The 64,704-nt window shown below is 40.1% G+C and overlaps 1 long non-coding RNA gene across 1 annotated transcript; it reads right to left on the bottom strand.

Annotated features, from left to right (window-relative positions):
* Positions 1-26,501: 26,501 nt before the first annotated feature.
* LOC117885081 lies at positions 26,502-33,774 on the bottom strand. Its single transcript, XR_004647706.1, has 3 exons — positions 33,387-33,774; positions 32,859-32,972; positions 26,502-26,542 (listed from the first exon to the last, which is right to left on the bottom strand). It is a non-coding gene; the product is annotated as an uncharacterized LOC117885081 (long non-coding RNA).
* Between the last annotated feature and the right edge of the window lie 30,930 nt (positions 33,775-64,704).

Genomic DNA, 64,704 nt, shown 5'->3' with positions numbered 1-64,704 from the left:
TGCTCGTTCAGTGTCTTCAGTAGGACGCTTGCCAGGTAAACACCCTGAACCCTTCCCCTGCTCCCTTTCCCAGAGAATGCTCTAATCTGATTCCAGGTCTTCTAATGATATTTAGGATGCCTAGGAGAACTTTGGGTTGGCAAGAATACTGTACCTAAAGCTGGGTTTTGAAAATTACCCAAGACCCATTTTATTTGTCTTTTAAAACTGCATACTGCTGAAAGAACAATTTTTTTTTATTGGATTATGAGGATGGGGAAGACATGACTCTGGTAAAAGAACAGAAGCCCCTTCCTCTGGTCAGGTTGACACAAATCTCACACCTCCTGCACTTTCTGGTTTCAGCCCACACGAGAAAATACCAAAAAAGTACTGGGACAAATGCTGCTTTGCTTTGTGTGTGGTATTCTGACTGGTCAGACAGCCTTGTATTGAAACCCTCTTGCACGTGGTTTCCAATCCAAAGAGGTTTGGGATCAGAGGCAGGAATCAGAACGTCTGAACGTGGTCACTAATTACTGCCTCTTACCTATGTGGTAGCAATTATTTTGCCACTGGCACTTAGCTTTGGTTTTCTTACCTGTATATTGTGAATGGCATAATACCTTGTAGTCCTATTTAAATTGTAACATGGAACAGTGCCTCGATTTCCCCCCCCCTAAAACTCGTGACAAATTTTGGTCTAATCCCCTTGCCAAAATTTCTCTCCATCTCTTTAAACTGTGAGAGAAACTCTCCCCAGTATGTTACTATGAATGCGCCCAAATTCTTCAACCTGTCTGAAGCGGTGGATTTTGTAGCAGCCTCAGTGAGTTAAAAGGCGCGACTGCACCGCGGGCTGATGGGATCTTAGTGGTTCCTGACCCTTTAAAAGTACACGAACTCCCCCACTCTTAAAGAATCTGTTGCATTTTACAGCCTGGCAGAGTCCCAGGGAAGACTTGGTACCAGAGGCACAGCGACCTTATGCTGATGAAGAAACTTGTGCTTTCAAGTGGTCTTTTGCAAGGCTCCCTTGTAATTCCAGGAGGAGTTTATTTTTTGAGTTGCATTTTTCTTAGTCATTTTCACTGCCTTCCCCTCTCCTTTTTAACCCATGCAGTGAGTGAGCTCAAGTTTCTTCTTTTAAAAACTGAAACTCACCTGGCGATCGCATCGGAAGTTCCACAGAAGGAACATAAAAGCGATGTGCATTTGTCACAGGCGACTTGTAATATGCTGCTATCTAGCCTTAATCTCTTACGTACTGTATCTACAGAGGAAAGCAGCCCACAGGTAAGCAGTAAGGTGCTCTGCCTTTTCAAAGCTCCTGCAGGTTGCACAGAGGCTGTTTTCTCAATTACTGCTGCTCTGTGTATGGCAAGATAGAGAGAGGGAGTTGAAATTTGCAAAGAGAGCTTAATTTCCAGCAGTGGCTATCACGCCTCATATTAACCTCAGAGATCTTCCAAGACCAAATGTTTAATTTCCTGCTCTGTGCTGTGGTGAAAGGCCCATCTGGCTCGAAAAGCCTGCCTTTGATTGTATGTGGGATTCACAAGAATAGAGCTTAGTCTGTTTCAGTTCTTCCTGCTCCTCCCCCCCCTCCCCCCAATAATTGGAACAGCTGGATTCACGGAGTGGTAACACTGTTTTAGCATAAATATATAGAGGAGTCGAAGCGGCTCTGGGATTCTATGGGTGCCATACCAGTTCTTTTTGTGTGGCGGCTGGGTGGGAGAAGTGCTCATTAGTTAACGTCACTAACATGTAACACTTCAGCCCTCCCTCCTGGTATGTTAGAAATAGAATGGGTGCTAGTGCCTATTCCGGTCTGTTACCCTGCTGTCGCTCTGGGCTGAGCCACTGAAGCCAACAGTTACACCAGTGTCAACGTGGTCCCAGATCAGAATGGGCAGGGACCTTTTATTGTGGGGAGGTAGGGAGTCCGCTCCTGAAAATATGCTGTACCGGCAATGCTCATGCGCTGTCCATCCTCTGAATGCGTTTGGCATGCCTGCGGGATGTGATTTGATTGGTGGCTCTCATGGCTTGGCTGGTTAGAATAGTGCTGGCTGGAAAGTTAAGGAGGCAAAAAGATCAGTTTCATTTTTATGCCCCCAAGATGCGTCTCTGCTACCTCCTACCACTGGTATTAATGTAACTCATTGCCAGGCAGCGTCTCCCAATGCTAGGTGTAGCACACAGCTTCCTTTGTGCTTTGCTCACAAGTGTCTCAACCTCTGTTGGTCGGTATTTGTGTATTTAGACGACAGCCGGAGCAGTGCAGTACTGTGAGCCTGGCCGGCGATCGAGGGAGACGCTTTGCTGGGTGGAATGTACGCTTTTAGGAGGTGGGCACATTGTTTAATTTGGTACAAGATTCATGATTGATTGTGCAAGTGACATAACATTGATCATACTTGGATGTAATTGACCCGTATGTAAATATACACATGCCTGTACATTGTATACATAGAGACGTCTGTGTACATGTGTATGTATTTATCAAAACTGTTCTCTGCTCATAGTAACTGCAAACGTAGATCTACTTCTCTAAAGCTCCCCTATAAATGCTCGAAATGAATTTGTAGGAAATAGGACCGCTGTCAGGAATATCTGCTGAGAGACCAAAAAGTTCACTTTTAAGTACCTTGATTAAAGAATAAAGTTTATTCCTCGTTTATTTTTTTAATAAAAAAAAATGCACTTTAACTGGCAAAACACATGGCTGCAAGGTGCAGTTCAAACCGATGGAAACGTGAAAGTGCAGCAAACCGATCAGAAATATTCCTTTCTCACCTGTCAAGCAAAGCGCTGAAAACTATTCAAACACCTGAGTCCGAGCTGCCTGGTTTTGTCTTGCTGCCTGTTGGTTGAAGCTCAGATTCTGATTCCCTTTTTTGAGGCTAGCAGGGCTGCTTTCCAAGAGCAATGTGAACACGGCCAAGCAACAGGCTGTTGACAAAATGACGGCAGGTCCTGGATTTACCACTAGCGAACTAGCGAAGCGATCGATGAAATCAAACCATGCTAAGAAAGCCTCATGCTAGTGAGCACTCCGTACAGTAGCAGATTTTTGCAAATGGAGTTTTACAGTCTATATTTAAAAAATTGTATGTTTGTAACAAATAAAGTATGCGGAAAAGTGAATGAACCTGACATGCTGTCGTCTGTGTCATTTTAAAGAGCATGTGTGTGTCTGTCTGAGGTGGTTGGGTTGAAAGGTGGACGTTGCCAGTGACCTTAAGGGAAATGGTAGGAATTTAGAGTTTATGAAAATCCAGAGATTTTAAGGAAATGAGACCTCTTGTCTGACCTGTACATCGCAGGCCTGGGAGTGTCACCCCTGCCCTGAGCCCAATAGCTTGCTTGGCTAAAGCACCCTCCAGTCAGTCAGCCCTGATCTAAGGACATTGAGATGGAGAATTGGGAGCTTGTTCCAATGGTTAATCGCTCTCATAGAGCAAATCAAAACTTGTGCCTTAATTCTCCTTTGAATTTGTCCGGCTGTAACTTCCAGCCCCTTTCTCGGCCTCTTCTCCCCTTATAAATTGTGGTCAAGTCCCCTCTCGAGCTTGGTAAACTCACTGCCAGGCGTTTTCTCCAGCTCTTGAAGAAAGCTGTGGTTCTTCACTGCACTCTTCCAGACATTGCCTTGGCCACAATGCCAGACTGGGGAGCCCACGGGCTTGGACTCAACCAGTTACTAAGCCAGTGGTTCTCAACCGCAGGCTGCTTGCAGCCCAGACAGCACACCGCACTGCTGTGGTCCATGTGGCATCCTCAGTCCCAGAGGCAGTCTGTGTAGTGTGTGCATGCGGCCCAGTGAGAACCACTGGCCGAGGCTGGTAGGTGCTGTGCTCTGCAATAGCACCTGCACTTGGTTCCCTTGATTTCTTTAGGCCGCGTTGACAGGTGGCCAGACCCTAGTGGGGACAAGACGACCCATTACAACAGTGACTTTTGTTCAGCCGAACACAGTCATATAATCCCCAGCAGTACCCGTATTGCAGAGCGAGATCTGGGCACAGGGCTGTGCCCGGTGATGTTAAACAGAGAAATCTCTGACCAGACGTGTCTCTCCAACCTTAATACACAAATATTGGCCAGGTGCTGCTTTGGGCTTCTACCCAGAGCTTCGCCATGGTCCGTACTTCCACCATTGCGGGAGGGGAGGAGAAGAAAGTGTACGGAGCACGTGCTCTGTCACAATCTGCTAGTCCTCAGCACTGACTGGGAGCTTCAAGGGGTTGTGACTGATTCGACAGCTTCTTGCCAAGCTCCCCAGGGAAGCTTCTTCCAATTAGTGAAAACATGGCTACGGCACAATCTCTTGTAGCTTCGCCCACCGAGGTCCTAGGCGTGGTGCCAGGGTTTGCAGAGGGCTCCTTCAAAAGCCTGGCTGCCCGTCCTGTCCTTGGGCAGCCGTCAAAGGGATGGGAGCATCCTACGGCCGTGCTAGATATGAAACACCCCAGCTAAGAATGCCAATGGCTCTCCCGGTCTGGGGCTGCACCCGCCAGAGACATGGCCTGGCTGGTCCCAGGCTTGTATCCTTGGTCGCCTCTAGCAGGGCCCATTGGTTGTTGCCGGCCAGGGAGCTCCCTGCCCCCCGAGCGCATACAGCCGTGTGCAGTGGGAGGGCGCGTGCTCACTGGACTCCCCTAATTGATAGCGCTTTGGGGGCGGAGGCCTGGGTGCGACAGCTGCGTGGCAGATGCTGGCATTGGCCGAGAGCGGCTCTGTCAAGCACTGATGCTCACGTGTGCACGGTGTGGTTCACATGATGCTGTCGGGATGAGAGGGGAGCTAGTCTCATGAATGTGAAGCAGTCCAGGGCTGGCCTGGGGCTCAGTTGTCCAGCCCTCGTCCTCCATGGCTGAGAGCTCAGTACCCCAGGCACCGAAGCGCTTGGCCTCTGACCAGAAGATGAAAAGTTTTATGCTCCCTGGCCCCCAAGCTCTGTAAAACAAAACCCAACTTCTGGGCAGGGCTCTGGAGCAAAAGGCTCCTGTGCCATCAGGCGGCCTCCAGCACCTGGGTCTCCTGTAACTCAGCCCTAGTTCAAGCTGCTTCTCCTAAGCGTCCTTGGGAACATGAACAACAAGGAGTTTGGTGGCACCTTAAAGACTAACAGATTTATTTGGGCATAAGCTTTCGTGAGTAAAAAACTCACTTCTTCGGATGCATCCGAAGAAGTGAGGTTTTTACTCACGAAAGCTTATGCCCTAATAAATCTGTTAGTCTTTAAGGTGCCACCAGACTCTTTGTTGTTTTCATGTATTTAAAGTTACTCGTGTGCAAATTAAATGTTTTCAGGGTTGGGACCTTAGATGCAAAACTGTTCCAGGGAGGAATTCTGTTTTCCTATGTGTTTGTACAGCACCTAGCACAATGGGGTCCTGATCTTCACTGGGGCTTGTTTGGTATTCCAAAATTAAAAACATTAAATTAGAACAAAGTAATATTCTTTTAGTTCATCTCCCATAATAATTATTTCTAATGCCTAAATGTGCCAGGAATGTTCTTAGCCAAAGCACAGCAAAATCCCCTTCTCTTGTTCTAAGAGTTTTCCTTACAATGTGACCTGTCACACCCAGGTCTAAAAAAGGTTCTAGGAAAGGCAGACATGATTAAACTCTAGCTGCAGATTGAAGAGACTTTTAAACATGTGTGCCATTAAGAGTGCACTTAAATCAGAGAAAGTGACAAACAATTTGTTGTAAGACACACAAATACTAGTTGGAAACTAATTTCAATGGTATAAAAGACAATCGGCTCTTGCATATAAAGTAAATGGAAAGATTATGTCTGCACACATTATTACTCATGCAATATACTACATTCATTTAGAACAGCTACTTCCTTCTCTTGACCATAGCAGCCATATATGTCAACAGTGCAGAACTTGGCCGGGAACTGTTCAGAACAGGGAGTAATTATGTGAAAGCCACAACGTCATTTTCCATTTTTTCCTTTGGTCATATTTAATATTTTTAAACTGTAACCCTGCCTGGTTTCTTTAATTCCTGACCTTCTCTATTGCCAAAGCTCTCACCTAAAAACTCTGCAAAGTTTCAATTTCTAAATGTCACAAAATATCAAGTGAGTACAGAAGACAAGAAGTAAGTCAATAAATGTTTGTATTCCTTGCTTGATGCTCTTTTGTATTTCATTTTATATGGGGGAAAGATTAGTCCCAAATTTAATCTCTCCTCCAAGTAAAATAGGGATAGAACACGGAGCCTGGGGTATCAGACAGTTGAAAGTATTGATTACAGTGCACAGCAATTTACTAAATAAATAAAACTGAAATGCCTTCAAACAATTTAGGAGAAAGCGTACTGTTTCCTATGGTGGAAAAAGGTATAATTAAAAAGCTATCAGCAGTCTGGGATTGTCAAAAGTACTTTGTCACCTGAAGCACATTCCTTGTAATTATCTTTTAGGCTTTAAGCTAGATCACCATTAACCTCAGAAGAAGAAGGGTTACTATGCTTTCTGGTGTGAGAAATTGTATCTTCATGTAAATTAAACCCCGTTAGGCAGTCAAATTGGATTTGGGAAATGATTGAGTATTAAAGCTAGTCATGTATATTATCAAATGATACAAAGCATGAGATGTTAAGGGGAAAAAATCAGAAAATATTATATTCCCTCCCATTTCCTTAAACATTTAAAACTATTTTTGAGTAAAATACAGGAATAACACACGTGAAATTTGGTTACATGCACGTTTTTCAGATAATACAAAATGAGCCAACCCTGTGTCAAGTGAAATAATATAATAGGACCATAACACTACAACTCCAGTACTCAAGAGCTTCTGGCAAGTAATTATCAGAGTGGATAAGCAGAATGCAGCTATCCAAATTTTCCACTGATAAATATACCAATATTGGTATATTTAATGTGTAAAAGCCTCTCCATCCATGCAACTTCTATTTTAACTAGTAATTACCTTTAGCATGAAATATATTTCGAAGTTTTGACTGAATGATGAAAAATTAATAACTTTAAGACTTCTAAATAATTATCCAGGAGGAAAGAAGAATGCTGAAAAAATATTTTCCCTCCTATCAGTATAATACTGAAAACTGTGTGTGTTTCAAAGACAAGGAGAATGAACTCCTTGTAAGCACCTGCTTGCTTTTCAGATTTTAAATTAGATATGTTTACAAAGATGCAATCTATTGGTGACCAATTTGAAATGAGTTGGTGATCTGTCTGGTTCCCAGAAGACAATATATTTTTAAATACAAGTCCTTACCACCACAACTTAGGGCAACCAGTCAGCAAGTGTGAAAAATCGGGACGGGGGTGGGTGGTAATAGGAGCCTATATAAGAAAAAGACCCAAAAATTGGGACTGTCCCTATAAAATCGGGACATCTGGTCACCCTACCACAACTGGAGGTCTTCTAATTGACAGTCACAGCGGAAAAGCCAAATATTTGAATAGGCACGATGACTGGATTCCTGTAGGTGGCCCAGCTGGGGCAGGTTTAGACACATTGACCAAATTAGGGCCAATGCAAGTTACCTTATCCTAACCCATTCTGCACCATTCCTGAGAGTGAAGGGAGGACTTCTGTCTCCATCTTTCTCAATCCTGCACCTTTCCAAAAGCTTTGTGGCCCAGATCCTCAAAGGTCTGAAATAAATGGAAGTTAGGAGTCTAAAAAAACCTTTAAGGATCTGGGCTTCAATTCATAACAAACATTTTAAAACACAGAACTATTGTATTTTGATTGTATCTCAGAATTTCCACTAGTGCTTTAAATTCAATTCCCCATACAGTAGCTGTTAAGAAGTTGTAAGGCTACCATTATACACAAATAGAACATAATCACTTCAGCAAACATGAGTTACCTATGTTAAACAAGACACCTGCTTGACATAACACCAAGGCTTTTTACCATTTACAAGAAAATCTTTGTCTTTCATGAATGCATTGTGCACAATAGAGAACTCTGTCATTCTTCAGGTAATGTCAGTAAGAGTTTGTGTAATATCTTTTTCTCAGCAATTAGAATGAAACCAGGAGCTTTGCAAATGAGAAGAAGTTGCGTGTAGTTAATCTTTAGAAAGTACCCTTTTTTTGTAGTTGAATATATATAAAAAATTGCCAACACTTCCAGGAAGCTTTCTGAAAGTTAAAAAAAATTGTTTTCAAAGAGAACTTTTAGTTTTTCTGCCAAATTACTGCATGTTGATAGTGGCCTGCAGTGACAGACTTTATGCTTTCAACTTGTGGAAAGGGGATAATTGAAGTGGTGTGCGCAATAAATGAGAAGATGCATCAGTTCCATATAAACCTTTTAAAAGCCTCAAAATGCAAAGTAAGGCACACTGATGTGAATTGCATAAGGATACAATTAATTTGTACATGAAAGAAGATTTTTTTAGTATGCTATTAGCCTCTGTAACAGCTGAATATACAAAAAAGCCAATCATTTATAACCTTGCCAGAAGTATGACAAACTGCTTGCTGCAAATTTTTTTTAAAGCTAAACTGATGCATAATGTTTTTATAAAATGATTCTGTTAACCCTCATTTGCCACCATTGTACTTAGTTAGAAAAATGAATATTGACAATAACATGTGTGCTGTGTTCATAATAATGTTGCAAGAAACAAAGGTGACCTATTAGAGAGAGAGAGAGAAGTAATTGCTATTCAATTTGTACTGAAGACACTTGAATGTTCAGTAATAAGACATTTTTCCTTTGTTTCCTGAATGTGTCTATTTCTTTTTTACCTGGTTGTTAATGAAATTATCTGCAAAAGAAGAAATAAAAAAGCTATTTCCCTCCCACCTCCCCCTATTTTTCTAACAAACTCAATTCTGCCATTCACCACAACCACTGATCTTTGCATTGAAACATTCAGTTTGTTCTCTCTTTAGTTAACCTATTCTGCTCTGTATTATTCAGCTCATACACTGCATAGCCATTTTGGTTTTTTGGGTAGAAAAATATGTAGAAAACCTCAAAGAAATTTCCTTTTTTATTGCTAAGTAGTAACATTTTTAGATACAGCTGGTCAAGGAAATTGCTCTTGAGAAACCCTGCTAACAATGGAAGTCAAATTACACTTCAGATATTAAAATGACAAAATTGTGACATTGGTAAATTATTTCCTGCAAAGTATAAAAAAGAATGAATCATGGCATTTCACTAACCTAATTTAATCAATAATTCTGTAATTCATATGCAATCATAGCTCACTTTTATTCATCATTACATGAGTGCAATAATTAGTCTATCCTCTATGAAAGTATATGTGACAGCATTAAATAATATAGAGTAAGAGAACTTCTTATGAAACAACAGGAATCTAGCACTCTGTCAGTTCACATGGGTAGCTGTCAGTAATGTTAATAGGAGTTAAAAGCTCATATTAGCAGAAGAAGCCCCATGAGGTTTAAAGGTATCCTGGAAACTACAAGTTGTACCTACTAGAAATTGCAATCTGGTGAGGATTATTTTCTGGAATTTAATATTGATTTAATTTACTCAAACATACCCATGTTCATGCTCAGCGCTATTTAATATTGATATGATATTTTCAAATACATATAGGAATATTTATGTTACAAGAGGCAAAGCTATGAATGGGCTATGCAGGTCAATGCTTACTTAGCATTGGTTTAATTTTCTTGGTGCTAATCACTGGAAGCTCCAACTGAAGTTGGGGGAAAGTTGGAGGAGTACAGATGCTTTGTATGTCTGAAAAGCTGACCAGTATGTCCCTTAATATAAATCTCCATGATAAATTTTTGCTATAGAGGCAGCTTTCAAGGTGTCAAGAGGATATACAAGTGAACAAACTATATTCTTGATATTTTTTGGACACAGCTGGGTCTCCTTGATAGTCTTATGGCTGAACACCAACACGCAAAAGCTTGGAGTAAAAGGGTCAACATTGCAAGCATAAAACAAAAATCCATGCACCCCTCAAATGAAATTAGTACCTGCTGTCATTCCATTGAGTAACAACAAGGATGATTTTGACTCATTGGTTGATATCCCTGCCCTTCTGAATTACATGAGAATTTAGATATTGACTTCAAACGGGTCAGGATTTCGCCTATTTTTAAAATGTGAGATAGAAAATTTTATCCTTTAATTCCTTTCTTTTCCTGTATTTTATCTCTTCTTACCCATGTCTCCCTCTCTTGCCATTTTGCCCACCTTCAAACTCTTACTGCTATAAAAGACTCTGTTTAGAGCCCTGAAAGAACAGTTCCTAATGCAAAACGCACGAGCAATGACAAGGGCTGTGATGTAGAGTACTTTGGCTGCACTTCATGTGTCTGTTTCCCTTTGAAGCACAGATATAGTACTGTTACAGCCACCACTTCAAAGGGAAACCACCCAGTTACTCAGAAGTCCAGTCGCCTAATGTACATCTAAAATTTAGCTTAATATCCCTTATATACCCATAATGTATCACAAATTCTGCTGTGGCTCATTGCCATATTACAAACAATAGAAAGTATAAAAATATTAAAAGCGACTTTACAGTTTACTTTTCCAAATTGGTTCATAATAGGATGCAATTCTGGGTGTCTTTACTCAGGTAAAACTTTGTGTAAGGATTACAAGCTTGGACCCTACTTTTCTATATTGAAAGTGCGGAGAAGTCTAGATTTTCACATGATAAATATAGATATAAATAAAGCACTCTAGAATAGAAAATCTAATATTTACTTCATATTGTGTGATGCATGTGCTTGTTTTTACAGTTGTCCTCTATGTTCTAAAGGCATCTAGTCATGCCTCTCTACTTCCCAGAACAGGATTTATAACTAAACTTGTGACACTAAGATATGTGGTTTGTCACATCATTAACTATACTTAGCCAATTAAGTTTTTTATACTGAGTAATTATCTTTTTTTTCCCTCTGTTCTTGTAAATCTCTTCCTACTATTGCAGTTTGTTTTTTTTTTCTTCTTGTTGTTCTGCTTTACCATCTCTCCCATTGGCCCTCTGATTGTTTATTCTATCCATCTTTCTTTACCTCTTCTGATAAGTTCTCTTACCTCCCTTGGCCACCACCTATTTCCTCCTTAATTATGTATATCTCTCTCACAGGCATCCCCATATCACCCTGGTTTTTATCTTAGCCTGCTCTCCACTCAGTCCCTTCTATCTAACTATGCCGCTATTATGGTGGAGCATCTGCTCTTCTGCTTGGTGGGAACACTCTCTAAAGAACTAATATCTGTCATTCTCTGCCGTATTGTCAGTGCTGTGGAAAGTGCTTCTGGTGATGAGACAACTGTTGCTCTAAAGAACAGTGACAACAGCTAGCCCCCTAAAGAAGGAATGTTGCCTATAATACTGGCTGTTGGATTGGAGGTGGGGAGGGGGTGTGGGAAAGAAGGAGCAAGAGATCAGCACATGAGGGTCTTTTCTAGAGAAAATCATTGAAGAAAAGCATAGATCCGAGGGTCCCATGTAGCTTTTCTTCTTCCCCACCCTACCTCCTTTGCTTCGTTGTGACTCCCGTACTACAGGGAATTTTGGAAATATACTCCCAGTATTAAGTGCTACTATCCAGCAGAGGACTAAAGAAATAACGGTTTCCAATTGCCCGTAACCTTCTTGAGTTTCCAGCCTTGGAGCCTGCAAGTGAGGGAACTCATGAATGACGGCTCCCATGCAGGAATCTGAAAATTGTCCATTCCCACCAGTCAAAAAAACAAACCCATTAAATTCATGACTACATGGATTTTCATTGCAAGTTGAGAAGCCCAAATCTAGCATCGGCAGAAAAATATATACTACTTAGACTCTTAGTTTGTTTATTTAAGAAGAAAAGTCAGGCAGAGTACTCCTGTGCTGTAACTTTTAAGACCAAATGTGGAATATCGTATATTCAGTAAATACAAAGGGTCACTTTCTGCTCCTATCAATGTAGTTCAGTTAGTTTCAGGTGGAGTTACATCAAGGATAACCTGGCCCAAGAAATTGATGATAATGTAAAACAGATGTTGTAGTATTTGAAGGCAATGGTCCTTAGTAGCAAGAGGAACAATATTGTACCCCAAAGGAACTATCAAGTGCATTAGATGTAAGAAAATTCTGCAGATTTTTTTTTTTAACGCAAACACTGAATCAAACCACTTGCCAGGTTCAAGTGTATTTAACCAAACAATACACATTTATAGACCTTAACTTTTTAGACTAATCCTGTTGTTGGAATCAGCTATCAGATCATTTGAAGTTGTTTTATATTACAGTGTCTCTCGGTGTCTGAAAGTAGCCAGTTACTGTCTGAGACTTTCTGTATTGCTGCTTCTCCATTTTTATCAAAACAATTATGGTTTTAGACAGTTAAAAAAAAAAAAAGAGTGAGCAAATAGCATAGAGCTAATTTAAAATTATATATATAAATATAAAAAATGGATGCTTTTGTCTTGGTCTGTGTGTTTTATATATATTCTTATAGCTTTAAAATGATTGTACAGTAAGTAAAATGCATTATATGTGTGTATTTGTGGGCATATAGAGTAGTCTGTACAATTCATTTTAGCTAGACTTTATTTCATTTTGAAAATCAGTCACGCAGTTTATCCATCTGCAGTATAGACATCAGAGATTTATTAGAAATAGTACAAGTATGATACTTTCCATACCATAATGTACATATTACCAAGCCACACCACTACAATTATAACATAAGAATAAACATGACAGCTCCTCTTGTAAAAGTCTAAAGAGGTTGTATTCTTATGTAAGCACTTGGTAATTTAATACTTGATTTTGACCTGCATCATAATGGTTCATATCTCCCACTCAACAGATAGACCTCCCTGAATCTTCCAAGTGCTATAAAATAAATACTGAACCTTTCACGTAAAATTATGGGGAATTATGCATTGTTTGGGGCGCATTCCAAATGGGGAAATACATATTTGCTGTGAAATTATGCTTTCCATCCTAACCCCAAAACACTTTATAATACATCCTTATCCTCAGTTCACCAAGCAGAGGGGACTTTTTCTTCTGAAATATTTTCCTGCTGGGGCTGCCAATGCTGCCATACTTACCATCCGATTATCGCTGCACTCCACCAACTAGCCAAGATGTAGCTTAATTCTCCTCCAAAAGGAGTGCTCTTCCAAATAACTCAGATATTTCACATGTGTTTTTATAGGAATGCAGTAGTTCAAACCCTCCTTTCAAAAAGGATTGTAAATTGAAAAAAATATAACCTAAGAATATGTCAATGCTGCAACGAAACACCTATGGCTGGCCTGTGTCAGCTAACTCAAGCTCACTGGGCTCGGGCACACAGGGCTATTTAATTGTAGTAATGGTTGGGCTTGCAGGCCCTGCAAGGCAGGAGGGTTCCTAAGCTCAGGCTCCAGCCCAAGCCTGTAAATCTACACTGCTATTAAATAGTCGCTTAGCCCGAGAGCCGGAGTTAGCTAACACGGGCCAGCCGTAGGTTTTAATTGCAATGTAGACATACCCTAAGAGGTATGATGCTTTCTTTCCCCTGCTTTTAGTCATGTGCTGGTAAGGGCATCCTGAGGCAACACTGAATAGCTTAATTAGCTTAACTCTCACACTGAAAAGGGATAAGTTAGAGTAAGAAGTCACTCCCTATTCTAGGATAATATATATCATAGTTTCTTTCTTCTAACAAGTTTTGGTTTTTAGTGAATTTACTGCTTGTGAAAGGTTGTGCAGCACACTTCCTTCCACTTGTCCAGTGGGTGGCAAGGGCTAGCTATTTATTTTATTTTATTTAGATTTAAAATAATAAAATGCCTATCCAAGCCAGAGGTGCCCTAACATAAAGTAAATACAATTAATTTAAGTCTCAGCAGCATTAAATCAGTTCTACAGGAAGTTGGCCAGCAGTCGCCTATTGCCTTCATAATCTAGGAAGCACACCCTCACCCCATTTTTCCAAAAACTATCAAACATGTCTTTTGCAGTGTGCCTGGAAAATCACCAAATGTAGGTCATTTCAGAAGAGGTGGGAGTTCCAGAGTCTCTGAGCCCTCACAGACAGCGCTGTCCCTGGTCTTTGATAATGAGGGAGATCCATCTCAAGCGCCCCTGCTGACAGCAGCTGTGGCAATATGGCCCAAGGAGAGAGGTGATCCCTCAAGTAGGCGGGTTGCACTTAGTGATAAGGATCACATTTGAAAGGGGTGAAAAGCTAACTTAATCTCTATGTCCATCCAGTTCCTCTCTGCTGCAAGTTGCCACTGCCAAATGTGGAGATGTGTATTTTGTGTTTTATATGTCTGTTCCTTAGGAAATAGACTTTAAACATCAATCCATCTCACACAAGCTACTGAACAGTCTTCAGATGGTAATGACTTCTTTATCACTGCTTCCATGTCTGGATTTAAGTTTTTGACTTAGAGGGGGAAAAGTCTTTTTTCCTGTTCCAATCCCTTAAGCTTTTGAGTCCCCAACCCCTCAGCCATTTTCCTAGTAAAATATTCTTAAAGCTAGCTACACCCATGTAAATCAGGAATTACTGTCAATGCAGCCATTCTGGATTACAATGGTGAGAGCAGAATTTGACCCCACATGTCCTGGATCCTGAAACATCCACACGTCTTTCACAAAGGGAGTGTCTGTTTTTTACAAGAACCTGATGTTGCTCAAAGGAATTCACTCAGCAGGCTCCAGGATGGTTTTCACCTTTGTACTAGGGACACTTGTAGATATGCCTAACACTGCATATTTCTGCCTTTATGCTTGTCAAACAAAAGGTTAAGAAGAAAAATAACTGCAGGCTAAGGTCTTTTAAAGCTAAGTTTTGAGACAGAGTCCAGCCAGAAAGATTCTGTATTGACAGCTGGTGAAATGTTCCTACGAATTACATCTGTCCATTAAAAATCTCTCTCAGATCTCTCCTGGGTCCTCAAGGTTTTCAAGGTGCATATTACTTTCACGAGAGATGTAACCTTAGACCAAGTTATGTAAAAATATATCACTTTTATCAAGTGAAGTAATCACAATATGATACAATAATATTAAACAACTGCTTTTCAGCATTGGTATGCAGAAGAGTTTTTCTCTAAATGTCTTCAATTGTTATTTCGTATTGTGACACCTGTAATTGTATATAGCAATCTAAATTTTAAAATCCTGACAGGATCTCTATAGATTCCATGATATATTTAAATCCATCACAATGTTCTAGATAGATTTTAAATTGATGGTACTACAACAAGAACCGAAATAAAACCATTGACAGCACTTATCCTTACAGACTAATAGCAGCAAATGATTTTATGAATCATTAGTTCAAATACTATAGTCCTACCCATTTTGAAACCATTTGTAGATTAATGTTTTTTGTCTGTGATATGATATTAATAGGTTTCTGAAAAGCATATAGTTTCTAACTGTGCCTCACAGAACTGTTTGAGTGACAAAGTTTTACTATTGCAATAACTGATTAATTGCACTGATTCAGTTAGTTGGCTCTTTCAAAAAGAAAATATCTCCTGAGAGTATCCTGTGAGGAGATTTCAGTTATCAGCACATAGACGACTAGCTACTGAATAGTCATGCATGGATGGTACTAGTGTGGGACTAAAACTACTGAGCTTTTATAAATTCAGAATACTTTGTAAAATAGCAATGCAGAAGAAAACATGACATTTCGCTTTGAGGCTGTATTACTTTTTAGGAAGAAACAAACACAAAAATCTCTAATGTACATGATTTGTAAGCTTGATTCTGAGGGAAGTTCCATATCCTAAACTCAGGGCAAGAGCACAGCTTACATAGGATGGGCTATGTCCGGCGGCGGGGCTTCAGTACCCACAGAAAATAATTCTTTCGCCCCAAGCCAGAATTGTAATAAAGCCAATGTGGTCAGTACATTGCATATAACATTTGCATATAACATTAAGAAATAGTGTACCCATTGTTGCAGGTTCACTATCATCTTCCTTGCATTTAGCACAGCTAATCCTAAACTGAAAAGTCCACTCTGTGCAATGCTGTAGAGAGCCCTTGCAGAACTGTGATTCTGGTGAGGTAGATTTGCAGTCTGTCTTCACCAGTTCCCCTCATTGTGCCCTCCATCCCTCTGGAAAGTGGAATGGCACCATTTTGGCTGCATTCAAGACCATCTGTACTTCCTCAGAAATAATGGGGAGAAGGAGGATTTGTCCCTCAATGTACAAATAAGAACATCCATTTACTTCAGCGGGCACTTCAGTGAATAGGGTCTTTACAAAAGATTGCATTATTAAGAACTGGGCATTAATTACATACTGTACCTGTCACGTTAAGTACCGGTAGTTGTTTTCTTTCTCAGTTCTATTAGTTTTTTCTATCCTCCTGTGGTCTCCATGGGGTAAACTTCAAAAGCAGTTTGCAGTGATTTAGCTGTGCAGCTTCCATTAATATCAGCATGAGTCATGTGGCTAAATCTTAACATGCTGCTTTGAACATTTACCCCACTATTTTCTGCATATTCAGCTGTCAAAATGTGATGAAACGCAGCTCACACTCTGAGTAAGTTTTGTTACTGGCAGTGCTTACAACCCAGGACACAAATAGCTTCATATTTTACATGAAAAAATAGTATAGTGCAGTGGTTTTCAACCTGTTTTTCATTTGCGTCCCCTAAAAAAATTTGACTGCAAGTGCAGTCCCCTTTGGAAATCTTAGACATAGTCTACAGACCCCCAGGGGTCTGCAGACCATAGGTTGAAAGCCATTGTTCTATGGTATGACAACCTTTCATTGATCCCTTAAACATAATTTGTGCCCCCCCCCCAGGGTCCACAGAAAACCACTGGGATAATATATTCTTTCCTATAAAGATGGGATGTTAAGATTTGAGTTGATTTTCCTTTTAGGATACTAGTTACAAAAAAATGGGTTAGCTTGACATTGAATAAAGGGGACCGTCAACTCAGCAGGGGTTATACTTTGCTGTGCCGCACAATTGTGGCACCAGAGACGGTGTGTTTCGTGCTACACGTTTCATTGATCTTCGCCAGCTTCCTGCAAGTAACTACTTCAGGCAGGATTTTTATGGGCTTTTCCTGCACATCGATTTGTTAGCAGCCAATAAGGTCAGGCTGAACAGGTGGCTGCTTTCCTATGGGTTCGTGTCACTTTGGCAACCACCATAGCAACCGATCCAGCTGCATGCTCATTATCTAATAATTGCATAAAACAAAATGAAATAGCGATGTGATAATTCCAAGTAAATATAACCCACCCTCTTCCTTTGTAGGAATACTCTTCATCTAATTAACATGTTTTTACCTACTCCTTTGCACATAGATAGGCCCTTATTCGAAGGGCCAGTTTTCTGCCTTGCCCATTAATTAATGAACCTAATAACAAAGAGTAGAAACAGGATTTGCATATAACATTAAGAAATTTCAAAATGAATCTGAAAAGTACATGAAAAATACTGCATTTCATATCAGACTCCATTCATGCTGGTGTTAAAATATGTCTGTTTAAGGCATGGTAATAACTTGCCCCATTGAGGTGTCATATTCTTAACATTGTGGCAGAAAATACACCTGTGTTCCACCTATAATGAGGGAGCTGTTTGTTACTTAATTGACTTTCCTTATTTCATAGTTTAATTTATCAGGCTCAAAGGTCAATAATGATGCTGTGATGTGAGGTGCTAGAACTCTAGAGGACTGAAACTTAAAAGGAATGGGCTCATTATAAGGATTAGTTATTAGAAGCTGTTGTTGTAATGCTGTTGCTGTTGCATTAAACTTCTATTTTTAATTTAATTTCCCTGTTAAATTGCATAGTCAATGATGGTGAATGTTAACGATCCTACATTCTCTTCCACGTCCTGAATGAAAAGCAGACATATTTATATCTGATTTGTGTTAGTTATTTATCATAGAATTTCTGTGTTTTTCCAGAATTTCATGGGCTTTCACATCTGGGTTACAGTGCTAAAAATAATTATAAAATTCTGGACATTTTCCTGACATATCTGTAAATAAAGGCTTGGGCACATCTGCATTTTTCCATGGAGATATAAAGTATTAATCTATTAGCATACAATTATTTGCCAACATTCACAAACTGCTATCCATACACTAACACTTACTTAATATTATATATATATATATATATATATATATATTTCTGTTTAGATCATACTACCAGAGACAGATCTTTATCTACAGGGCAGCAGCAGGTCAAATAAACTACCTGCACACACTTCTGATCTGGGGGTGGCTTCCTCTTGGGGTAACAGGTAGTTCAGGAACTTCATGGACCATGGAGATTGGACTGTCTGCTGAGTCTGCCACTTAGTGCAAAGCATGGTGTTAAGTTTGTGATGTGGGAGCTGGAACTGAGACCCACCAGACTCATATATGGGCCACCAATCATCCATTAGGTGAGAACAACTTTGGGAGGAGGGATAGCTCAGTGGTTTGAGCATTGGCCTTGCTAAACCCAATCCTTAAGGGGGCCACTTGGGGATCTGGGGCAAAATTAGTACTTGGTCCTGCTAGTGAAGGCAGGGGGCTGGACTCCATGACCTTTCAAGGTCCCTTCCAGTTCTAGGAGATGGGATATCTCCATTAATAAAAAAAATACATTATTCAATTACTGTGTCATTGACCTCTAACACCAGAATAATTTGGCATCAGTAGCTACAGTATATGCTGCAGAGTTATAGGAGAGAGTTCTCTATCATTATATGTCTCAGCTTTTTTTCATAAACCTGAGGAATAAAAAGAGAAGAAATGCAAAGAAAAATAAAAAATCTTCAGACAATGATTGCATAAATTAGAAAAGACAGATGGGTCTTCTAGCCACTGCTTGCATTCATATAGGAAAGTTCTTTTAGACCAATGTGACCTACATTCCTGTTGCTGGAAAGGAGAACAAGGGGAAGTCAATGTCATTCCCTCCTATTTCCTTTGTAGTGTTAAGCACTGATGGGCAGATCCTCACCTAGTACAAATTAGCATAGCTCCATCAATTTCATTAGAGCTCCACCAATTTACCCCCATTGAGGATCTGTCCCTGATTCATTCCAGAGGTTAGCAGAGGATGTTACACAGATGAGTCAGCTTTCTGTGTCCAGTTGCCTTAATCTATTCCTGAACTCTATGCTTCAACACATCAAGATATTCATCAATTCCCAAGCCCTCCAAATCAGCAACAGAAATTCCAGGAAGGTTTCTCTGTGATTATTGGTTTTCATATTATCCTGGGATTGATGGACTGCACTCAGATCCTCACTGTGGCAACAGCATATTTTGAAATATATCAGAAAAAGATAAGATTATAAGCATACAGAGATGTTTTGAGGCATTTTTGTGCAATATGCTGGATCCACAAAGGTATACATCAGGTAGAAATGAATATTCATACAATTTTAATGGGTAGTATGAGATAAAAACGTGTCTGATCCTTACTAAAAAAACAAATTGCTCTATTACTAAGAATAAATTAACTTCATAGGTGTTACTTCCAATGTTTTTTTTTCTAGTAAAATATTGTAGTGTGTTATAGGTAATCTTTGGTTACCTTATTTTCTAATGCCCAAAATGCAATACAGGAGATCCAGGAAGTGCATAAAAAAACTTGTTCATAGGTTAAAAGGTCATCTGGGGATCTTTAAAATGCCTTGAAGTGACGATATGCTTTGTATTTGTGTAGTGCCTTCCAGCCAGGGATGTCAAAGTGCTCTTCCAAAATTGATTATTTAAAACTGATAACACTCCTATCAGGTAGACCTCATGAATATGCAATCTGTATTGTATAGATTGGGAAAATGAGGGACAGAATGATTAAGCAACCTGTACAAGGTTATATAATAAGTCTGTGGCAAAGCCAGGAATAGGACCTATATACAAAGCTGTTTATTTTGTTCAGTTCCCTGTGCTCATTTACATAGTTGTAGCTAATTTGCATGTAACTGTAAGGTCCAACTTTAAAACTTTTGTGTGGATTTAATGCTTCTGCAGCCCTGGTGAATAAAATGCTCTTTATCTACAGGGCAGCAGCAGGTCAAGCAAACTACCTGCACACACTTCTGATCTGGGGGTGGCTTCCTCTTGGGGTAACAGGTAGTTCAGGAACTTCATGGACCATGGAGATTGGACTGTCTGCTGAGTCTGCCACTTAGTGCAAAGCATGGTGTTAAGTTTGTGATGTGGGAGCTGGAACTGAGACCCCCCAGACTCATATATGGGCCACCAATCATCCATTAGGTGAGAACAACTTTTAATGCTTACTGAGCTGGGCTGGATTTATATTCGTGACCTGGAGGCAAACAGCTCTGCAGCTCATTGGCAATGTCCTGAGGGATCCAGTCCCCTAATTAGTGCTAGTGTTATACCTTCAAGAGTGCAGCTTGTTCTCTGGAACAATAATTTTATTAGGTCAAGTTCTGACCATTTTGTAGATTAGGCAGGCAGCGCTTCGACTCTCTGTGCATCTTTGCACACACAGCAACCTCTCCCACACGCTGCTCCCAATTTTTTTCAAGCTTGCCATACAATATATGTGCCCTACCTTATTCTCAAGGGGTAGTTTCTCATTGATGAAACTACAAAAACAAAAAGTACAGCAATAAAATGAGAATAAAGCGCACACAAGTGCACCTCTAAATACATTTTGCAATATAAACTAATTTCAGCAAATATTCATGTCCCTCACACTACCTTAAACATATTTTCCCCCTATATATGTGTTCAGACAGAGTTAATTGCATTCACATGCACAGCACAGAACTTTATTATGTCAGCTAGAGAAGTAGTGGGTGGGGGAAGGCATGGTGTTATCCTCCATGAGGATCATGCCATACAAGAAGTTGTAATTCATCCCTGGGTTACCCAAATACTTGTGAATGAGTATTAGAATTCTGTGTATGAGAATCTCTGGGTTCTGTTCCTGACTCTCAGAGCAGAGTAATAGTAATATCTAGCTCTTATGTAGCACTTTTCACCAGTGGGTATCAAAGCACTATCCAAAGGAGGTAGGTATAATTACTACCATTTTACAGAAGGGGAATCTGAAGCACAGACAAAGGGAAGTATTTTTCCAAGGTCGTGCACTGGGCCAAAAGAGAATATGATCTAGTGAGTAGAGCTAGCATAACCTGCAGGGACTGAGTCTGGGTTTTCTGAATCTAAAACTTTAGCCTCTACCACTTGAATTAGAGGACAACAGAGATCAGCATAGAGGCAAAAGCAGGCTCATAAACCACGAGAGAGTGACAATGAACCAAGTGTGCTTGGTTATTGTTGGTTAGATAAGCACATAATTTGGTCCATTTCTTCTGAAAGACAGAGTGGCAAAGTGGATGACTTTGGTCTATAAAAATGGAGACTTAGGTTCTGTTCTCAGCTCCACTGTGATCTGGTCAACCTTTCAGTCATCCTAGTTGTAAATTAGGGAATGATACTTATACTTCCCTAAGGGTTGGTAATGAGTCCTTGCTTAATAAGCAATGTAAAGATGAGAATCTTTAACAGCAAATAATAGAAGAGTGTGAATTAGAACTCACGGGGTCTTGGCTTGCACCTCAGTGCTCCTTCTGCTAGGCTATAGTGTGGGGCACACTTTGCAGAGAACCCCACTTGTATAACAGAGCTGCAATATGCATGAAACTCACACAAGTTTCTATATGGCATCTTCTGACTCCTAGGCCTGTTCTTTAACCACTAGCCCATGCTTATTCTCACTACTGCCATCTTGGCAGACACCAGGAATTGAATTGAGGATGTTCAGAATGAAAAGAATGAATTGCTACAACTTGAGCTAAAAAGCCGGACTTTGTAGCTAGAGGCTGTAACAGACTTGCTGCCTTTGTGGATCAGGCACAGAGGGGGACACTTGACCAGTGAGTTATGCTTACATTGGTAGAAGATGCATCACCGTATCCATCATGCAAGGTCTGCCACGTGTTTGTAGTTGTATGCAGTTGAATAATGCAGGCAATAAAGAGAATATTACCATAATGGATAGGTGGAAGAGAGAGAGAAATGAATCCGTGTATGAAACATAGTTTTCAGCAATAGAACAGATGGAAGATGATTTAGTTTGCATGGTGAGTGAGATTTTTCCACAGGTAAGCCCTTGTTTTACCGCAAAGAAGCTATAAATTCTTAACATTTTGTATCAGACTGATTAATTTAAAATAATAACAATACTGTGCAAACGAAGACCAGGAAGAAGCATGCCCAAAATTATCAGGTTTTGAGCAGAGCACCATTACCCTTGTGAAATGCACAATCCTCCTGGTTGACAGAGGCCATTTGAATTCCTCTTTTATTTGTATGGAAGAGAGAGAGAGAGAGAGAGAGAGAGAGAGATCTGTCGCAAAATCTCAGTTCCCAGTGGCATTGAAACTGACTGAGAGTCTGCAGTTGCTTCCAGTAGCTACTTCTTATCTTGGTCCTCTCTATAGTGTCCTGATTCAAAGCCCATTGACATCAATAGAAAGGTTCTCAGTGTACTTCAGTGTGCTTTAGATCAGGCCCTAAACGATCTAGGAAGCAGCCTGCAGACTGCAGTCCTCTTGCAATGATTTATCAGGAGAAGATAAATACATTTGCTCTTTGTGCTGTGAAATGCATCCCCTGAAACTGGCTTTGTTTCCAAATCCCTGACAGAATGCAGGTTGCTTTTGAGTTTGCTCAGTAACTGCACCACCCTATAGAAAACTGGGCCTATATTTATTTGATCTAAAGCATAATTCATACAGTGCTGTGTTATGACATTGACCTGAGCTGCACATTTAAGAAGAGGAACTCCTGTATAAGACAAGGATGCGCAAACTGGATTTGGGAAAAGCAAGGAGCAGTGCAGACCTGAGCGCAAACATTGAGCAGAAAGGAAACCCACTTTTTAAAAAAAGCTTAGGCAGTGCGTCTTCTATTACCTGTCCCAGGTACTGGTAGGGAGTTCTGCTCCGAAGAGATTCTGTCTACTTTTATTGACATCTTATAAAATACTGTAATCTATAGCTCTAGACATCCAAACTGGGATCAGCTGCTGTTTTCAGATTTCATATTATGATTCTTTCCTAGGGCTAGAGGTAAACCATGCATTCTAGGACACCTCTTATTTAGGTAATACACAGAGCATTTGATATATGAAGGCATTAGGAATTATCGCAGTTGATATAAATGCTAGGTTAGCAGACTATTAGTAAAGGTATGCAGGCAGTTTAGGTTATGACTTGAGTGAAGGTAAAAAAGAATAGGTTTGGAAGGTTCATACAAGGAATGCATGTAGAAGCGAGGAAAGTAGATACACAGTTGACTCCACTAAAGCCAGGAGACACTAAAGCTTGATGATTATTCTTTTGCCCCAGCAGTTGTTTTCTGCTGCCTTCTGTTATTTACAGAGAATGTTCCATGTTTGTAGGCTGCAGAATAAGAGAGTGAAGATTATACATGTAGATTAGAATATTTATTTTAAAAAAAGGAGAATTGTGGGTGTTTTCCCCAAAAACATACATGTACTCAATGGTAAAAACCATATGAAATCAACTCCCCCTAAACGAGGGACAAACTCATAATTTGTAAAATTTATGGCCAGATTATGGAGCAACCAGGGCACTTATCCAGACGTGTAAGAATTCTGCAATGAAAAGGATCCATACATATGAGTGCCAAAAGCAAGTACAAAGCCCAGTGTCTGCAAGTGGCCTTCAAAAATGCTGTTTTGAAAGATCATATTGACTGACTGAGCTTTAAGCACAGTTACACTGATTATACAAAATTACAGTCTATCTTATTCTAAAATGTGCTGCTACTAAATGGATTTTTAGTCAGGAGTTATGTGAGTCTAGAAGACTGACAGCCAATTTATTAGAACAGTTAGATTTGCTTTTTTATGATTACTGCCCGTTTGTTCTTAATTACCGAAGAAAATATGCATTAAAGGCAAGCAATGCATTTTTAATTTTTTTCCCCTTAAATATCACTGATACTCCACAGAATACAAAATGTTAAGGGCTGGAATGTATCTGTAAGTATACATTCTCATTGGGAAAGAAGAGGGGTGCATCAAATACAAACTACTTTCCTTCACTTTTAAGGCCCTTCATGACCTATATCCACCCTACCTATTATCTCTTATACACTGTTGAGCCGTCAATCACTGCCTCTACTCTGCCAACGTTGCCAGTCTTCATTGCCCACCAGTCAGATTTTCTCACAAATATATCTGTACTTTCCCATGCTTCCCCATATGCATGGGATATGCTCCCATAACCATCCATATAAAAATCCAAAAGGCCATCACATTATACCCTTTCAACTTTCTCCTTAAAATTTACCTCCAGGCAGTGCCTACAGGACACTCAACAATGGCTAGCCAGCTGCTATGCTGTGACTGTTACCTATTACACTGATAATAATTATCTCACTGTTACCTGATGCTCCTTTCACTTCTTTGTTGGATCTGTCTGTTGTCTCATTCTCATCTTATACGTTGCTTATAAGCTCTTTGGGACAGATATGTCTGTCTGAGATGTGTGTGCAGAGCCTAACACATTACAGCCCTAAACCCAGATTGGTGCTTTTAAGAGTTATTGCCGAACAAATCACTACTTCTGATTATGATGTTCACTTCCCATGCAAAACTTCCTGCTGTATTTGTCACAATACAGCACCTTGACGAAATGCTAGGGAGCATGGAGCACAGGGGACTGTGCTACCCCATTTAAAGGGTGCAGTATGCACTCCCTCCACTATTGGCTCAGCTCCATTGGCTGGTGTAATGAGGGGGGATGTTAGCAAATGATTCTGATTATCCTCACTCTTCCATGCCTATTGAGGAAGATAGCATTGCCTCAGGCAATATCCTTGACTGCCAGGACTGTGATTCTGGATAGCCCCTGTGCGTGGGTCCATGAAGGGAAGGCTTCCCTTTCCACACTGATAGATGGCTAATAAAAATCTAGTCCTAAACTTTTGATTAATCATTTGTGCAGTTTTAAGAGAATTGCAGTATAATTCCAGTTATCCAAATTTCCTTTATTCTAAAATCCTAGTCATCTGCATCCACAGTGTGTCCCATGTGTAGCCCTATGTTAGTTAATAACACTTTCATTTACTTGAAAACCCAGTTATCCAAAACTATTGAATGTCACCCATTTAGATAAATTTTATTTTAAAAGGTTAGTGAGTTTTTAAAATGACACCACTGTGCTGGGCATTTTCTTTACATGTGTTAATGAGTTTCTGTCTCTTTTCACACACGTTAGCAAAGTTAAAGACAAATGCAAGTTATGACAAATAGAAACACATTGACAAAAGCCAGTGTTCCATGAAACACAATCTTAACTTTAACGAAAAGTGACTTGCTAACAAATTAACTTCCAAAATGTATCTTCAAATAATGTTGAAGGTCTGATTTGAATATGCATCTGCCTAGAAGCACAAAATCCATGTTGTTCTCCTCTAAGTCAAAAAGAGAAAAAAGAAGTTTCACAACTTTTGACAGTTTAAGGCATAATAATTTAACATCACTGCTTGCCTACAATATTGACCAAATCATTTCCCAAAAGTTGAATATCTTTATCTAGGTAGGTTGTCATACAGGAGTCTTAATCCTGCCCTCCAAATACACTGCATACATCCTCATATACCAGTATGATAGAAAATCTGATATATCAATTAACAGATATGGTAGCTGATTCTTTAATGTGAGGTATACCACACATTGGAGGGAAGTTCAAACCCTTAAAAACAGGGTGGGAGACTATGTAGCTACAAAAGAAGCATAGTACAGAAAGCTGCAATGGTCTCTTTTTCTAGTAAGGATGCCAGTTAATGCTATTTGTGATCAGGGTTGGCAAAACGCACACTATGGAGTAAATCATGCTTCTCCTTTTGCACAGCAAAGGGTCCTGCCTGCCATAGAACTGGTGCAGTTTCACTCTGCAATGTGTGTGTCAGGATTTTGGAACATCATGCGGAGGACCTGCACTCGTAGCATGCTGCATAGCATAGCTCCACAGGGCATCACTTTGCATCGTGTATACGTGGAAGGAGTGGAAGGGGTGGGACTGGAGTTGTTGGATGCACAGTTAATTAGATCTGCACCAGCTGTTGTAGTCCATGGAGAAGAGGACAGCAACTTGAGGCTCTAGTAGCATCTGCAGGATGGCTCTATATCTTGGGGGTGGGAGGGAAGACAGCATAATTCACCCCCCTCTGATGGGAGCGCCCTGTCCCAAGCCTTGTTAAGCTTTGCATGAGATTTGTCCCTATGTACAGAATAATGTGTAGAATTACACTGATTTATTTAAAATCCATGCCCCTGCTCTCCTGTAGGTTTCCATGAAGTGCATATTTTTTCAGCTAGATTCTGTTCTTCAGAAAATAGTGGTTCATAATGGAAATGTTGAGAGACCCCCTAACATCTGTCAGTTATGAAAATTTCCGAGTAAAGAAAACAGCAGCAAGAAGAAATTATTCCTCTTTTCTTCAAGGTTGTGCAGTATGAGATGGTTTTGGATAAAATTCAGGTAAAACAGCCAATGAATTAACACAAAGTCTCAGGGATTTTTTAATCCTTTACATCTTCCCAAAACAGCTCTGCAAGAAAAGCAGAAGGAAAAAAAAAGCTTAAATCAGCGACTTACAGATTTTCCTCTAAGGTTAATTAATTGTCATTAATTGTGAAGTACTGTAGCAATGAACAATAGCTTTGTGCATGATAATGGGGGGGGGCACAACAAGAAGAAAAAAAATAAACCCACATGGAACAATCATGAGCTTTGAGCTTGCAGATTTTTTTCCCCCTCTCCTCTCCATAAGGATCAGTTTGCAAGCCCAATTCAGACAATTTATAAATATAATTACATTGGTGAATTAATTTAGCTGGATATGCAGAATGACAGAAAAAAACAAAATGTTTTCATTAGCAATATAGGCACTGGTAAAATTAGTGGAGTGAAGGGTTAGTTTTACAAAATTCTGATCCCACACATTTGGGAACGAGGGGGTTTTGGTTAAATGATTCCAGTTTTGGCTCATCAGAGAGATGAAGCAAACTGCCAGAGGTCATAAAGCAGGTCAGCGGCAGACCCAGAAATGGAACTCACATCCACTAACTCACAGTCCACTGCACTATCCACTAGACCACTCTGATTCTCTAGTTATTGCCTTTCACAGCTGCTGTTGAACTGCTTTTCCAGCCTACCACTACCAGCCCCTTTGAATGATGTTATTGTGATAGTGCAGTTTGAAGCAGCCAATGGCTGGCTGGGAAGCAGTATAGCTACCTCGGTGTCCCATCTCACAACTGGTTCAACACCAGGATCAATCAGCACTGGCCCTTATCATTCAGGTAGAACTCACTGGGAAATGTGGTACAGTCTCCCTAGCTCGTGTTGGCCTGAAACAAGGGTTTCACAATACACTGGAATCTATTTCACCACTCTCTTGTCTGCCCAGCTAATAGGGTCAAATCTGTATGTACTGCAGAAATTCCTTTCAAGTTACTGTGTCACTGAAAAGGCAGCTCCTTATATATGATGTCAGAGTGCGCAAACTATCACAGTCATTTTACAGCTGTAGTTTAGTATGCGCAGAGTCTTGGCATACAACAGAAAACATTAAAGAAACGGGTTAGCCTTGTTAGTCTGTATCCACAAAAACAACCTCAACCTGAAAAGCTTATGCCCAAATAAATCTGTTAGTCTTTAAGGTGCCACCGGACTCCTTGTTATTAAAGAAACAGACACTGTACATAAGAAAATTACCTGGGTTCACTAGAATGACAAGATGCAATTGCATACGGAAAAGCGTGATATGTGATACAGCTAGTAAAGTTTCAAAGAGTCCTGTGGCACTTTAAGACTAACAGATGTATTGAAGCATAAACTTTCGTATTCACCCACGAAAGCTTATGCTCCAATACATCTGTTAGTATTAAAGGTGCCACAGGACTCTCTGTTGCTTTTTACAGATCCAGACTAACATGACTACCCCTCTGATATTAGTAAAGTTTGTTATTAACGGAATTGTACTCTGATAATGGAGGCTATCTCTTTGGTGCCGTCTCAAAGTCTTATTTCAAAATTCATTATACCGTTTAGCATTTTCAAGGTTAACAGAATCAGTGTTATAGCCATATGGATGGGGAATTACGTCATCCAGTAGTTCTCTTCTCCACTGCCAATAAGTTTGATGCCACAAGCAAAGCACAAGCCACATGGCACAGTGGACTGAGTGCAGGGCTGGGATCCATACGACAATATGAGAGCACTATAGAAATTTGCCATAAATAAATCTTAGTTTCTCCAGCTGTAAAACAGAAGAAACAACACCTATGCTACCCACTTCACAGAGGTGTTGTGAAGTTTAATTAGGCAATTAATATTATACTACACATGGAGCCAGTTAGCTCAAATGCAGTTTGAGAGTAAGAGGATCTAAGGTCATTGTTTGTATGTTTTTGACACATACCTTTACCAATGTTGCAATTTTATGCAATTACATTGCTGATGGTATGGAGGATGAGGTAGTAACCCAGGCTGGGCTCCTTCCCTAACCCCTGTGACCAGTTGATGCCCAAAGGGCTAAGCTCATTCACGAAGCACAGATAAGGAACAATTAGGTAATTAGTTAGCTCTAGTGGTCAGACCATAGGTCTGGCGGTAAGAAACCTTTGTTCTAATTTCAGCTGTGGCATGGACTCTGTACATCCTGGGAAAGCACTTCATTGCTCTGGTTTTTAATCTTTTAAATGAATATAATAATACTTTGCTATCTCACAGGGATTGTGTGACAATTAATGTTTGCAGAGCATTTTGATGCTTCAAAGAGCTAAGCATTATTAAGATTAGATGTGGGGGATCTCCTATATGAAGGAACAAGTTCTTCAAGGATGGGGAAGAAGACAATGGTCTCTGTTAGTCATATTATTGTTTTTTTGACCCAGCAGTGATGAAGTTTTCAGTCCTTGTTTGATTCAACAAATCCCTTCTCCATTGTGGACAAATGGAGATCCCTGTTATGCATGATGAAATGGACAGATGTAAAAAGCAGGGATCTACCTGAAATATTTTCTCTGTTTTAAACTATATTTTGCCCCGCCCACAACAGGGAATCAGAATGGTATAAACAGAGTTACAAATGAGGAAGAGCAACACAGTTTTGCTGCCTCAAATTATCTGTTCAACATAAAGCATAAAGCCACTGACATCCCAAAAACACACATTTGTTATTGTCAGTGTTGTACAGTGCTGTGCCAGTTAATTGGCTGCCAAGTATCACGCTACAGGGCTGCATTCCTGTGATGCCTGGCCTGTTAGTACAGTTTGTGAAGCACGTAGGAATCCTTCAGAAGAAAGGTGCTACATATATGAAAATTATAAACCATCAACAGCACTAGCAAGATCATCCCATTTAAAAAAAAAAAAAGATTGTATGTTTTTCAGAATAAAGCTTATTGCAGAGTAATACCAGGATGGAAACAGCTAGCAGGGTACACGCAGATATGGTTTAAGCAATTGCATAGATTCGCTCCAAAGTCTCTGAAGAAAGGAGGGGGGGGACTTTATTTTTAAAAACCCCATAACTGTCAAAATGTGTATCAGTAACCTTGTGATGAAACAATTGATATTGTCTAACCCAGTTTATGCTTCACACTTTAAGTACTTTGAGGCTTTATGCACATTATTTCAAGGTCACACATCACTGTCTCCCCTGTTGCCAATCAAATAAGCAACATCTCTCACACTCACTCTGCATAAAATTCTATTCAGTATCCAGTAGGGCAGGTCAAGCATTGCAGCTGTAGCTTCTTTTGCTTAAATGATATAGAGGGTAGAAAAATAAAACTTTGCTTCCTTCTAGTTTCTGATTTCTCTTATGGAATGCTGTGTTTTCCTTGTATAGAACTTTGCTTGTTTTCATGTAAAAGATGGAAGAATATATACACATTTATAAACTGTCTTGTTCATTTTTCCCTCTTTAAATCTATAACAACTTTTTCTAACACATCAGCCCTGATGAATATCGACATGAATATAATTGCCCATTGCTATAGTTCCAGCTGCATTATCTGATGAAACTAGTAGCTTCGTTCCTTAATAAAAATAGATTAATAAAATGTATTATGTCCACATGCAACATGACCCATAAATTGTACCAATAAATGGATAATTTAAATAATTATGTGTGCTTGAAAGAGTTGAGTGCACTTCAGCAAATACTTGTGATCAGAATAGAGTTATTAGAGGTAATCTATATGCTCCTAAGGACATGCTTCAACAAGTTTCTGTCGATCAATAACAAAGACTCAGCAGGTTACAGAAGGTTAACAAGAACATAACAAGAGTATGACCACCGGAATTATATGCTTTTGGTTGATATGGGCAGGACACATAGGCATCCTCTGTTACCTTTAGTCCCTTGCAAATGACATGGGATGGGAATGGGGAAGGATAATGGTTGCATGTTTGTTTTCGTTTGTCCCCACTATGTTTTGTGCTTCTTTCAGACTTTCCCTGTATTTGCTTCTTCTCCACCAATGATATTTTGCCATTGTACTAATCAGGGCCTAATGTACAGCCTTTTACTATTATGTAAACAATACTGCACATGGGAAACACAACAGCACACATCTCACATTTTTAGTTGTCTCTTCAAATACATCCGTCTTTATGAGAGTGCATTTCAGACAAGCATAGTGTTCCAGGAACATCCAGGTACGATGCCTGTCTAGGGTCGGATATTGTCATATGCCCTGCAAATTCCTGCATATTTGCCAACTAATCCTTCTAGGATAGACATGATGACTTGTTGTTGATATACTGTATTTCAATATGCACTTTGGAAATTAGAACACATTAAAAGGTGACATTGCATACAGCAGAAGCTATTAAGAGTCAGCTTTTGCCAGAGTTGCCACAGATCTTCTAATAAAGGGGAAAATTCTGGTAGGTCAGATCTCATATCACTTTGTACTAATTGCTGGCAAATGCTGACTGTTGGCAACCACTGTATACTTGAAACTAAATGGATATTATGGCCAAATTTGCATTCTTACAAAATAGCCACATAACGTCTGCAATACACAGTGCAAGCAATTTTAGGGAAAATATAGCAGTGTGTCCCTTAATGGCAAAGGCTAAGCCTGCTGCAGATGCAGCATGCTCTGTCCCTGTGGAGAAGGAATGTAATCCTTGGGCTGTCTTGAAAATGAGCATTGATAGGCTTCGGAGGAAACTGAGTGCAGCTTGGTGGCCTGATGGAGAGTCATCCTTTTTCAGGGAGCTGATTAAACCTGGATAACTGAGTGTTCCAAGAGGAGATAAGAGGGGCTGTCTTCTTTCAATTTTCACCTCTCAATCAAATAAGTAGATATATTTATTTGAAAGATGTGTAAGATGCTGTAGGACTGTGCACAATAGGTTTGATTTTCAATGTTGCCTTCCTTTTCATTTGTAATTGTCAATCACTGACACCTACACGTCTGAGTTTTGAGAATGCCTTTCCATCACTTGCACATGATGGTGTTAGATTCCATTAAGTGCTTGTTAGTGTTTGAAAATTCTGTGCATGTAAAGTAGCACATGCAGAAAATGAGACCAAGCTGACACCATTTTGAAAAAAAAAAATCAAGTCCAAATGTTACTGTATTGTTTTACCATGCAAGATTTTCTCTTGAATATCCATGCCTTGTGTGCACCTAACCCAGTGCTTAATTTGTAATGAAAGAGGTGCTGGGCAAGCGATGGCACAAATTAAACTCTGACCCAACAAGCCAAAAAAATCACAATGTGTAAAGAGGACACAATCCAGGACACCGACTGATGTGTAATTTCATGGAATGTGTACCTGCATGAGCCATTTAAGAGGTGTACAAACAGTACCCACACTAATCAAGTGCAACAATGTACAATTATCAGACCCTGTGTTTAACTCAATAATACAAGTAAATAATAATTATTCAAACCATTTGCATAACTCTTACTAATCACCCAGATTAATTCTCATAACACCCCAGTGATGTAGGTAGGATGAGGAGTATGTATTATCATTATTACATACGCAGACAACTTGCTGTTGGTAGTTACAGAAGAAAGGCCCAGGACCAAAGGAGGTGAAAAATGATCACCTCTCTCACACTTAGAAGTTGCCCTTTTAGAATCCTTCGAAGCACACCGGCAGAGTGGTGTACAGAAGCTTGCATTGTTGCTCTCCATACTGTAACTGTTCTATCTACAAACACACCTTTTAAAAACTCTAAATTCCCTTTTTAAAACAGATTTAAAATGATAAATGCCTGACCACTGAGTGGCGACCAGGTCAGTGGAGTTAAAACTGGGCAATATTTGGCCCAGTGGGTTCACATTGTTCTTAAATGAGTAATATAAAGATGGTAACAAGTCATTGAAATTCAGTGGGTCTTAGGATACTAAATTGCTTAGTCACATTTGCAAATTTTACGCAGTATTTTTTGACTGGCTGTTTAAAATACTACCATAATTCCCCTCAATATACCAGAACAGCTGTGAATAATATGTGTACAATACATGCAAATACAAACAGGGCCGACGAGGGGGGGGGGAAGCCGGTACAAATTACCGGGGCCCGGCAGTCTGGAAGGGGGCCTGGGGCCTGGCTTCCCCCCCTCTCGTCAGCCCTGTTTAGCCGGTCCGCCCTTGCTGGGGGTCCCGAATTTTTTTTTTCACGGGGGCCCGAACACGCTCTTGGCGGCCCTGAATACAAAAACCATTTTGGACAAATGAATGGAGTTAGAATAGCAAAATATATTGTCTGCCAAGTTCAGGAAGTGGGAAAGGATAGATTGAAGAAGAAAGAAGGTCAGATGCCAGAAGTTATTGGAAACAAATGTATACTGGGACAGTCTGAATCTCTAGGGATGGGGACCACTTACCTTTATTGTTATGCCCAAAGATGGAGTCTTGGCCATTCCTGGAATAACCTGCTTATTGCACGTTAGGCTGTCCATCCTGCGGTATAAGTTGCTGGGGTTGTTAAGGAAAAACATCTAAAGGACACGGAGATAGCTTTCCGATAAAGTAATTGACATAGGCAGTATTCTTTTCCAAAAGAAAGTAGCTTTTTATTAATGTAATCCCCAATATCGTATATTCTAAAAATCCTAAACAAGGCACAAAATCCTTACACAAATCCCCTATTACTAGTTTAAAAAGAGCATTCAAACCGTAATAGCATATAGTTTAAATGATTCTAAGTGAAGCGTTTTGTTACAAATGACCAGTTTGCAACAAATCGCCTACAGCAGTTTCTGAATTTGCTTTATATAGGTTTGTTTATATAGGTAAGTTGCAATAAATAATCACATTTTATGCATTCTTATAAGCACATGCATACATGCTAATCCTATATATTATGCTACACTGTACTTATACTATACTATAATTAAAAATAGCAGGCTTACTGTATAAATCCTTTGGGATCCCTTTAAATTACAGTAGCTGCCTGTTGGTGCTCCTCAGCTCTGGTCAGTTAACTTTGGTCCACTCCTGTCATCTTTATTTCTTCCTGCAGCAGCTCCTCATCATCCACCCAGTCCCAATTGTGCGCTCTCTCTCTCTCTCTCTCTCTCTCTTTCTCCACATCCAAATCTGGCAGCTGGCCTTTTAGGCTGCACTCTTGCTCTTTCCTCATATACCTTCCTGTTCTTAGAAGCAATTACCCCATTCAAACATGCTCAATATCAACCACTACCCCAGAGCTATGATTGCAGCTCAGACCTTTAGAACAAGTTGTAACAGGTATGCATGGTCTGACACCTCTCTCACCGCCTGTACTGCACATGCTCAGTAGCTATTAACTTTGCGCATGCTCACTGCTGTTGTTTACCTCAGAATTATGATTCTGCTGACCCCTACTCACACACTTGGCCTTTTCCCAAGATTCCATCTTAGAAATTCTGGGCTTTCTGCCAACTAAAGATCGTTCCCTCCCATCTTAGAGTGAAACGGTTCCTGCTTGTTTAGGCAGACGAAGTGAAGACTGGAGAATTTCTCTAGTAACATTAGGTGCCCCCTATGCTGAGATAGTTACCAAATTCTCAGCATTCACAGACAACAGTAGGCCAATGAATACTGCTGAAAACATCAGAACCTCCTGACTCTTACTGCTGTGCGTTACCTCCTGGAATATGCATCGTATCAAATGGTCAGTACAGGAGAGGATATTATGGATCATCACAATGTCTCTCATTTTGCTTCCAGACAGCTCCCTAGGCCAGTACTGTGGGTCTCGAGCTTTTTTACTTTTTGGAGAAGTGTCATGTGGGCCTTTTGCATATGGAATGGAAAGGTTTTTCAGACTTGCTAATATTTAATGGACAACTTTAAAACAAAAACATTTTGGATGCAATTCTGCTTCCACAGCATATATTTCTGGTGTTTCTGTTTCTCCATTTTTCATTGTTAGGGACATCTACAATAAGAAAGATAGTAATTTTTAAAAAATATATATTTTTTGCTGCTCGTTTTGATTACTCCTTTTCCAAAGTCTTTTGTATATTTGTGATCAACACTGGTTTCTGTGATTATGATGTCACAAAGAGGATTATGAATTCAAGATAAACAAAGAAGCTATTTTCACGCAAATGTCTCTAGTACTAGACAAAAGATGAAGAAGAAAAACATATTTACATGATACTGTTTACAAGAAGTATTGTTTCCAAATAAAATGTGGCTTTTTATGTTTTCAGTGAGGTGCCAGCAACCCATAACATCTTGTATACAATACAAAGTAAAAGTTAAGAGCAACCATGAGAAAGTATTACTAAAAATCCAAGGCCAGACCAGACTTCTGTATTTAAGCCTGTTCCTTTCTGCCTTTATTTTTTTTTTAAGTGAAGATGTACAAACTGATTTAGATAAAATAAGAGCAAATTCAAATATTGCCTCAACTTTTTAGAAGTGAACGTGTTTTTTTGGTTTAGTTTGTGTTTTGGGATTGAAAATGTTTGGTTAGCTTCTTAAGAGAGAGAGAGAGAGACATTTCTTTACGGTGGCAGGAAATACTGAAACACTACAAGAAAATTTTGAGCCAGCAATGTAATATCTTTAGAAAAACTCATCGTCCACTATTCTTCAAATTTATCTAAGGGAGGAAAGAGTGGGTTCTCATATGTTCAGGTACTCTTTGGATCTGAACTTTGGAATGTAGGAACAAATATTTTGGGGTTAACTGATCACAATGAGCCAGAGTTTGATAGGTTCTTACAATTATACCTGAGTAGGAAGGGGCTAGATTGCACCCGCAATAGTGAACTGAGGAGCAAAGATTGAACCTCTTTAGTGTATCCTCCTGACTTGTCAGCTGACTCATCATGAACTCCTTCAACTGAAAAATTGTTTCCAGTCTTTGAACATACTCATTGTCAGATCAGAATTATTCCTGTGAAGTCTGGGTGTCTTGTAACTGCATTTCTTTAAGCATTTGGAGAGAGGCACATATTTTGAATCACCTTTGCTCAGATGAACAAACATTTTCTCATGCAAATGGCGCCATTGACTTCAGTGAAGCTACCTGGGTGACTAAGTAAATGCTCACATGCAATGTATAAGCTTTGCACAATTGTTCACTGAAGTTTCAACGTGTAGTGATCTCCATGGTCAGATCTGCACCCTCAAGTGGGACGCAGAAACTGAGTCTCTCTCCTCTGGCTACGGATCTTGAATGGAAGGCCCTGGAAATATCCGACAGACTAATGCAGAATAAGTTATGCCCTTTGTACAATGAGCCAAAAGATGAGTCTACTACATACATTGTCTTACTTTTTGCTGTGCCCTGTATTCCAAGGCAATCGGTGCCCTTAAACAAATTTATATGTGCCTAAGGCATGCCTGACTCCTCTTTTTGACTATGTGCAGGTCAGTAAATAACAAGGACATGTGTCACTCTGCCTGGAGTGACTCACAAAGGTCAGACACCCCAAGCTGGTGGTGCATTCTATGATTAGATTTTACCTAGCAAGTAACAAGTGTGAACTCCTGGATCATTATACCAATCTTATCGTGGAGTCACAGAAGTCCCCATAGACTCTCCAGCCTATCTTGCTACCCAGACAAATTGAACTTTGTGATAATGGTCACTTAAACAAAAAAATATGCCACATCAGGTTTCTCCCACTTCTAAGAGACCAGTCACTTACCCCAGATCAATTGCTACTCCAGATCTTACACCAAAGACAACGCTGGCATCGAATTCTATAGTAAAGTAACTAAAGATTTATTCACTAAGAAAAAAGAATGAGTTAACAAGAGGTTAAAGCAGGTAAAATATATGTACAAGTGAATCACAGTTTGTAACTCCAAATGGTGGCAGTGATACAATAAACTGCCAGTTTCCCAAAAATCTTTCAGAGTATCCATATTGTCTCTGGGGATCTCTGCTTTGCATCTGTAAGAGTCCAAAGAGTTCAGAGATGAAGGATCTTTCTTTGGATCCATTCCTGTATCTTCTTCTTACAGAAGACAAGCAGACAGTCTCTCTATCCACATGGGCTTTTCCTTTGATGACAGTGAATGAGATACGTGCTTAGTCTTTTGACCTCCAACCTTTATACATAATGTCCACTTGCTTTGAAATTAGTATTTTCTGTTAAAATCCTTATGATCTTCATTAGCATTTCACAAGATTTCTTTGATGGATTATTTATTTATAGGGATATATTTGCACAATATAAGTGTTTGCTATTACAGCATAACAGGAACAGATAAGAGAAAATAAAACAAGTAACGTTCCAATAGTTTTCATGAATTTTAAACACCTTAATACATTCATTTTGATCTACAGTAATACGTAAGTGAATTGTCCTGTGGCCCTGATCTAACCTGGTCTGCCAGCATCATGGCATACTCCAAGAGAATTTAGAAACTGGGTTTGTGGGGGAGAGAATTAAATAATGAAGAATGTTTTTAGTCCAAAATTAAAAATCATTTTCTTTTTGAGAGTTGCAAGGAAATGTATGATATACTGAGGCTTTAATAAGACAATGTCTTTTCTTATGCTTGAAAAAATGATGATAATTTGTGTACCAAATTAAATTAAAAGCTTTCTATATGTTCCTAGAACATTTTATTTTAAATTTGCTCAAAATGTATGTGCAAAAATAACTGTAAATTTTCAGACCTCCTTTGCATTTGGAAATGATCCCCATGAACCTATTAGGTTTTGAAGTTGTGCTGTGTAGGGCTGTAATTCTAGAAACGAGATAGAGAGATAAGTCCACTTAACTCAAATTTTGCAGTTTGCCATGTTCGTTTCTTATCCTGAATGAAGAAAATAATGTCAAAGTCCCAAAAGATTAAACATCATTACAACTATATTACTACGACAATTATCATTATGATTGGTAATAGAAGAGCAAAAATGTATTCAGAGTTCTGTAAATCTTACAGTAGTTCAGCGATATTAATGAGGATGTATCCTTTAGAATGGTGAGAGGCTAGAACGGTTACAATAAGGGGAAGATAAATACTGTAATAAAACCTGAACCTTCCTATATGCTAGGGCTACAGATTCTTGTTCCTAGTCTGCAGGAGAAAAGAAATTGATTTAATGTGTTGTGGTTATTGGTGAGATCAGCAATTTCTTTGTCTCTAGTTCCCATTTGGATCATTCACTTACTCCAGAAATTTGCTAACATGTTTATATTTCCATTAGTGTGAGATCATGGAATTGACATAAACAAAGTTACATAGACAGGGCCAGATTCTGCCAGCCTCACTCATGCTGAATAGTCCCTTACTGTTCAGCTAATCCCACTGAAGCCGTCATAGTAAGATTGTACCCAACAGAGGTAAAGGTGGCAAGATTTAGCCCCAAGTCCATCTATAGTTCAACTTGGATACTCTTTTTGGATACATCTCCAGTCTGACTAGTTTTTGCTTTGTTTGATTTTTTTTGGTGTGGGGGGGGATGGGGACTGAGGAAAGGAATCAGTATGAACCCCACATATGAGATGCTTAATTATTACGGTGATGAGATGCATTCACTGAGTGAAATGTAAAAGCTTTGATTCTGAATTTATCTGGAGTGCAGTGAAAGATTCTAAGGTTCCACGTTTAAAGAAAGTCAAATGCTTGTGCTCTTTCATAATCTCAAAGTCTCAGGCTGAGCATTTTTCATGTAGGGACCCTCTATTTTCCATAATAACAATAAACTGAGAATAAGTACTTGTAAAAACCTGTCCTGTGATCTACATGAAGGACTTTCTTTAGTGTACATTGCAAAGCATATGAAATGCTCTTTGACTTTCCTATTGTGCATACTAAGCTTTCAAATTCTAGTAATTTTTAAATACTTTAAAAGCACAGGGCCAGAATCTATTCTGTGCTTAACTTCCTCAGAGTGCAGCAGAGCAGGGATGCTGTCAAGTCCTTGACTCTCTGCCCCAACCTGGGCCCAGGCACAGGTTATAGCAAACGAGGGGCCCTTCTAATTTGCACCAGTTGGCAACAATCTCTAAGGGACCATACATGCATCCCTAAGCTGAACATAGCTGGAGTACAGTTTGCACCAGTCATTCCTATCATCTCTACCCTTTGTGCTGGTAATTTTTAGAGACCTAGCTATGTTGGCTCTTCACCCAATTGAGGACTTCCTCATGGTGAGGTATCCCCTGGAGGGGACTTAGCAGCAGAGCATCTGGCCAAAACAGCTTGAAAACTCTTCTGTTGTGTTTAATACAGGGATAACACAAAGGAAAAAGACAACATACCCAGCCCAGGCTTCTAGGGCAGCAAGACGTATGTATCTAGGGTTACCATATTTAGTGCCTCCGAAAGGAGGACACTCCACGGGGGCCCGGCCCCGGCCCCGCCCCCGCCCCCTCCCCAAAGTCTCCGCCCCCTCCCCTGCTTCCCACGAACATTTGAGTCGCGGGAAGCCTGAAGCAGGTAAGGGAGGTTGTGGGTGGGAGGAGGCGCGGCCCAGGCTGGCCCCCCCGGCGTTTGCAGCCTGGGTCGGCTCGGGCCCTGGGGTGCCGGCCCTGGGCCCGGCCAAGCACCCCCGGCACCGCACGGCCGGGCCCCCGAGCCCCCGGCCCAGCCCCCGAGCCTCCGGCACCGCACCGCCGGCCCGGCCCCCGAGCCCCCGAGCCCCCGGCCCTGCCTGGCCCCGGAGCCCCCGGCCCGGCCGGGCCCCGGAGCCCCCGGCCCGGCCCGGCCCCGCTCCACCGGCCCGGCCCCCGAGCCCCCGGCCCGGCACCACATGTCCCGATTTTCCCGGACATGTCCGGCTTTTTGGGATTTCCCCCCGGACGGGGATTTGGAGCCCAAAAAGCTGGACATGTCCGGGAAAATCCGGACGTATGGTAACCCTATATGTATCTATAGCGGGATGGGCAAACTACAGCACGTGGGCCACATCCGGCCTGCGGGACAAATCCTGCTGGCCCCCAAGCTCCTGGCCCAGGAGGCTAGCCCCTGGCCCCTCCCCTGCTGTTCCCCCTCTCCCACAGCCTCAGCTTGCTCACTCCGCCGCCAGCGCAATGCTCTGGGGAGCGGGGCTGTGAGCTCCTGGGGCAGTGCAGCTGCAAAGCCCGGCCAGACCCGGTGCTCTGTGTTGCGTGGTGGCGGCAGCAGTGTGGGCCGGCGCCAGCTGGGCGGTGCGGCAGTAGCGCTGCCAGCCACCGGTGCTCCAGGCAGCACGGTAAGGGGGCAGGGAGGGTTGGATAGAGGGCAGGGGAGTTCGGGGTGGTGGTCAGGGGGCGGGGGTGTGGATGGTGGTCTGGGGGGGAAACAGGGGGTTGAATGGGGGCAGGGGTCCCAGGGGACACTCAGGAGAGAGGGAGAAGGGGTGGTTGGATGGGGCAGGAGTCCTGGGGGTGGGGGCTCAGGAATGAGAGGAGGGGTTGGATGGGGCGGCGGGGGTTCCGGAGGTAGTCAGGGGACAGGGAGCACGGGTGTGTGGATGGGCAGGAGTCCCATGGGGGAGGGGGACATACAATTTACAAAACCCAATGCGGCCCTCGGGCCAAAAAGTTTGCCCGCCCCTGATCTATAGGTTGGAATAGCAGCCAGCAGCCATAACCTCTCTGTGCCTGTGCAGAGTGCTGAGGCAACTGGATCAAATACACATGATTTCTTCTGTGGCACTGGACTGGCACAGCTCTAGCCAGGACCAGGAGGCGCAAAGGTCACCTTTGCACACAGTCTGACTCCTGAGATATGTTGTGTGCTTCTCCAGCATAGTAGGGGACCTTGGCCAATATATTTAAATGAAGCAGTGTCAATCTCCTGCTTTTACAATTTGTTACTTCTCACATACTTTCTTCTCCCTCACTTACGAGTCAATGCCTAAAGCAATATTACACTGGGACAAATAGAGCAAGATGTGCCTTCTGTGTATCGGACAGCCCTGATCCTGTGATGTGACTTTTCTGGCCTTTATCTTATTGACTGTAAAAATAGATTGCTATGCATCCATTACCTTTGTTTTTGTATCAAAAAGAACATGTGGGAGTATTGTTACTAATACCGATGCCTGAAAGTATGACAAAATAGATAATGAATTAATTACTGGAGAGTAAAAGGTTTCATGAAGAAGATGGACACTTTAAATATGGATTGAGATTAGCAGAAGAAAAGACTGACCCCAAACCCTAGCACGTGCTTAGTGAAAAAGTACTGTCTAATAAGGGCATGAAGCAATCAGCACTGCAAAGGCACTGACTGCAAAAGTAAACATGGCAAAGATAAACCACATCAAATTAATATTCCCTAAAGTCAAACAGATCAGATTTGTAAAGGAAACACATTCTTATTCTATCTGTTTCTGGAAGGAAATCCAATGAAGACTTCTTACTTACCATCATATAGAGTTACAAACCACTTCATATTATTGAAGAAAAATTGATATTACTAACTGGTTTTGCTATTTTAGGGAAATGCTTGGAAATTTTTCTACATATAAAATGAAGCACGTTTTACTTTCAGATACAAGATAAATGGAAGAACTGTTTTATTAAAAGATTTCAATTGCTACATTTATTTTTTTCGTTATACTACTATTACATATGAATATGCACCATGGACATATTGTTTCTGTACATATTACCATTTGAGTTTTTTCAGGGGCATTTCAAAACCATGATTGATCCATATTTATGATAGGTTAGATTCCAGAACAAAAAAAGTTGGGAAATGCTGTATTTGTCCATCTCATATTTGGGGCAAGGTTGGACTTGGTAGCTATGAAGACTAAGCCCAATGAATTGAAGAAAAATTGGTACCTTCCAGATCAGGTATTCTGCACTGCAGTGCTCACTAGTGTGGAGTCATATTGCCAACTTGGTGATTTCAGGAGGATGGTACTGAGCATGCTCAGAAAGTCAGAGGGTCTTCAACCTAACACAGTGGTTGACATTCACAACCTTTCGTGATGTCAGTTGTATAAAGTCTGTAACTTATACTAAAATTGATAGGAATGAGAAGCCAGAAGCAAAAGTCTGGCTTATACAGCTTTTCCCTGGAAAGGAAGTCAGCCATGGCAGTGGATTAAAAGAGCTATGTCCCTATGATATTTTAAGGGTGGTGGTGGGGAAAACAAACAAAAACTATCAGCCTACAAGGGCATTATGACCTATGCTCTCTCCTCATCCTGTGGATCAGTATGGCCTGAATTCACATGCCATATATGAATAGCTTCTGTGGACCAGATGACAGTGCTTCTGAATAGCTGAGCCAGCTGCTGTATGGTGAAGACACCTTACAGTTACCTGGGTGGGACTGGAGGCTGTGGGGAGTTTAGATACAGTTGGACTCAACTAAATTCAGTCAGAAATAAACAAAACAGAAAACTCTTTTAAAAAGCAAATGAGCTTTAATGGTCATTCTAATGCCACACTAAAACTTGGTCATATTCACAATTTTCACTGTATGGTATTAACAGCCTGGCACCAAAATGTAGCAGTTATTTTATTATCCAAATTCAATTCATAATAAAAGCCAGTACAAATATGCCAAACTCTCCTAATTTAATTCTGATACGTGAAGAACTGGAGCATCTGTGAGGATGCACAGCACACAATGCTGTGCCCCAAATGAGAAGCATTGAAATAAAATACATTACATCAAAAATGAAAATGCACAATTGGATATACAGTAGAACTTTGGAACCTATGTATGAATAGGCAAGGGGAACAAATTACTGGCAGACTGGGCACACGCTGAAACCAAGTAATTTAAATTTATTTTCAGATCCACTCTTCACTCTAGTGGCACCCAGCAGTTAATGTCAGGTTTTAATATTTCAGTCATTTTTCAATTGCTGTGGTTGGATATATACAGAAGGATGTCAACCTAGATGCATTTTTAATAGAAAATTATTGTATTGATTCGGCATTTCTTTTAGTATATTGAAAGAAGCAAAACCATGTAGGAAGTTAGTTCTTTAAAATGAAATAGATTTATTTTGTTATTTTAAGGGGAGAAAGGTTTGCGATCACTTAGATTTTTGTTTTCAAGGTTAGCTATTGAGGGATTTCAGGGGTCATCATGTGGAATGGAGGGGCAGATCCTGTTAACTGCAGATCCATTCGCTAATATCCATTTCCATCCAATGTCAAGGAAGAAGTACCCCAAAATTTCTGGTATGTCAGTGGGCAAATATTTGATTGCTGTTGGCTCCACTAGTGTCCAAAATACAAGGAGAATTTAGACTCACTCCTACCGTCCCCTGAACCAGATGGCTGATGAAGGCACTGTGTCTGTGTTGCCCTTGTTGGAAAAAGTTGCTGCAGACACATTATATATCAAGGCCACAATGGCCTCAACACAACTGACTGTTACCTTAATTAACTCCTCTCGGCAAGTGCTGACGAGATGGGTGAATGAAGCAGAAGGAAGGATATCATCGGTGGAAGATCAGGTACAAGAGCTCTTAGCCCAGGTGAAGAGAAGCCTAACAGACTTATTTTCTCTTAAATGCAAATTGGCAGACTGTGAGAGGAGGTTTCACCAGAATGATCTGAGAATTACAGGAGTACCTGAAGGAACAGAAAAAGGCAAACCCCTTGAATTTGTGATGCTCAGCCTGGCAAATGATTTTAAATTTGATTTAGAAAGACCACATAGGTCCCTGGCTCCTAAGCCAGCCTCAAATGCAAACGTACCCTTATGTAAAAGAAAATATAATACAGCTATCTCATGAAAATAATAAAAAAAAACTATTTGGGGGGAGGCTATTAAATCAGATAACGAATTTTCAAGATTTTGCAAGAGATGTGGTTGAACAGAGATTTGCCTTTAAAAGAGCGAGGGAACTTGCTAAGCAGCGAGGGCTCAAATATTTTATTAAGATACCAATTCAGTTCCATGTCAAGGTTGGTGAGGAAGTGCAGCTGTTCCAAAAGCCACAAGAAGCAGAAGGCTTTTTAAATAGCCTGTTCTAAACTGACTACTTGTTCTGTTTTACACCAAGTTTACTTCCCAGTTGTTACGTCTGCCCTGCTTGCACATATGAACTTATCCAGTGACTGTGACTAACTTCCTTACTGACTTGGGTTATCTCCTATGCTCCATGGTTATGCTTTATTAACTCTTGGGACATGCATATCAATTCTCATCAAATGGCTGAATGTGAAGTGCTCCAGCACAGGAGTTCAGGGAACACTTCATCCCAAATTGATCTCATGGGAGTGAACTGACTATGAAAAGAATATATTTAAATTGTGAATTAGCAATACCCGTATTAAGTGCTTTTGCGCTCTGTGTTGGGGAGTTAATGAAACATTTGACAACATCCCTAACTGGTCAGATCAATATGAACCATTTGTTTGTGATTATACAAGCTTTGTGTCTCAGCACAGCATCAAAGCACACCAAAGAGAGCATCGAGGGTGGTACAGCTCCCTGTTGCTCTATAGAACTTGTGGACCCCATTTCCACTTTTTAAAATTGATACCAGTGCAGTGTTGCTGTGTCTCACTGCTGGGTTTCTCAAAGCCTGGCAGCTTTCTGTTCCATGTGCTGGAAAGGAGAGAGGTTGTGGGATGTTGCTCAGGAGCTGCACAATGTAGTTGTATCCACTATTGGCCAACAGAGCAGAAGAAAGGACCAACCCAGGTTCCTGAGCTACATGGAACAGTGATTTCTGCCCTTCCTATCCCCTCCCACTCCCTCTCTCACACATTGCCCTATCTCTAGAGAGACAAGGTGGGAGATAATATCTTTTATTGGACCAACTCCTGCTGGTGAGAGAGAAAAGCTGTATCCTGGGACCAATACGGCTACACCTTTTGCAAATACACTGCATACACCCCCCTGTTTGTCCTTTTCCCCACCTCACTTGCCTTCCTCTTCCCCCATGCCCTTCCTCCATCCCATCACTTCCGTCCTCTACTTCCCAATCTCTTTACCTTATCACCCCAGCCCTCCACTGCCTGTATCACCCCACACCCTGTATCCTCTCCCTCAGCTTCTTCAGCTCCTTTCCTCCACCTAACATCTTCTTCTATAAACTCAGACCTGAGGATATGAACACAAAGTATGAAATTTGCATAGAAGAATCACTCGTTGAATTGGATTTTTTGTTTTTCTCTTTGGTGCACAAATGAACAGTTTGTGGGAGCAGTAAGATTTCTCATCTGTCAGTTATATTTTCATTTAATCTGGGGAAGGGAAATTAAATGTTTGGTTGGGGGGGGGGTGCTTGAGCCTCTGGAAAAATATTTTCCACAACATACAATTACTCACTCAGTGTACCAAAGTGGATGACCAGTCCTCTAAAAAGATTACAGTTGGGGGATAATACACGGGCATATCCTTGACAAACCAGGTTAAGATATATCAGGGCTGTGAAGTGTGTGATTTCCCTGTGTCTCTTTACAGTGTGCGTACTTCTTTGTGGTATGGGAAATATAGGATGCCTGTTTGAAAATATAATTTAAATAGTAGGTACTAGCAGAGCTTTCAGCTTCGGTGGTGTGTCTCTCCAGCCCACCCCCACAGGAAATTACCATTGGTTTAGGTTTTTTCCTAGTGTTAAGGATATGACAACTGCTGCTTTTTCATTGTGATTTACTTTTTAAGTGGGTAGATACCACTCAGGATAGAGTGGGCCTGGTTTGTCCAGTACCACACACTGAATACAGTCAGTCACTCTTGGGAAGAGGTCAAGTTGTTATGTATATCAGTATATCTTACGTGTTTTTATATTTTTCCTTTAACCTGTCTTTTTGTGCTTTTCCCTTCCCCTCTTCAGAGCCCTCCCTACATCTCCTTAGCACCCCCACTCTTCCCCACTCCTTGCTACCTCCCTCTAAACCAGCAACACTCAAGAAAATTACACCCTGCATGACTATAATTTGCTTCTGCAGGTGGCTGCAACTAATGCTGACACTCTCCTCCCCTCACCCTGCATTCTCTTGCACCTACTCTATTCTCTGGAGGTCTGGCAAATGGTGAGCATCTGTCAAGATAATTCAAGAAGTGTCTAAGGCATTTCATCTCTAGAGTCCCATACCCCCTTGTGGGATTCTTTGTGGGGAGTAGGACAGGATGTAATAGAACAAATGAAGCAAACATTCTGTTATCCTTGTTTGTAAAATCACACATGACAAAAATAATTCTTAGCACAGACAAATGGTTTGAATCTCAGTTTGATTTCCTGGAATGTAAAAGGACTCAACACTCCAATTAAAAGAAAACAAGTATACTAATTCCTAAAGAGAGCAAAGGCAGCTATCGTGCTTCTGCAAGAGATACACTTGACCACAGATGAAGCTGCTAAATTAGGACATGACCGGATTGGAAAATTAGTGTCTTGCTGCTCCTTTTCCAAAACGGGGCGGGGCGTAGCCATATTGTTCCATGAAGTGCCAGCACTGCCAGTTGCTGAAGGCTTGTCAAGACTAACTCTTAGTTCACAGCAAACTGGGGGGAGAATGTACTCTCCACTAGCCTGCCTCCCACTAACTGTTTCTGTGGCGCTTGCTGACATGCATTAAAAGTTTGTTAATGCACTTTGATCTAGTCCCATTTCAAAGATGACTAGATCAAAGTGCATTTACAAACTGCTAATGCACGTCGGCAGGGTCCACACACACAGTCTGAAGCAGGGTAGTGCAGGGTAGATTCACACCCCAGCTTGCCACAAACTAATTGTTCATGTAGACAAATCCTGAATAAATTTCAGACAATAAGGGCAGATTTGTAATCCTTAAATGGACCTGAATTAATCTCGCTAATATGTATGGGTCTATCCTTGATGATCCGGAAACCTTTTGTAGGTTTTTTACTAAATTTTATGGATAATCCCATATCCCTGTTGTGATTGTTGGGGCTTTTAATGAAGTACTTGAGCTTCTCACCCTTTGGGTCATAAACCAACCATAACTAGAATGGTCCTGGAATTGCATATTAAAGGTCTGAAATTATGTAAAATCTGGCAGCTGATGTATCCAACAAGTAGGGAAAATTCATACTTTTCCCCAGTACATGGGTCCTATTCCCATATAGATTTATTTTTGATCTACAGAGACTTGGTTAATTCTGCAATTGAGACCTCCATTGATACAATTGCTGTCACATGTAATGCTCTTATAATTCTTTGAATAGCAACCAGTGTGGGAAAGAAACAGCCATGTAGATGGAGATTTAATTCTTCACTTTCATTAGATCCCATTTTAAAATTTGTATTGAGAAAGAAATTGGCTTGTTCCCAGAGACAAACGAATCCTTAACATCTTCTAGCAGGCTAGTGTGGGAGACACTCAAGGGCTATTGAAGCGGTAGAATGATTAGTTTTGCCAAGAAAAAGGAACATGGAAAAAATGGTGGCAGCTCTGGAAAAACTAAAAGCTTGATTTGTCTTCTGCCACAGCTCCATCTCCAGATTTGTTGCGATCTCTTATCGACTGTAGATGTGAACTCAACAAGCTGTAGTCAGCACAGCCTGAGTTCACCCTATTTCAACTTGGGCACGATTTCTGGGAATCAGGTGAAAATGCTGGCAAATTGCTGGCAAATTGCTGGCGCACAACCTAAGACAAAAGGTCTCTGCTCGTACAATCACGCCATCTCTGATAAATATGGTAAATTATGGACATCTAAAGATATTAACAGTGAGTTCTTTAATTTCTATAAAGAACTGTACATATTGGATACACACGTCTCCACAGATGCTTTGGATTAGTTTTTCAAAATATTACATTCCTGCTTATTTCTGCAGCCCAGCGTGGAAACCTCGATGCTCCCTTAACAGAGGACAAATTAGCTGAGGCCATTAAAATTATGAACGCTGGGAAAACTCCCAGGCCAGATGTGTTCCTCACTGAGTTCTACAGACACTTCTTTGAACTCCTGTCTGACAAGATGCTTGAAATGTTTAATGAACTTACATCTATAAGTCACCCTTCCATCTACACTTAGTGAAGTCCTAAAATATGTGATTCCTAAACCAGAAAGATGCTGTACTATTTCCAGTTATAGACCAATTTCACGTACTGGCAAATTTCTGGCCATGAGACTGAAGAAGGTTTTGGCTCTATCATGTAAATGTTTGGATTTGGACCCAGGTTTAGTTACTAGATCCATCAGTTACATTCTCACACAGCCTCTCACATCACAACCAACAATGTGACCTCAGATACCTTCAGGGATACAAGGCAAGGGTACCCATTGTCTCCATTACTTTTTTATTTGGTTCCTGAGCCCTGGGAAATAGCTATACAGCCTCATCTAGATATCTGAGACATACAGCTTAGTTCCCTGGAGTATAAAATGGTGTTATATGCAGATTACACCCTTTTGTATGTATCCAAGCCAGAAACCAGGATTCCAGTTTTCTTATCGCTAATTTAAAAAATTCAACTCAGTGTCTAGTTACAAAATAAATTGGGAAATATCAGACTTATTGCAAATGTCCCAGTTGTCCTGCAACGGAGCTCTTGCTCAATGGAGTTTTTATAGGCAAACTGATTCAATTAAGTACCAAGATATAAAAATAACAAGAAATCTTAACAAACTAAAGACAGTATATTTAGATCCTGTACTCTTTCAAATAGTTAGTGATACAGATAGGGTGCAGCCTCTCTCCTTGAGCCTGTGGGGAAGGGTTAACACAATACAAATGAATACGCTGCCCAAGCTTCTTTATATTCTAAGCGGTCAACTTGTATATATCCTGCTGTCCTACCTGTATGTATCCTGCTGTCCTACCTGTACATATCCCTCTGTCTTACTTTAGAAAATGTAATAGCTTTAGTGGAGTCTTCCTGTGGGGCAACACTCATGACTATCATTTAAAAAAACCTCCAGCTTTTTATAGACACAGAGGAGGTTGGACTCCCAGAACTACAAAATTACTCTAATGCTTTTATCATGTCACAGATGTCAGACTGATTCAAGCATGCTAATACCCTTATTCTCACATGCATTAATGCATCCAATTCCCCTTGTTGGTCTCCTCAGTTCCTCTTTTTGCCCACTGGAGAAAAACAAGGTGCCTATACTGGTGGCTCTGTGCAGGAGTGGCACCAGGGTTTTTGACGCCCTAGGCGGCAGCGCTTCTCCTCTGAGCATTTGGTGGTGGGGGTCCTTCCGCTCCGCGTCTTTGGGGCACTTCGGCGGCGGGTCCCAGAGCGAGTGAAGGACCCGCCGCCGAATTTCCGCCGAAGACTCGGAGCGGAAGGACCCCCCCTGCCGCCGAATTTCTGCTGAGGGCGGCAAAATGCCACCCCCCAAATCCTGCCGCCCTAGGCGACCGCCTAGGGTCGCCTAGTGGAAGCGCCGGTCCTGGCTGTGTGAAGACCCTTGCTATCCTAGCTGTGAGGTACCAGTTACATTCTTGCTATTATGCAAAAGCACCTGTTGGGGCAATCCGGACTTGCAAATTGGGAACAAACCTATAATTTGAAAGAATTGGCTGATCGGGGCAACATATGGATTTCCTGATTAGTCCGTGATGAGGGCTTTGTCCCTTTTATAACACTAAAACAATGTTATGACCTGCCACCCTCAGCGGAATGGCAGTATTTACAACTAATTATATGTCTGCACTGTAATGTAAATCCAGAGTTAGTAGAACTCGAATTAGCAGACCCTGGGATTGTTAACCTAAGTCTGGAGTGCCTTCACTCAGTTGTAATCCTAGGTTACAAATAGTTGAACCCTGGGTCTCAACCAGGGACTCCAACATCTACACTGCATTATGTGGGCCCAGCTCAGCCACTCATACCCCAGACTTCCTACTGCCCTTCTAAAATGGGGCCCTTTGTTTACGGTGAAGTGTATTGAAAACTTGACCATCGAATAAATGTGACTGTCCCCAGGAAAAGAGAAAGTGGGATTATGATATACTTCTGGTGAACTCCCAGACCATCAGTTCCATGGAGCTGCATCTGCACTGCAAAGCAGTAGGGCTTGAACACTGGGTACCGGCTTTACTCAGGCTTGGGCCCTCCAGTCCTGTGGGGGCCTGGGATCATGGGTCAAAGCCCTAGGTTAGTACAATTTGTATGTAGATGGAAGGGAGATTATGCTTGAGACTGAGTTCAAACCTAAGCTTACGTTGTAGTGTAGACATACCTTTAGACACCTGCTATCATATCAATTTTGTTCACGTGCCTTAGGTCTGCCAGAGACCCCAGAACTACTGAGAACTTTAGAAATGTTTCATAAAGTCCCCAGGTCCACGCCAATTGTATATTTTGTTAATGAAGAGGAACTCCATTCATTTGGAGTCTCTGTGAAAGCATGGAAAGGGGATTTACCACACACCTTAAAGAATCCCATTGATGGAGCATATTTTGTAATGCTAAAATACTTATGTGACTTTCAGGCTATGCTTGATACAACAAAAGGTTTTATTCAAAATGTATTGGACACCACAGAGGTTGCACAAGATAAAAACCTTATCCTTTGATGTTTGTTTGGCAGTGTAACAAAGAAAAAGGAACCATGATGATAGGACTGTCTGACAGTCAGGCAGTTGTGGAAAGTGGTGGACACAAGACTAAAACAGAACCTAGTTTCAGCAGCCAAATCTCATCTGAAAACTATATCCTAAGTTATTTATCTGCTAAACTTGGTTTAACTCCACCACAAAGACTTTGGCTCTTGAGAGCTGCTATGATCACCAAGTGCATGATTTTACAAAAGTTGAGGAGTAGGCTTATCCACAGAATAGAGCATGGTATTCAGACTTGTTGAGTTAGGAGCCAAAGAAATAACAATTTATCGCCATAGACAGCAAATGTGAAGAAATTTGGGCCCTGTTTCCAGATATATTTGGATAAAAAAAATATTCAGATGGCCCCAAAAATTTATACTTCCATTTCATACAACCTCTTCCTTTTTTCTTTCCCCCATCCCCTCCTTTTCTCCTCTCCCTATTCACATATGTTTTTTTCTGGTTTTATAACAGTTACCCCATCCTAACATGTTATGTCTATGTAGTATTGTCTGGTTTTGTATTATCTGATCTTGCAGCTTTGACAAGTTGTAAAACTGTAGTTCCAGAATTCTGTTGGAAAGCCTATGAAGAGTACGATATATGGAAATATATACAAGCTGTTAGTCATTTACTGTTTTGAACTTTTTTGTTGGCTGTTTCTTTACACAAATTAATTAAAAAATCACAAAATGAGCTATTGAGAATGTGTAATCAAAATATTTAGTTTTATTTGTCTGATTTTGTATTTTTGTCATTTGGGACCTGTTCAGGTTCTCACTTAGGAGGAACTTGATTTTGTTTGTTTGATTTAATTTTAAGTCAGAATTAAATTACTTGGGCTACACTAGTATTTTGTTTCTATGATGCAAATCATACCCTAAATTAAACCTGATTTTCAGGAAATAGTATATACATGTATTAACTGAAAAATAAGGGAATGTTCAAGCTTTAAGTGCGTCATCTCTGTTTTTCCTTCCTTTATAGCCCCAAAGTAATTTAATTATATGAAATAGGTCAAGAATGCACTGTGGCTCTGAGACGTGTGTTATGGACATTTGGAGTACAGTGTGTGTCTGTGTGCGCGCACGTGTGTGTGCATGACTGTGCACATGTGGTGGAGGCACAGGGATAAGTGGGGGAAAGAGGGGTGGTACTGAGACTTGGTGGGGGATATGTGAATCCAGGCTGGGAAGGAGGGTCCTGGGTGTTCCTACCTGCTCCTGGCCCATTTCAACCACTCCAGGTCCCTCCCCTTGCTTCCTGGCCTCCTCCTGGAAACCACAGTGGCTGCCCCAGCCCTTTTGGATCCCAGTCTCACCTCTGCCCCCTTGGCCAGGCATGCACCGGCACGTTGCATTGCAGGGGCACTAGCCCCTTCTACTCCCTCTCTTTTCCCACCCTTGGTTTTGCTGCCCCGTGTGGATATAAATGTGAATGTGCTTCATGCTTCTTTCCTTCCCCACTGCAGCAATTTAATGATTCCAGTAGCCATTCAAGCAAAGAAGCACATGGAGTGGGAGAAACTTGCATGTGACAGCACTGAGAACTGTGCAGCAAATAATTACAGCCGTCTTTTGGCTGTAAATTATTTAGTGTACAAATGTTCACTAGTATTCTGGGAATTAGAGAGCAAATGAATTTGGGAGGGTATTTTGTGAGGAAAAGTAAATATTTTAAAGAGAACTATGTACTTTGCTCTTACAAAGATATACCAAGGTATTCTACAGTAATAGTCCAAATCACCACATTTACAGTAGTGGTACTCCAGTGTTTTGGATCATTGCACTACATCTTTGTAAGGATGATTTCTGTGCTATCCGTAAGTGGTGGATTCTTTGTGATTCATAGGGTTATTAACTTCAGATAGTTTTGGACAAAGGGATTGCTAATTAATCCATGGTATAAGAATAGGCAAATTCAGTGCCATCTGAGAGGTGCTCTGTCAGAATTAATATATGTATTTAATTAATGTTTATATTTTTATCAATATCATTATTATAACTGCAAGTTGCTGTTTCCATATTACTCTTTAGAAAGGTGAAACACATATGCGTAGTTGGAGTAAAAGTTGTGAAATCCCTTGTGCAGATTGGATTGCTACCATGAAGTGATCTGTTAACCCAGCATAGGGAACAAATGGGAATGAGAGAAGGCTACATATTCAGACAACTTGTCATGGAACTGTTCCTTCCACAGTTGGAGTGTTAATTTGTTGTATTTCCATAGTAGTGTTTTCAAGAGAACTCCAGGTTGTAAGGAAATCAGGTTTCACTTCTGGACTCGAGTTGTACAGTAGAAGCTACCTCTGAGATGTACCATTCAACTCTCCAAAACCACTGGGGCCCAGTGTAGTGCATAAGGGACTCACTGCTTTATCCTGTGCCCATAGAAATTGACAAACCTGGCAAAGCTTCCATTGATTTTCTTGGTGCAGGATCATGCGCTTGGAGCGCACAGAGCCGGGGGAAAGAGGTCCATCTTATAGACCAAACAGCTTCTTCTCTATGTCAGGTCTAGCAAGTCTTGCCCACCAGATGAACCTAGAATGCAGGTTTAAAAAGATTGTCATTTAAATATGATGGTAGTATAAGTTATAGATACCATTCACTTACCTCTCTCAGAACAGGGTGAAGTTAGAACTGCCATGTTTAAACCAAGAATCTAACTAGCTAATGGTGCAGTTTTGCTAGATAGCATGGTTTTATGGTTGTTAATATTTTTATTTGAATTATATTAGTGTGCAGAAGACCTAATTGAAATCAGGGCCACTGTGATAAGCTCTGTACAAACACATGGTAAGAGCCCATAAGAGCTTATCATGTGAATAGACTAGACAGATAAGAGTGGGAGAAAATATGTGAAAATGAGGCATAGAGAGTTTAAGGCCCAAATTGTTACGGTCCAGTTGCTGTGCTCAGCATTTGATTTGTAATAAGATTTAGGCTCCTAAGTGCCTAAATCATTTTGAAAATCAGACTTAATCTCCTAAATCAGTTAGGTGTTGCAACTGTGAACAGAACAGAGCAGCACCTATATACCTTAAAAAAAAAAAAAGAGCTGGGTATTGAATCCCAGTGACAAGGCCATCCTTAATTTCAAATGTTGAATGAGCTTTGCTTTTTATATATTGACTGTTATTGCTCAACTAGAAAGAGATAGGGGTTAAAATCACATTATGCACATGCTTTTGACAAGATGTTTCTCTCTATATATACATATAGAATATAACTCCATATTTGCAAATCCATAAAAGCAATAGAAAAATAAACTTTCTTTATACTAAATATTCTTATATTATTCACTGGACAATAATGCTTCTTTTCATCTATACTTTGTTACTGGAATACACTGTGTTTGGTTGGTATGGTTTATAAGCAGAATATGAAAATAATGTATATATTACATTATGCTTGTCATGATACCATGTTAGCTACTTTTATCTTCATAAGTAAAATGCAGAAAAATAATTTGAATCTAAACAAGGGCAGCATTTTAATACCATGTAGGCCACTGAAACATATTGTGTTCATTAGGAAAACATCCTAACCTCAGTATCAACAAGTTGAATGTTGGATTAGCATAAGTAAACCTTTAATGGCTAAAGTCCGTGAATGTGTCAACTGATTTGTAAAATGTAAATGTTTTATGAGTAATAATGTTAAAACTGATTTTGATTAATGAAATGCAATAAGTATTCAGCAGTAAGCCTACAAGCGTCTAACGAACTAATTAGTCTCTTTAGGTAAAGAATTAAGTCAGCCTTGAGTTTAAAAGAATATTAAAATGACAAATATAACTTCGACCTGTTCTGAAAAGTGGCAGCATTAGGAAAATACTGTCCCTTGGGGGGAAGGGAGAGATAAATCAGAAAAAAGTGTTACTCGGACAAAAGTATTATAAAAGGTTATTAGTTCTAAATATTACGAGTATTTAGATTTAAAGAGTTAAAAGAAAATTTGGGGAAATAGGAATAGATTTACATGATATGGAATTTTTCAAAGCAAAGTGTATCCTGAAACATTTTCCATTATTAAAAATTGAGTGGCTTGACTACAAATCATGAAATGAAAATATATTTTATTCATCAAGGGCATGAATGTGAAAGGTGCTGAACACCAGCAGCTTCTACTGACTGCAGGTGCTGAATAACTATACAGACTATAGCCCACTCCAGCATCATTTGGAGTCAATGGGTGTCTTTCCATCAGCTTTGTGGGTTTTGGATTGTACAGTACATTAGTATGGGCTGACTCTGAGATTCAGATTATTCTTTTTTTAAGTTTATATTTTGATTTGTATTCCACGTAAAGGACACATCAGTGTGATACATATGGGGATGCTCCGCAGTGAATGTTGATCTGTATCACAAAATATTGTTTATGTATTGGATTTCTGTGATGGTGTATTGGACTGTCAGAAGACAGCAGACAGTTTCAACTGGAGACAGTTAAACATTTTCAGACACAACAGTTTTCCACTCAAAACTGCAGTTTTGTCAATATCAAAACTTTTTACAGTAACATATCTATTTCAACCTTTTCATCGGGGGAAATAACCAGCACATTTTGTTTTGTCTTTATCCTTTAGATTAATTTTCTTTTGGCTTTAATGTGACATCAAAATATGAATTTTAATATTATATTATGCCAATATATATTATATTAAGTATAATATATGTCAGAACAAAATATTTTGACAGCCCTAAATCTATTTTTTTTAGAATTTTTGTTTTATGGGAAATTTCAAAATTTTAACACAGGGTCCTGTGGCACCTTTGAGACTAACAGAAGTATTGGGAGAATAAGCTTTCGTGGATAAGAACCTCACTTCTTCAGGTGCAAGTAATGGCTTGCATCTGAAGAAGTGAGGTTCTTACCCACGAAAGCTTATGCTCCCAATACTTCTGTTAGTCTCAAAGGTGCCACAGGACCCTCTGTTGCTTTTTACAGATTCAGACTAACACGGCTATCCCTCTATACTTCAAAATTTTAGCTTCACATTCCAGTTCAGTATGAAAAAAAAAGTCAGAATTTCCCACACAATGGAAATTCCAGAGTCCAACCAGCTCGAGATTCATGGTGCTCCTCCACAGATAGATACAGTCACAAGACAAGTGATTGCAAGCCATAAACCCAAACGGGTCTAGCTGCTGAATGATGGGGAATCCATTTTGGAGGTATTCTCCTAAATGGCCTGGCTGGCTGACAGGGGGAAAACAGTCTGAGGCAGAAGGAGAACTTAACATCTCGGGTCTATGGCTGATACCCTGGAACAATATAGTATTTGGAGTCCAGAGACACACAGGGATGGAGGAAGGTTTTGAGAGAACCCAACTTCCCTGAGATAAATTAAAAACGGATTAGCAGACACAGTTTTGGGGATCCAGACTGAGACCAGGCTGGGTTCCAAAGTTTCTTGGCTTCCTAAAAAACATAAATTGACTCTGCCATTTCCATGTAACTCAAGAGGAAAGCCCATTTAATTTAGCTTGTATTGAAGAGATTAGATGAGATTAAATGCATGGAGACTGTTATTCAGTATATGAATATACGTTCCCCAGCACTCAGATACCAGCTGAAAGGTGCTAAGACTTGTATTTCCAAAATGGCAATACAAAAATAATTCATTGAAATTTGTAGTATTATCTCCATTATCATCACAATATTTATGTCAATATGTTGACCAGGGGTTCTCAAACTTCATTGCACCGTGACCCCCCTTCTGACAACAAAAATTACTACGTTTGCCCAGAAGGGGAAACTGAAGCCTAAGCTTAACCAAGCCCCTATGCCCAAGGTGGGGAGGGGAAAAGCCAAAGCCCCAAGGATTCAGCCCTGAATGGGGGGCCGGTAACCTGAGCCCCGTCACCAAGGGCTCAAGGCCTTAGGCTTTGGTCCCGGATGCTGGGATTCAAGTTTAGGCTTCGGCCCCGCCAAGATTAACGCCAGACCTGGTGACCCCATTAAAATGGGGTTGCAACCCACTTTGGGGTCCCGACCCACAGTTTGAGAACTGCTGATCTTGACCATATGTCCTAATGAAAGATCTTTCTCATGTTTTATTGCCTTTGCAGATTCCTTCCATGGTAAATACATTCATGTAGAACCCAAGCCATGATCTAGGCTATAGCTCTGATCCCTAACACAATTATACAGTCATGCTATCCTGTCCATACAAATGACCAAAAGCCTTTTTCAAGCATGGATGGTACAAATGTATAATACAAATACAGTCCCGGTATGTTTGTAGTTTGGTGGGCTCTTTTATCTGAGTGAAAACCCCATACTCTGCCAAAGGCCTGCTTTCAAGGCTTTATTGGTGATATAGCCGTTCTCTTTCCCTCAGCTACTCTTGGCACTCAGCTTCTATGTAACAGCTTCTATAGTAATGGATCAGCCTTTGGCTGATGGAATTAATTTTACATCCTGTTATCAGCAGATGATCTTTTAAAAAAATCAGTTAATGCATCTTCCATGCTATTTTTTTATTTCTTTCGGATATTGCCTTGAGTCCCTTATCAAATTCCTCCACTCCCTCCCCTGCAAATTTCCAACCCGTTCTCACTAGCATTTACTCTGCTCTTTTGGTGGCGGTATTGGGATCACCTTGTCAGGAGAATATTCTATTTCTCTAAGGATACACATTACCTTACACCTCTTATATTTCAAAACAATCTAACTTCTTGGCTTCAGTACTGCAATAGACTATATAGCAAAAATACAACTTTCTCGGGGTTTCCATCCACCTCTATCTTGGACCTTTCACATTTAAAGAATATTCCATGGTTATACATTTTTGATAATTTTTTAAATCAGTGAAGCTTCTGTTAAAAATGTCTCTCAAAATCTTTCTACTTGTCCATTCTGTCTGATCATGGAGATTTGATATATAAACATCATTTTATTCTGAAACTGTACTAATCCCTATTTTATTAATTTCACTGTTTCCTCAATCCTACTTAGGATGACTTTGGTAAAGATCCTCTGGCTGTTATTCAACAGGCTTATCCCTCTAGTATTCTCATGATTATCCCATTCTCTCTTTTGGATGAGAATTAGGATTTATTCTTCCACTACTCTGGAACCTTCTCACCCTTTCAAATATCCCTGGAGATCTTTCATAATTCATTTACTATTACTCTACAGCTTTTGCTGTGAAAGCTCAGGAAAAGCTGCTTAGCAAATGAAGTGAGCTCATTTTAAAAAATGCCACATTCACCAGACTTTTATGTTTGACATATCAGCACTTCATATTACTACATTGGGTCTCCAGTTCTTTCACTTGTTCATAGCATCGGTACAACATGTGATGCCATACAAACCCTCCCCCCCAGATATAAGCTACCCATCTTTCCGTTTCTTTCTAGCCATTTATTTATTAATTTTCATTTGTAATAATAGCCATCTTAGTTATTTGCTTTGAGCCTTTTTAACACCTATCCTCTTAATACTGTCTGAGCATTCACAGTACAATCATCTTATATTAGAAGCAGCTGTGTAACCAAGTACAATATGTGGAAATTTGCTTTCTTTCTACAGTATGGTATCACATGTCCAGAGCAGGACAATGCCTGAAAGCCATTAGCTCCTATTAGAGTACACTCTGAGAATGCATAAACACAGTTCATAATGCATACATTCTACGCCTCACTTTAAGCACAGACTAAACGTGATAAATTAGGGCCCTATAACCCATCTCTACCCCTAAACTCACAGGCAATCTCTCTCCCTTTTGGACAGCAGCATCAGAATGGAAGAGGTGGGGAGACTTACCCCAGTCTTCCATTAGAAAGAGAAGTTGTAAGCAGGAGCGGCGCCAGGGTTTTTGCCGCCATAGGCGGCAGCGCTCCTCCTCTGAGCAGTCAGAGGGCCTGGGGTCTTCGGCGGCGGGGGTCCTTCCGCTCCGCGTCTTCGGGGCACTTCGGCAGCGGATCCCGGAGTGAGTGAAGAACCCGCTGCTGAATTTCCACTGAAGATCTGGAGCGGAAGGACCCCCCGGCACCGAATTTCCGCCGAGGGTTGGCAAAATGCTGCCCCCCAAATCCTGCCGCCTACAGTCGCCTAGTGGAAGCGCCGGCCCTGGTTGTAAGTCCACTCATAGTGTGATTCTACAACAATTTACAGAATTATGGGACTCTGTTTATGTCTGAGCACCACCATTGCAAAGCTGGAGTGAATATCTTCCCACACAAATTCAGAACTATCAGATTCCTAAGAGGATCCATGGAAACACACACAAGGTCGAGGGTTTATCTGAAAATTGAATTCTAACCAACGTCTCTCAAATAGTGAAGAGCCCATATATTAAAAAAGTAAAAAAATGAAAAACACTAAAAAGCCACAGTTAATTCATGTTTCTGGTTCTTCACTAAAATTACTAAATACATTTATCATGAGGCAGACATTTGATTTAAAAAACGAGCAAATGCTTTTTGCTGTGGTGCTGTTAGATCATTTACAAAAGTCAAAATGGCTGTACATTCTGTTAATGTGTTACTGGAATACAATAACTTTGCACATTTTAGTGCTGGATTATGTGGAGAGCAGCCAATACTTGTAGCATTGATTACAAGGTCCATGCCTAAGTAGTTCTCTTACTGATTTATGACCAACACATTATAATTCAGTGAGTGACAGGATAAGCTACTAGATTTGTTAATTGGACAGTAAACTACATTTTGTTCTTGTTATGGCATTTTTTAATTCAAAAAAACAGATGACTAAAATTTTATGGAATGATAAAAAAATAAATTAAGTAATGCAATGAACTTAGAAGTTTTGAGTATGGATCTGAGCTATTTCAGCAGAATGGAATGGTGTACAGTATATTTCTTAATTAGTCTAGCAAAACAATCATAATTAAAGGGCTGTAAACTCAATAGAGAAGTTAGCTACCCTTATAATAAATACAAATTTAGATGTACAGTAGGTCAGTTAGTATTAAGTAAAAAAAAAGTTAATGTAGGGAATTTCATTTTTTAGCGTGGAGACAATATAAATAAATGGTTATGAAAAATACAGCTGACCTTGCAAATTCAAAGGCAGCACAGATTGTAATGTTTTCACAGGTTCACATAGCTTTCCATCTCCTAGCAACTGTATGTCATTTACATATTTTACTACATAGAAAAATTTTAAGTGATTTTCTAAATATTTGTTTCTGAAACTTGTACACCCTTATTATTTCATGGTTCCTGGAAGCCAATTGTTTTGATAACTGTGGCTAGTGTTTTTTATGGGAAGTTATGAAGTTACATAAAAGATCTCAATGTGGGATTTAGATATTAAAAATGCTTTTAGTTCTTCTCTGGTCTTCACAAAATAAGCAATGAGACAAATTCTATACTCATTTACAAGTGTGCAGTCCCCTGATATCAACAGGAGTTGCACTGATGTAAATGGGAGCAGAATTTGGCCTTTGCATTAGTTAACAACTGATCATTAATTATCCTGTATAATTATAGTCACAGAGCTTGGATGCATGTAGAAGGCTCCCATTTAAGTTAACGAGAGCCCTTCAAGTGCAGTGAGGCCATGTTCTTCTTTGACATATTGTAGCATTTCTGTGTTAGTCTTTGTTCATTTAAATGTGTAACAAGCCACTAGGTCATTTGACTGTACAGTTTCATTTGTAACTGGGCAATTTCTGGTGCAGTCTTGTAGTGGGAGGAAGTGCTGAGATTTAGGAAGGTCATTAAGGGAACCTGCCCCCTCCTACCAATGCAAAGCATAGCCTAGATCTGAATCCAGGTTGGATGCCACATTAGGGCCTGATCCTACAATTGTCGATGTCGATGCTTAACTCCCATTGACTTGAATGGTGCAGGATCCGGGCACTAGTAGAGTTGGTAGCCTTGGGAAGGGTTTTGCCCAATATATACACAGCTCCTCTTCACTTTGAATGAAGATGGATACAACAGCAGCAATAGCAGCAACAAAGCTTGTACCAAGATAATATCAACTATAGAATTCCAGGAAAACAGAGTCCTGAGTTCAAGGTCACAAGGCTAAGTCTATCTCTCAGCTAGAGCTGGCCAGAACTCAGAATTTCCTGTTTGTAGAATATTTTGATACTTCAAAATGTGGTTCCAAATCAGAAAAAAAAAATCCTACAGATTGAAAATTACATAATGTTTTGTCTCAGAAACACTGACATAAGGTGTTTCCAAAATGAAATATGCTCCCCAGGGCTGGCAGCTGCTGAGTGAAATTTTCATGATTCTTATCATTGGCAGATGGCTCACCAGATTGCAGGAGTCAGGCAGCCTGGGGAGCAAGCTGGCCGAGGAGATTGGAAACTTTTGGATCTTGGCTTGGGGCAGTCTGAATGGTGGCGCTCCCATGACTCTGGAAACCCTGGAGTTCCCAGCTCCAGGGCAGTCTGTATGGCAGGCCTGCCCTGCAGCTGTGGATCTGGAAGCCCTGAGGTCCCTAGCCTCAGAGGCCATCTGCATAATGGGCCTGCCCCAAACCCGTGGATCCTGGAAGTCCTAGTGTCCCCAACCGCTCACTAGGTGAGCTGGCAAGAAACCAGTCAGGTTTCCGATGGAACTCTGCACATGGTTCGTTGAACCTGATGCTTCCATGAAACATTTTGAGTTTGATGAATAAGCATTTTCAGACAAAAGAGTTTATCCGAAATTCTGAGCTAGCTGTATTCTCCAAAATCTATTCCAAAATCCTCTGGCCCTCCTGCTGGGTGCATTTTAATCTAGTACTAAACACAGGAAGCCACTCTGTCTTAGATGTGCCACTCAAAGTCACTCTCTCAGCCCAATGTCTAATTAGAACCAAGCTGCTACATATCAAAATAATCGATGCTTCTAAGATGATAGTCTTAACGGTGTTCTTATGAACATGTAAAATGTATCATGCCCAAGTATCTGTTAGCAGATTGGTTGTAGTTGCCAAGGCTGTTTAGACCCTGTTAGAGATTTTATTTCAATAAAGTTATCAGCTTAATTTCTTTACCTCAGCAATATCACATAGCCAGTAATAACATGTTTGTAAAGAGCACTTGTTTTGAAGTTTGTGGTATGACACGGTCCACATGCATGCTTTTCAAAATAAACTAAATTATGAAATCACTTATTGATTTTTCAGGATGCTATAACAGTTATTTACTGTAGAAAAAATATTTAAACTGATCAGTCTCTCTTCAAATGCCATTGCTCAGGGATCTGAAGAATATTGAAATGTCTGAGCTTAAATCATCCAAATGCTTGAAACAGCATACAAAATTAGTTTCTTGAGCTATATTTATGTTTTTCTAGCTTGGAGCTAAATCATGTATTATGGTGAATCATTAACTACTGACTTTTATAGCAAATCCTTATGGAGCCCAATTTTAGTTTAGTTGATATTTTTAAAGTATGAAGTTATATAGACTAGAAATGTGCATTAGACAGTAAATTATGTGTTTTTAGCATTTCTACAGATTTAGCCTTTTCTTGGGAGAAAACATAGAGAGTGACCTTTGTTTATAATATGTCCTATTAAGTGTGCTGCATACTATACCTTGATTTTTGTCACCTCCTAACCTTTATGGGAAGTGATTTTTTCATCATCTGGGAGAGATGCACAATTCACTTCCTCATCCACATAAAATCCCAGCTGATTTGCTGTATTGACTGACTTCAGCATACATCTGCAATATCAAGTACTCTCCATTCACTACATGCCATAAGGGGGAAGATCTATCAGTTCAAACTGACTCTTGACAATTTAGAAGAAGATCGGAGGCATTTCTGTTTCACAGTTATAGTTCAATTGAAAAACAAATCAGACCATAAGACTTGAACATAAGTTTTTGTTATAATTTCCTTTTTTAGAAATGTGGTTAATCAAACATTTTTGCAATCAAAGATTTGTTCTAAGATATTCAGTCTGTTTTTCCTCATAGTTATGTCTGTGACTCTCTTTTTGGATTTAATAATTTTCTTCTGCATATGGAACCCAAAATTGCATTGGCCCATCTCCATAGTATTTAACCAAATACAAAATCCTGGATTAAGGGACTCAGCTCCTGGGGGGCCCTAAAAGTACATTGACTGACAGAAAGACATCTACCTTGCTTTTCATATTCACCTTAAGACTCTATCACTATTACTGTCTTCTCAGATTCATCCTGCCATTGAATAAGTGGGTTTCTGATTATTCTTATCCAGATGCATGCCTTGCATTTTTACAAATCAGCCATCGTTTTGTTGTTCTACAGGTTTCTAAGCTCTATTGACCATTTTGGATTATTTTTCTCTCCACAAAATCTAATTTGGTATCACCAAATTTCATTATCTTGCTGTTTATTCCTTCTGATGTATCATTGATGAAAATATAAATTAAGACCACATGCTGCAGAACCAGTCACTACTTGATCCTTCACAATTTACCATAACTCATTAATATTCTGTTTACGGTCTTTCAGGTAGTGCTGATTGAAAAATTGCAATTTCCATCTGAGGAGAAATTCTAGCATTTTTAAATTTGTTTTAATCTCAGATCAACATTGCAAAATCAAACCATTTTGATGATCCCAAATCAAACCACTCAAACTACAACTCCAATGAGGCACTATGGCAGTTCAGGTGGACACTGATTGCTTTCAGGTTGACCAAAAACTAAACATTTTGATTGGTTCAGCAAACCAAAATGTTTCAATTCAGATCAGACTCACCTGAAAAGGAAATACCTTGTTTTACTTATTTCAAAAGAAAATAATAAAAAAAATTGAAATCAACATTTTTATTTTTATCACATAAAATTTTGATTCTCTGAAAACTTCACTGTCAGTTGAGCAAACATGTTGATGGTAAATTCCTGACCAGTTCTACTTTCAGTCAGTTGGCAGTGCATGTGATTTGTTCCTATCTCAGCCAATTTGAATGAATTTGGAGTTTAAGAGTTCATCAGATACTGTATCAAATGCTTCCCTAGTTCTTGATATATTATGTCTGTCACTTTCACTTTTTCCACTAATTTTGCAATTCTGTCCATTACAGTAATCAAATTTGTCTGGCTAGATATGTTATATATAACCCCCCTATTGCTTGTAGCTCGTGTTCCATTGCCAGCTTAGACTCTGACAATACATGAGATGTATTGTCTGGGTGCTACTTGTAATATGTTATGGTAAACGGATGCCAATTCAACTCTATTGCTTTATGTCTTCCTATAGGACAGTTAATGAATAGACATTAATTGTAATCAGTAGACAAATCTCATGCTAGCTAGGAAGAAAAGGTAGAGGGAAAATAATCTGATGCCAATGCTGATCCTTCCCCTTGTTTTAATCCTTAAGGGGGAAGGGGTGGTGATAAATGTAAAATTCAAATAAAAAAAGAGAGATTTGGGCTTAATTTAAAGATAAGCGTGGTCATAAACGTTTGTCTTGCCTCATAAAGGTAAGGCAGGCAATTCATTGTAATATGCAGATATGGCAGCCAAGCTGATAATATTATGCAGTACTGTGAGTAATGATGCTTTAACTAAAAGAGTGTAACACATTTTAGAATTTTTCACTGCATTCCTTTGTTCTGTGTGGCAGAGAAAACAATTAGATTTAAAACACTCTGATTAGAAATAGCACACTAGAATGGGCAACTGCATATCGGCTGTCCGTTTTGCATTCTGCTTAAAGTATTGTGACAGATTTTTATATAAACAGAAGATTTATTCATAGTAGTTGGGTGCCTTTTTTCTAAACTGAAGGAATCCTTTTAATAAAAATGATCAATTTCCCCCTTCTTTTACAGCTTTTGTGTGTGTGTGTGTGTGCACGCGCGCGTGCAGGGGAAGCATTACTCTAAGTTTTACATTCTTCACAAGTCTTTCTGTGTATCACTTAATAGCCTTCTGAGAGAACTGAAGTCTCATTTTGTGCTTCTGTGAATTTAAATCCAGGTCACAGAGATGTTAAATAGCAAATGACACATTTACTGTGCCACCCAGCTGCCTTGTATAATGGAGCAGGAATGCTTTCTGAACAGTGACAGCATGCCAATATTAAGTTATATACAAGTAGTTTTGTTTTGCAGGCTAATGCAGGATTCTGCTCACATTTAATAGCTACTTAGTCCTATTGCTAACTCACCCCCTGAAGAGTATAATATCTATAAAATATATCTCTTTCCTCACTGGAGTATTCTTAAAATGTTCATTCCCGATTGTGAAAATGTTAAAGATGTTCAAGGAGTTATCATTGTGGTTACTATACCAAAGCAAAGACTTCCGCTCCCAGGTGATCAGCAATCATGTGATATCACCAGCAGGCTGTATCAACTTTAGTGAGCTTGGAATTTTCTTTCAGTTAATGTATCCTTAAAGCTAAATTTCCTGAAAGTTTGTTCAGTTCTTCACAATAACTTTTATATTGCTCTTTGGTAAATCAGAACCACTTATCTTCCTCCTCAGCATTGTGGCTGGTCAGACTTTGGAGCGTTAGCCAAACCATACAAGAAAGAATATATCTGGCCATCTGGTTTCTCTACAGTAGCCTTCTATCAGGCAGATGGAGAAAGTATTCCATCATATCTGTAGATTAGGATTTTAGAGCCGGGTGTGTATTACTACCCTAAATATCCATTCCCTAATAATATCTGAAAAAGCCAGTCCAAACAGCAGCTGATACGATCTACAAACAAGTAAATGGAAACAGAAACATTTGTTTTTATCATTATCTTTGCCTTATAATGGCTTATACCTTCTGAGCAGACAAATTTACTCTGTGTCTCCCACACAGTGGAGACTTCTATATACATTAGATGTTTTTTCATCTTGTTTTTTTTTAATTAATATTTTTAAATGGTATGCTTAACTTTGCTGAGCACTTCCTGTGAG

This window comes from Trachemys scripta, chromosome 11 (genome assembly GCF_013100865.1).
Source record: "Trachemys scripta elegans isolate TJP31775 chromosome 11, CAS_Tse_1.0, whole genome shotgun sequence".
In the NCBI taxonomy this organism is placed as follows: domain Eukaryota; kingdom Metazoa; phylum Chordata; order Testudines; family Emydidae; genus Trachemys; species Trachemys scripta.
The sequence above is the reverse complement of the archived record's forward strand: the minus strand, read 5'-3'. Positions and strand labels throughout refer to the sequence as shown.